Source organism: Pipistrellus hanaki (genome assembly GCF_964339955.1).
Source record: "Pipistrellus hanaki genome assembly, chromosome: 3".
NCBI classification, from domain to species: domain Eukaryota; kingdom Metazoa; phylum Chordata; class Mammalia; order Chiroptera; family Vespertilionidae; genus Pipistrellus; species Pipistrellus hanaki.
In genome coordinates, this window is record NC_140505.1 from 117,023,016 (window position 1) to 117,091,586 (window position 68,571).

A 68,571-nucleotide genomic window follows, 5' to 3' on the forward strand; every position below is an offset into this window, starting at 1 on the left:
ATAAAATAATATTGGTTTTTTTATTTTATTTTCGACTAATCACTGAAAAATAATGTAAAGAAAAAAATTAGATTAATATTTGATATCTGAATGTTCTTTACATGAGGAAAGCTCCCCCACAATCATTCTGACTTCTATACATATATGTAAAATTAGAATAGACATTTTTGTCTCTATAATTTATTAGGTAACTTGATTGAGATCCTACTATGTATAGGTATCTTTTAAACACTTTATATAGATTTCTATCTGGCAGCATAAAAATAGCTCTATAGTGTTTTATTATGAGCTCAATTTTATATTATTTGGCAAGGAAATAGACACAAAGAGAAAGGCTACTTATTTAAAATTATAAGATTAGTAAATTGGTCATACCCAGGAAGTTTGGCCTCAGAACCTCTACTCTCATGCTAATATATAAAAACCCTGGGTCCATCACATCAAGAACAGCCCGAGGCCTAACACGCTAGTAACAGGCTCTGATGGGTGAGGACTTGTGGCAGCAGAGATGGGGATAGTGAAGGGGGAGGAGAGGGAGGCGGGCAGGGAAGGGCTGGCACTCACACATCTTCACAATCGCACACACGCACAGATACACTACAGTGCCCACCAGCTCACAACTTTTTCTCCCTTTCTTTCCCTCCCTTCCAGCTGGCTCTCAGAACCTCTTTCAGAATGAGGAAACAAAACGGACTGAGCCTACAGAGGCCTGGATGTAAGAGCGGGCAGGCAGAGAGGGTGGAACTGCTCCCACTGGCCCTGCCATGAAAGAGGAAGAGAGAGGGAGACAGGGAGGCCTGGAGGACTACTGATAAAAACAAAGAGAGACAGAGACTGGGCAAGATCAGGCCGGCAGGGGAGGGCAGTTGGAGGCAAGATCAGGCTGGCAGGGAAGGTCATTTAAGGGTGATCAGACAGGTAGGTAGGTGAGCGGTTAGGAGCCAGGGGTCCCAGATTGTGAGAGGGATATCTGATTGGAGAGGGTGCAGGCTGGGCTGAGGAAACTCCTCCCCATGCACAAATTTTGTGCAAAATATATATTGTTTTGTTTTGTTTTGTTTTTAGACAGGAAGGGAGGGAGAGAGAGAGAGAGAGAGGAAGAGAGAGAGAGAGAGAGAGAGAGAGAGAGAGAGAGAGAGAGAGAGAGAGAGAGAGAGAGAGAAACATCAATTATAAGAGGGAACCATTGGTCAGCTGCCTCTGGGGATGGGGCCAGCAATCTGGCATGTGCCCAGACCTGAAATCCAACAGTGAGCTCCTGGTACATAGGTCAGCGCTCAAACACTGAGCCACCTGGACCAGACACAGAACCTCTACTCTACAAATATGCTTTGGGAAATGTAGGGCAACTCTCTACCTAAGGAAATAAAAAATACCCATTAATATTTCTTTTATTCCATTTATCCTGGGCCTTATTTTTCATACTTTAGTCACTTTTTGCTTCCCCACTGAAATTCTCTTTGGGTTCTTTAATCCTGAATGGTTGATTGAAAATCTATTAAAGGATCAAAATCAGAGGTAAATTGCTTAAATGTTACAATATTACATTAGTATTGCCTTTAAAAAATACCATTTCAATGTTGTTGGCTCATATTTTATTTGCTAGTCATTAAATACTAAGTATATGTCTTCAGAAAATATGTTATACCTGCCCATTTTATTTCAAAATGTCTCTCAAGATACATTCATTACTATTGGATACATAATTCTAAATTCTAGCTCCCATTTACTGAGCATGTACTATCAGTCAAATGTTATACTAGTCATTTTGAATGTATTATCTCATTTAGTCTGTACAATAGCATTTCAAGTTTCTCAGTTTTAATTTTATTTTACAGATGAGAAAATAGATTCAGCATAGGTTTTTCAATTTATTCAGAGGTAGAAATGAAATTCCCAGCCTCAAAGTCTGTGCTCTGTACCCCGTGGACATAAGGAATATGAATGGGTATTGGAAATAAGATAAAAATCATTGCATATAAGAATTTAGGGTTTTTCCTCCTTTATTTGTATCTTAAGCAAAATACCACAATCTATACTAATAAAAGAGAAAGATGCAAATTGACCATATCTCTGTGACACCCACCAGGCAATCAGGCGTGAGTATGCAAATTAACCAACAAAGATGATGGGTTAATTTGCATACACAGGTGCCAAGTGTCCTGGGTCCTGGGGATGGATGCTAAGCCTTCCGCCTCCCAGAAGCATCATCAGCCCGGGGAGGTGAGGGCAGCTGCGAAACTGGACAGCAAACAGTAGGTTTGCTTGCCTGCCCATCACCGTGGTGTGCAGCAGGCAGGCCCCATAGAGAGCAGAGAACCATGGGGAGCGGACCTAAGCCATCAGTAGGAAATTCTCTGAGGGGCTCCCAGATTGGAGAGAGTGCAGGTTGGGCTGGGGGACCACCCCCCTGCCCCCGTGCATGAATTCCATGCACTGGGCCTCTAGTAGTTGATATAAAAAGAAAATGCATTCTATTCCAATATGTATTTTAAAAAATAAATGAATGAATGAATATTGTTTTCTTGGAAAGCTCTAACAAGACAAGTCAATATATATGGTATGGTGGCACATAAATATGGAAACTGTAATTTGGTTTCTTTAGAAGTTTATTTTATACAATTTAAATTTACAATGAGGTATTTCAGAGATATACTAATTTCTTCAACTACAAACCAGGTACTTTCATTTAAAAATGTAGCCCATATCAATATTCCTCAGTTCTCTTGGGGGAAAATATGTTTTAATAAGTGTTTTCTGTAGTTGATCAGCATCAACCAGCCCCAGTGCCTAAGGCACTTTAAAAAGCTTTTAAACTTCAGTTTAAAAAGTGCATTTTTTTTTTTTTTTAGAAAAATGTATATCACACAATTCAAATGCCAAGGTAGTTTGGCAGGTTTTATAATAACACCTATAATAAAAAATCTATTTCTAATAAATGTTGTAGTTATTTATTACCAGCTACCACCTCGTTTTCCTTAAAAATAACTACTCTTAGCAACCAACTTTAGAAACACTCATATCTAAGAGAACACCAGAAGCAGCATAAATCCTCTACAAGAGCAATAAAATACCTTTCCAAAAAAACCAAGTCCAGATTCCATACCATAATTCAGGCAGCACAGCCCATCATAAACAAAAATTCATTATGCCTGCCCTGTGGAAAAATGTTAAGCAAGAAGAAATAAACAGAGAATGTTTTAACAAATCATATTAGTCAAATGAAAAAAAAAAAAAAAGAGAGAGAGAGAGAGGATAAAGCCACAATTCTGAATGAGTCTGCCAACAAAGCTTAAAACCAAGCCAAAATTCAGAAGAAATCTAAACATAGCAGGACCAAGCTGAGTCTCTCTAAGATATTATATTCTGGGTGTTTTCTTTCAACTATTTGCTTTAGTTTTAAAAGGGGGAACCTTGACCGGTGTAGAGATGTGATGGTAAACGCACACTCACACAAATTGTATCCAAACTTAAATTGAGGATGCAATCCAGACATGAAACAGAGCATCATCCCCATATTAGAATCACAAAATACATCAGAAAAAAAAAATACATCAGGAGAAGATGAAGATGTTTGTAGTTCTAGAATGTTGCCTTTTTTTTTAATATATTTTATTGATTTTGTACAGAGAGGAAGGGAGAGAGATAGAGAGTTAGAAACATCGATGAGAGAGAGTCATCGATCAGCTGCCTCTTGCACACCCCCTACTGAGGATATGTCCGCAACCAAGGTACATGCCCTTGACCGGAATCAAACCCGGGACCCTTCAGTCCCCAAGCCGATGCTCTATCCATTGAGCCAAACCGGTCTCGGCATAGAATGTTGCCTTTTTAAAAAAAATTACACTAAACCATGCTTGTTTGTAATTCAGTCCTCCATCAATGTGCAAAGCCATACGTAGATGCAGTATATGTACTCCTCAGAAGTCTAGCAGCATGTTGATCTTCGTTACAAATGTGTAATAAAATGGCCTCGTCCAGATAGCTAGATACAATAAAAATACTTTCTTACTTGACATACGCACAGTGACAACTCCCTGCCTGAGAAAATCCAAGGAAATTGGAAAACCCCAACATGAAATATAATCTGTCTTTGGTAGAATATGGCAATCGCTCAGTCCTTTCCCACCGTGTTACTGTAGACAGGCACTCGCCACATGATGAAATTGGCAAATATAAGTTGACTTTGCTCTGTATGGATGAGGTCACCTTCATGTGCTGCTCCGTGTTCCACAATTGTGATCTTGGGAGAGAAAGAAGGGACAAAGGTGAAGTGAGGAGAGAAAAAGGGAGAAAGGGAAGGAATATAGTTAACAGGAGCTAGTAGCATCAAATTGCCTTCCTTCTACTGATGGATTGTGAAGTTATGCACATCCTTTTTTCTTATATGTATGTATCAAGAAACAACATAGGATGCAGGGTTAGGCTAAATATGTCTTTGTGGATTATCCTCACACACACACACACACACACACACACACACACACACACACATATATATATATATATATATATATATATATATATATATAAACAACTATATATAAACAACTATATATATAAACAACTATATATATAAACAACTATATATATAAACAACTATATATATAAACAACTATATATATAAACAACTATATATATATATATATATATATATATATATATATATAGTTGTTTTTTTATTGATTTTTTACAGAGAGGAAGAGAGAGGGATAGAGAGTCAGAAACATCGATGAGAGAGAAACATCGATCAGCTGCCTCTTGCACACCCCCTACTGGGAACGTGCCTGCAACCAAGGTACATGCCCTTGACTGGAATCAAACCTGGGACCCTTCAGTCTTCAGGACAGGACGACGCTCTATCCACTGAGCTAAACTGGTTTTGGCTATCGGGACATCTTAATCACTATGTTTAATTGTGTACTACTGAAGCAAAAAGGGCCTATTAAGTTCTAATATAACAAATAATGAAGCTATTTTTAGGGCACAAAGCCTTTGGAAGAGGTAGTGCATTTGTTTAAACAATACCCATTTACTAAATATGATCCATGCACCAACCACAATAATTGAAACAGACTGCATAATATTCACAATTAAGACATCCAAAAGGAACCAAATCAATGAATTATCTGAAAATTACAATTGAGTAGATGCCTATATATAAAGTCAGTGGCACATTCTTCTTCACTGTAAACTTTTTAAACATGATCTTCCAAATAATGAATTTTCTCCTCCTGGACACATTTCTGAACTATATATGTGCTTTGAACAATCTGTGTTTCTTCCTATCCTTTGTACATATATACTGTGTACTCAAGTGATCTTAAAGAGAGGGACAGATGAAAAGAAATGAAAGAAGAATGTGTAGCATATTTTGCCTGCATGCCTGCCTTTTCATTCAATAGCCCAAGGCAACTCTCTTTCTCTCTTATTATTCCATCTCTTCACTTTTCTCTTTTCTACTATGTACCTCACTCATTTTATCTAAATCATCCTCAACCAGTCCTCCTCCCTGAAAGAAGAAAGATGATACAGGTGAATGGAGAATATAGACTGGGAAATCTCAATGAAGACCATGAGGCAATTCTTGGATTAGGAATTATACAGAAGCATTTCATGCAGATAAAAACTGCCTTCATTATGCTCTTTCTACTAAATTGGTGAGGAAAGGAGGATTTGTTTGGCCAAATTTTTAAGAAGGTAATTTTAAAAATTCCAAAATCTTGTTGTTAGTAAAATATATAATTTCATTCTCTTCTTCAGTGTCAGTTTCTCACCAGAAATACTAATAAGTTGAAACAACGATTTGAGTTCCCCCTCTTCTGTTCCTACAATAAAATGTGTGTGTGAGTGTGTGTGTGTGGGGGTTATAGTCATGTAAACTGTGAAGAAACAGTGTGTCTATAGTGAACAATTACACTAAAAAATACACCCAGAAAAGCTGATATATGGTTAATTCATAAATATTACAGGACATAGCTTGTGGTCAAGTTTTTCCTTGTAATTAAATGCAGCCCTGTCCTAAAATACAAAAAGTTTTGAGGATTATTGAATTCAGAAAAAGTAGAAAGAAAGAAAGAAAGAAAGAAAGGAAGAAAGAAAGAAAGGAAGGAAGGAAGGAAGGAAGGAAGGAAGGAAGGAAGGAAGGAAGGAAGGAAGGAAGGAACTGTTAGTAACCTTGTTTATTACCTGATTGTTATTAAAGACTTACTTATTTGCCTAAACATTTTTTCATATCAGTTTTTGTTTTGAAAAAGACTAAATGAAATGCATTCATCAGTATGATTCTAAGATTAAGATTTCCTTCTCAGGTCTTAAAATAAAATCCCAGAAAGCAAATGTGGTTATTTATTTTTGTGATATTTGGTATGTCACATCCTTTAAATGCTATCAGAATAAAAATTATAGCAATGACTACTTCAGGCTAATGTCTAAATATTCCAGTTTAAATAGACATTCTTTCTTCTATGTTCTTTCCAACAAAAGCTTTCCTTATACTATATTCAAGGCTGACAACTAGTTAATTTACTGAAACTGAAATATCCATATTTATACTATCAATAAATCATTTATGCTTCCACAGGCCTGGAAACAAATACATTGCTGTTTGATTATATGTATTTAGAAATCACAACTTTTTAAGTCAACCAGATTACATGGGATATTTAAGTGAGCTTCTACACAAGCAACATGGAACTACTAACAAGAGGAAAGACACTTAGAATTAAAAATAAAAAGGAAAGATGAAGATCTCTTCTTGAATAAGCTTTTTTACTAAATAACATATGTAGTTTTAATTTTTAGGTATATTTTTGGGTGAAAATGTTTGGTTTTTATGCTTTGCAAACCATAAACAAGGTTGTTGTTTTCTCTGTAATATGACATCAGGTTATTGAAAGAAATAATGTAAAGATTACATTATTATAAATGTAAATAACAAAAATTTAAAAGCTTTTGGGCTATTCACTTTAAGTTACACAGGCAAAATTCACAATCTGTCCTAAGGATAAAAACATAGATTGGTTAATAAAATATTTATTCTTATTTGATATCTTATTCTATGTTTTAGAGAGCAAGAATATTGTATTTTTTAAATTCACTAGCAATGCGTTTTTATTTTAATTAAATACCCACATTTATAATACTAAAACTCAAATTTTGCATTATTTATAAAATCAGTAACATGATTTCTAGCATTCTAATTTTTAATTATCCTTTTTGATAACATAAAATATGCCCACTTTTAAAATTAGAAAATATAAAGAAGCAAAAATAATTATTAAATTACGAGGTAATCTCAATATGGGATACATAGAGAATGAGGTATAAAGATAAAGATACAGTTATTCATATGTTACAATGTCCATCGATCACCTGACTGAGGCACAGACATAAACATGCTATCCCACAAATACTTTCATTCATATACTTATTTGTTTCCTTTTTTAATATTCTTTCTTTTTTATTCTATCCTCTGCATGCAAATGTGCATATGTGATATAGAGAGACAGAGGCATAAATACATTTTAGATGGTTTTTATTTGTCAAAGTACTACTGTACTTAGCTTAAGTAAATTTTAGAAGCTGTAAAGCAAAAAATAAAAAATAAACATATGGGGGAATTTGTATCATTTCTTTATATCTCTCTATATAGGTATACTATGTACACTTTCATGTACATAGATATCCACGGAGCACATGTTACCAATTAAAAGTTACATAAACTTTAAGCAAAAAGCTTCAAAGCATTTTGGCCTCTGAAAAACATACATTGCCTTAAATTCAATGAAAAACACACAAAAAATATTTTCCTAAATAAGCACAAGAATTCTTCTATATTTAACTTTTTTCCTGTAGATCTATAAACTCAGGGAGGGGAACAGGCAAAGATAAACTACTCCGGGTTTTTGCTCAGTATGATAGAAGAACTAAAGGTTAGTATAGCAGCTATTTTCTTTTGAAATTAGATATCACATCCACAGCTGCCACTTCTTTATAATCACTTTCTTAGTGTAAACTCAAATTTTTTATTTTGAAAATTAGAATGTGAATATCTACCTACTGATTGAATATGTGCCTGGCACCTACTAAATAAAATGAACTTTTTGAAATACTAAAGGTATAAAAAATACTCTCTAAAGAATGTATATTCTAGCAGAGGAAACATTTGCATGTTCAGCTAACTATATTGCATGAGGTAATGGAGATATGATCAAAGCATCAAGAAAACATTCAGAAGAGAGCGACGAGTTCCGACTGGGAGGTTGAAAACCCAGAGACTTCACAGATATCCTTCGTAAGAAACAGTAGCAGCAGATTTCAAAGAACATGTCATAACTTAAAATTTAAAAAAAGTCAGGGAACCATGTCATGTCATAACAAACAAGACACAGAGTGATACTGTCTAGTCATATAAACCAGTTTGATGTTTTGACTGACTTAATCAATCAGGTCAGGAGAAAAAAATGAAGGGTGTACTCATGATTGACATGACTGATACAGACAAAATAATCACACTTGTTTGTGTGTGTAAAGAACCAGTGTGCATATGTGTATACATTGAACATTTAAAGAAAGACACATGGGTGATAGAAGTGACTGTGTTAATGTATTTAATGATCAGATCATTCTCTTTACCCTGCAATAAAACTGAAGAGGAGAAGAGAAAGGTAAATGTAAAAGAAATAGAATTCTAACTGCTAAGGCAATACTGAGAGGCACTGTATGGAGTGAGTGGTAGAGAGCTAGAGAAGCAAAGTCTACTAGAAAAGCAAAATGAAGGAAGGAAAGAAGGAAGGAAAGGAGGGAAGGAGGGAGGGAAGGAAAGAGGGAGGGAGGGAGGAGAGAGAGGAATAAAATATGTGAATCATTCAACTGAGGAAAATAGAAACTATTAAAGAAAGATGAAGGTGAAACATCTGTAAGTCCTGTTTGTGTAGAGGGGAAAAGGATAGTCGAACTTTGGCCCAAGGACAACGTGGAACACACTACAATGCTTTCTTTGATTGTGTGCATGCAGGAAATTTTTCAGTTTATTTATGCCTGGCTAGTAACCCTTTGATAACACAGATTCCATGTTTTCAGCATCTTAAAATTCTTGTTGCAATTATCCACTGAAAAATGCACATGCATATCTCTAATAGAAATGAACCAGGCAAAGTTATCTATTGAAAGAATTTGAAGGAAACTATTTTATCTTAAGTTTGTTTTCTTCTGACTTGGGATGATAAGCAATGAAAGATATAACTGCCGTTTTAACAGGCTAATAAATAGCATTTGCCAAGCCTGCTTCAGTCCTGTTGAGCTTTTATATTACTTCTTTCGTTCAGCACAATACCCAAAGCAATCTACCTTTTTCCATAACTGAGGTTCAGAAACTTTTTCCATATGTCATTATTTTTTATATAAAAATACATTTGATACATCATTAAATTAGAATACATGACATTATTTTAAAGAACAATGTTCTACTTTATGAGCTAATCTACTATATATCAGGTAAAATATAAAACTTTGAAAGCACTGTTCCTTTAGGTGGATTCAATCGACACACTAATGTATTAGGTAGCACAGTCCTAGTCTTGCTTCAGACTCATCAGCCCACAGCACTCCCAATTGAGCAGTTTCCATGTGAAATACTAACGGCTCTCTTACCTTTTATTCTCTTTAAATGTGTAAAATCCATTTTATTAAGGACTAATCATGGAATTACTATGAAAATATAAATATATTTTATAGTTAAACTATACATTACACTATACTTATATACTTTACATGTTTGTATATACTTAAGCCTCCTTACAGAAGACCAAGTAATAAATACAGAAGAAATGAGAAAAATAGAAAATCACCATTAGAACATCAGTAATAATTCTGCAGGAAAGATTTACTAATGAATACTATAATTGGCAGGTGCAAGTTTAAGGGAAAACAGGATATTTGCATAGCCTCAAAGTATCTCCCCAAATATTTATTAATGTCTGTGGTGGTTTTAACACATGTCCACAATATTTTTGAGTTTCTTCCCTCCAAGAGGGGAAGCTTAATTCTCTTTCTAAATATAGTGTGGAATGGAAAAAAATAGTAATTTACAGTGTATAAAACCAAGTGATGAAGGCTAATGTCATCAGTGGTGAGCCATGTTGGCATGATGTACCCAGGCATGACATAAAGAGAATGGCATTTCACCTCCCTGAGAATTCCTTTCAAAAACCAACTTTTTTGTTTTGTTTACTGCTATATACCAAGCACCTACAACAGTGAGTAGGAATAAATATTTGCTGAATGAATGAATTAATTAATATATTCTATAAATATTGCATTTTGCTATATTTTAAATATATTTTATTGATTTTTTTACAGAGAGGAAGGAAGAGGGATAGAGAGCTAGAAACATTGATGAGAGAGAAACATCAACCAGCTGCCTCCTGCACACCCCCTACCGGGGATGTGCCCGCAACCAATGTACATGCCCTTGACTGGAATCGAACCCGGGACCTTTCAGTCCGCAGACCGACGCTCTACTACTGAGCCAAACTGGCTTCAGCGCATTTTGCTATTTTTTAAATGCCAAGAACTTAAAAGGGCATTATGGAGTGTTACAGTGCAATAAGGAGGTAAATACAAGAACGTCTATAATAAAGTATGATAATTGCTATAAGCAGAGAAGTGGGTGTACAAAGGCAGTGACAGAACCACCTAAGTCAATTGTTTGCAAAGAGTCAGCAAAGAGCTCCTGATAGAAATGATTTTGAAGTTAAAACACAAAATATGGGAGGAGCCTGACTGGAGTACGGTAGCTTAATTGGTTGAGCATCATCCTGTGTTCTGAAAGGTTGACAGTTGATTCCAGTCAGAGCACACACCTGAGTTGCAAGTTGGAAGCCAACTGATCGTTTCTCTCTCACGTTGATATTTCTCTCTCATATCTGGTGTTTCTCTCTTTCTCTTCCTCTCTCTCCAAGCATGTCCTCGGGGTGAGAATTCTTTTAAAAATCCACAAAAAAAAAAAAAAATGTGGGAGGATAATTAGGAAAAAGGTAGAGGAAGAAAATATTTATTTTTGAGGCAAAGGTGATACATAGGAAAACCTAAAGATCAAAAAGAGCATAGACTGCACACAGGACTTGAACAACAATTGGTCTTGGGTGGGAACATCAAGTAAAAAAGGTGGAAATTTTAGCAGATACCTTACAGAGGAATTGTCAACCATGTTACAGGATTTTGACTTTAACCTAAGGTACCTGAAGACATGAAAGAGTTTGAAGCAGAGAACTGATTTGATCAGACATGCATTTTACATTCTATTGCAGTAGGGAGACAGGATATGAGTTGAAATAGGTAAGACTAAAGGCAGAGGTACAGAAACCCAGGTAGACATAATGAATAGATTAAATTTTTATTCCAATATTTGCTTTTTATCTTGTTTTATGTGCAATATTTAGTAACAGCTTGTTCTTAAACTAATATTAGTCATTGACTTATATTACTAACTCATGAAAGATAAGTTTCAACTGGCCTCAAAGCATCTTTCTGTCTTAATCTCCTTTCATACCTTCTTAATCTGCATGCATACAATCATACATACATTGCCATACATACGTGTTACATTGACATCTATTTTTAAATAGCTGCTATTATAAAAAAAAGGATTAGGGTCTTTATAAGAGATAATTCTTCCACAAGGTATTGCCATGCATATGTTTACCTAATAATATAACTTTAGTTTCTTCATAGCTATATGAGCTTTTTAAAAAACTAAAGTTTATCCCTGCCAATTGAAAGTCCAATATAAAATACTTTTAAAGTGGCATAGCATGTTTTTTTTCACTCCAGTCACTCAAGGTAAGTTTATATAAAACTAACTTTTAAATTTGTATTATGATAATATGTAAGCTATAAATCTGCTAAGGGGAGGATCTATATCTAAGAATGTATTCCTGTATCCTCCATGATGCTTAACACACTGCTGGACATAAAGTATATACTCAGATTTGATCAATAGCTCTGTTATCTATACAGGCCATTTAATCTAAATTATTTCAACAAAATTTTATTGATTACTTGTGGTGTGCCATCCATTGTGTAATGTCTTGCTGTCCACTAGAAGCTCACAAAAGAGAAAAGGAATACACATTTTTATCGCAGAGTTTGTAGTAAGTCCTGTCACCTTACTTAGTATGATTATACTGATTATTTCATTAGAAATTAGTATCTAGATGTCAATGTCCAGGAGGTGATTTTGGGTGGCACATGGACTGAAAGCTAACACCCTGAGTATCACAAATAAGAGATGTTATTTTTCTTCTCTATTTTTCTTCCTACGCTCCTACTTTCATGAAGCCCCCATGATCTCCCTGGCCTCCGGGGCTCTCCTGTCACTCTGCCGCTAAAGCTCTGTAATGAGGTGTCTGAGCCAGCGATAATCCCCGGAGGTTCTCAGTGTTCCACGGCCCCCTTTGTCCCTTCCCCCTCCACAATGAAAACCTGAGACCAGTATTTTGGAAAAGCATTTCTGGAAGGCTGCCAGCTCTGCCCTGGACCTTAGTGAGACTTGATTTTCATTCCATTTGTGTGATCTTACTTCTTTTAAAAAAGAAAAATATGGTAGGTTTTTTAGAGGTGGGGGCATTGGTAGCAAAAACAATAGAAAAGGGATTAAAGTTATTTAACAGGAGCTAAAAGAAAAAGTAGAAGAATTCAATGTATTTAACACTCGTTCCTCTTTTGGGGGGGGGGCATAGTATGTGTGTGTATGATGAATTGCACATTGGCACTTTTAGATTTCTCCACAGGAAAGAGCCTTTGCCTAAAACAAGCCCTTGATAATTTGCTTGCATTTTTGCTATGTCAGTCTCCTATCACATGAATTGTACATTTATTCTTTAATCCCTCACTCCTTGTGGCATTGAAAGATAGAAATGTCCACACACAATAGCTTGATTCACATTGATCTAACCTGGAAAATGCCCCAGAAACAAGTGGGCCTTCCTGTGGCTGTGCCACAAGGAAGAATTCAGGATATGTAGTGTATTTCATGACTCAACCCCAGTACTGTGTGCACAATGAGCTTACACTACTCACTGTGCATCCTGGCTAATAAGACCACATCTCATAGTTAGGCTTCTGAATGACAGGCTGCTTAAGGTACATTGGGGGGAGGTTTCGTAGCCCATGTCAGTCAGCCAGTCTTCTATGGGCTCTATAAGCATCTTAAATGCTTATATTAGAAGTTCAAAAAGTGATTAAAGACTCGGGAGCCGTAGGTTTCTCTGAAACTTGTACCCAAACAGCCATGGAAATCAACAGAGCTGGCACTTCAAAACATATGTTAAAAGTGAAAGGTGAGTTGAAGGTCAAGGGGGATGTGACAATTTACCTTATGTTCTTTCAAAATGCCTCATAGTCCAAAGTATCGTATTTTCAAAGTCACCAAATCTTCTCCCTCTATCAATGGAATCAAAAGTAATAATTCAGAGGCGATCTCTTCCTCCTCAAGGCAGGAAGCTTCCACACTATGCCACTCATGTATCCCTTGCAATTGATTAAGATCGCCTTAGATGTGGGGAAGCTGTTTCTGATCCCCTTATCACAGTATAAAGTAAAACATGCTTGAGTGGTTAATAAAAATGGAAGATGGAGTTACAAAGAGGAAAAGTTCACTTGAAAATCCAAACAAAGACTAAAGTTCTTTGGTCACACCCAAGTAAGTCAGACAAGCATATTTTAGAAATAGAGGGTTAAAGGCTCCCTGAAAATTTTTTTTTCAAATTTATCATTAATTACAAATATAACTCTGAAAAGGGGCACTCCATATTAACTGTCTGAATTCAAATACATAAAACATAACCAGAAAAAAAAAATAGAATGTTTTCCAGGTTTAAGTTCCACAGTCAAGGTATGCAATTGCCAAAGGCATCTGTAAAAGCAATTTTTTCCTATGTACAGGGAACACTAAATGAGTTCACTGTACTTCATACGTTATTAATATGTATGATTTTAACTTCCCTTCATAAATCATCATTCATTCTCTATAGTTTTCCATTTATAATATATTCCATTTTGGACATTGCAAAATCTCTAAGATTTTGCTAGAACAATTACAGAGAATCATAGAACGTGAGACCTTCAATGGAGCTGAAGTATCAGCTAAATCAGGCCCTCATTTTACAGACCAGGAATCTAAGTTATAGAAATTAACGTCAGAGCTGTGTCAGAACTGGTTCTCCAGCAATGCCCTTCCTATGGGAGACCATGCATACCATAATGGTTACAAGATTTGGTTGTGGAGTAAAATTATCAGAGTTTGAATCCTGGCTCTACCATTGAATAACTTGCTGTGTTACTTTGGATGAATTACTTAAGCTCTAAACCTCAGTTTCATCTATGAACTGGGTGTAATAATAGTAGCTATCTCATAGCATGACTTTGAAAGTTGTTGATGAAGTGCTTAGCAGAATAACAATTGGCTGCGCTAACCTTTGTAATATATCAACTGCCATTCATAATTTATCCCAATTTGGGCTATAAGATCTGGAACCAACATTTTACTCTAGGGGATGTTTGCTTGAAAGGAAAGGTTATTTTAAATCAAACAACAACCATGACAAATTCCTAGTTTTTATGTTCCAAAACTTCTTAATAGAGTGATATAGATTTATATGAATAAAAATGCCTATTTTTATTAATATAAATCTGTACCACCTAATCATAAGGTGTTGCATAAAGAATCTTGATATATTTAATGAGAGAGTATACATGTGGAAAATAACAGAAGAAATTAAGAACTGATTATAGAATATATTGCCCACGCCATAGACCTACGCTCAGTGGTTGAGCGTAGATCTATGAACCAGGAGGTGACAGTTTGATTCCGGGTCAAGGCACCTGACCGGGTTGGGGGCTCCGTCCTTGGTGGGGAGTGTGCAGGAGGCTGCCGATCAATGATTCTCTCTCATCGTTGATGTTTCTATCTCTCTCTGCCTTTCTCTTTGTAATCAATAAAAATATTTTTAAAAGGATATAAAAGCATTAAACTTATGACATTTCATAATTATGATGGCTTTCAGAAACTTAATTTCTGAAGCTTGAACTATTTTGATTTTTAACAGGAACAACAAATTGTATTGACAACTTATTCTTAAGTAAGGAGACTCAGCAGCTTATATTTAGAACTTGTTATATTATTCTGAATATATTTTCTTAAAGCACACTCCTCGGTGTGGTTGAAAAGTTCACAAGAGGCCCCTTTTGCTTCTCAAGCCTCACATAAATGGAGTGGTTTCAGGTCGTTTCTAAGCACTTAAAAAGAGCTTGCAATGTGGTTCTTTTTAGTGCTGGGAAATTCTTCTTGGTGTTACCCTGACCTCAAGTGGTCTACTTCCTAATGCTTTTAGCAGCAAAAAAACCATTACGTTATATTCAAACCTCTTTTTTTATTTATATAGTTTCTAAATTAGATGGAAAACACTCCCAAGTTTAAATAGCCAATTTTTCCTTAAAATTTGAGACAATTGTTACGAAGACAAATTTGCTCTTTGGGCTTCATCTCATTCAATTTTTGGTTCTCTTCTTCCTCACCTTCTCTCCACAAAGCCAAGACCTGTATGTTCTCATTGCCCTGGACCTCGCTTTTGGCACTTCTGTTTCTTTGGTAGTTTCACATAATGTGTGTCTTTGTTTTCTCATAATGAAACCTATGTACTTATTTATTCCTTCAAGACCCTAAGCAATGCAGATATATTTTCTCAGCCTCAAGTTCTTCTATGATGAAAGGTGACAAGAATACATATATCAGTGCTCTGTGATGTGTCCGCACTGGGGCACTGTAATAGCATAGTGCATAAAAATGTAGATTTCAGGTCAGACAGACATCATGTCAAAGCCCATGTCCTGAGTAAGTCACTTCTGTTTTCGTCATCTGTAAACTGGATATAAACAGTGATCTTGACCTCAAGAAATGGTTGAAAGAATTAAATGAAATACTGCAAAGTGCAAAACAGCATTGTGTATAGCACACTAAATGCTCAAAAATATTAACTACTGTCACTATCATGTAAAGTAACTGCCACAGTACTTGGTATATGTGATTGAGTAGATGGAAATTATTATTTTTAAATATTAGAGCTACGGCTTTTAACAAAAATAGGACAAAAAGCTATGCTCACTTTTAGGTTAATAGGTAATGTGCCAACTTTCAGATGCAGCAAAATATGCATTAACCTGCTGGTGACACTCGGCCTCATTTGAATGATGGAAGTGAGCACGATGTGGAAGGCAGAGCTGAGGGTCAGGGCCCGCCCTCTGCAGCTCACAGGTGGCCGGCCGTGTACTCTGATGGCGCTCCAGGTCTGCCCCGACAGTTGCCTGTGGGGACTTCAGCTACATCACATGTGCTTTTTATTAGTGAGAATTGTATTTTACCTTTGAAGTTCTTGTTTTAAAATCCAACAATACCAAATATTCAGCAATCCACAAATTGTATATAACTGATCTGGGATTGAATATAGCTCTTTCTCCTATGGGCTTACCAATTTCTATGTCAAATACAAACTTTATTTTATATAAACTAAATCCTAAAGACATTTATTTTGGAAACTTTTGGCACTTTAGTTCAAAACAGATGCACATGATCCAATAAAGTGAGGTTTATTGTATAAATTATGTAATCACATCTCTGAGTCAGGCATTCCAAAGAACCTGTATTTAACAATAAAAATTGGGTTGATATCCTCACTTACCCTCAGGAGAGCATCAAAATTTACATTATTATTTCCCAAATTAGGTGTTAACTAACAAAAATATTCTGGGATTAATTAGATAGTAACCTCTCCTATATTATATATCTCACATCCGAGATTCAGTATGTACATTAACATGTTAAAAGTTCTGAAAATTCATAGAGAACAGAAATCTGTTCAACATCCTTTTTTTTCTCACTAATAAATAAACTTAAATATATATATATATATATATATATATATATATATATATATATATTAATTTAAAGAGCACTCATTATCAGGGATAATTGTGATGAAAGACTTGATGTGAAGTGGTAAACACACAATACAATATACAGATGATGTATTATAAACATGTATATTTGAAATCTATATAATTTTATTAACTAATGTCACCCCAATAAATTCAATAAGTAAAAAAAATCTACCTATTGTTAACCTGAGAATTTAGTGTTCTTTGACACATATTGGGGAGAAAAATATTAATTTAGTTGACTAGTTTAGAAAAATAGTAACCCTTTCCCCTCCATTAGATTGCCTAAGTGAGCAATATTTGGTATCTCAGCTGTCACATCCAGCCTTTGAAAGAGAGAAAGCCCAAGATCTTGCTGCAATCTAGATAAGTCACATACCTAGCAGCCTACCATTGGATTTGCATGCCTTTGTCTTTGTGGTTAGAGGAGCAGAGGCTGGCCAAGAATTAACTGAGGATAATTTATACAGTTTCACAAAATTCTAAACCAAGAATTAAGTTTTGCATTTAAACTTAAATACAAAAGCAATTCCTACTAAATACACCAAAATTAGGTGTGAAATATATCTTAATTAATACAATTAATAACAACCTACGATGGCAAAGTCTTAGAATTAAAGGTGTTAAGTCCATTCATTTAAAAACACTTAAACAGATATTGAGCACTAAGCATGAATGTCTAGATGCTGGAAACAATGTTCTGGCAGAAATGCAATCTCTGTCCCTAAGGAGAGTGGCAGAGATGGATGTGGTACATGAACAACAGATAAGGAGTAAGGACTGTGATGGAGTGAGCACAGGATGCTGTGGGAGCAGATCAGAGGGGCCCTTAGTCCAATCTCAGGGGATTGGGTTTCAGAGAAGGCTGCCCTATAACATAGATAAAATAGAGGATGCCCAGTTACATTTGAATTTCTGATAAACAATGAATAATTTCTTAATATACCTATGTTCCATGCAATATTTATAACTGTGTATAAATATTATACCTATATATTATACCTATAGTCAGTATTTTGATTTCCAAAATCTGGCAAGTCTAAAGGTCATGGTCTTTCAATTGTGATCTGAAGAAAAGAGTCAGATGGAGAAACAGAAAGACGACCAGAAGCAAATGGTTCCATATCTATAAAGATGGAGGTTTAACCCAGAACCCAGAGCTGGTCACTGTGGCAGAATTAGACATTTGAATGAAGAGGGGAGTTGTAAATATGTTTTGGAGGTGATGGGGAGCCATGAGGTGGTTTTATGTTTACTGTTATCATATTTGTGCTTTATTAGTAGCAACCTGCATGAGGGCTAGACTGCATACAAGAAGCCCATGAAGAGAGTGCTGTTAGTAAACTTGCTGGAATATGATGGTCCTTGAATTAATATGGTGGCAATGGGGATAAAAATATATTAATGGCTTCAAAATATATTTAGAAAGTAGTGTGATGGTTGAAGTTTCATTTTTTTGAAGTCTAATTGCTCTGTCACTTATGAGCTGTGTGGCAGTACACCATAAAGGTTAAGAATAAAGATGTTTCAGTCTATTTATATAAGTAGAGTCCTCTCTGAGCTCAGGCTTTCTCTATTAATATGGGCCTAATAATAGCATAGGATTATTGCAGCTTTACATGTAAAGTGCTTAGCACAGGACGTGGTTGCTGATTCACTATGAGACAGAAGAGAGGGGAGTAAAGAATGACACTCAGGTTTCTATTGGGAAAGTTAAAATAATGGCATATGAAAATCAGATATAGTCTAGAAGCAAGACTCACACAACTATTGTCAGTTGATCTTTGACAATGGAGCAAAATTGATTCAAGTAAGAAAAAAAAAATAGTCTTTTCAACAAATGGCCCTGGAACAAGTGGAAAGCAAAGAAGTGAATCTATACACAGACCTTACACATTTTTTATTATCATTTACTTTTATTTTCTTGTTTAAAATATTACAATTAGTAGTACATGTGTCTCCTTTTTTCCCCGTTGACCTTCCCCAGCCTCCCCTTCCCCCCAGCACATGCCCTCACCCCCCCACAGTGTCTTGCAGCCATTGGTTATGCTTATATTATATGTATGCATATAAGTCCTTCAGTTGATCTCTTACCTCCCACTTTTCATAAAAATTAATTCAACATGGGCCAAAGGCATAAAAGTGAAAGACAAAACTGTAAAACTCTTAGGAGGAAATCTAGCTGACCTTGGGTTTGGCAATTGCATTTTAGATATAAAACCAAAAACATGATTCATGAAAGAAAAATATTGATACATTAAGAAACATTAAAATTAAAAATTCCTGCTCTGTGAAAGAGAATGAAAAGACAAGTCATGGAATGGGGGGAAATTTTTGACAAACACATATGTGATAGAAGACTTGAAACATATAAAGAATTCTTAAAGCTCAACAATAATAGACTATACCAATTGTAAAAATTGGCAGGCAAACTCCTCACTAAAGAATACATACAGATAGCAAATTATATATATATATATATATATATGGCTAAGTGACTGGCCCTACAGCTGTCTGACAGTCTGACTAACCAGCCAGTTGGTACATATGGCACGCAGTGGAAATCCTATATAATAAAAACCTAATATGCTAAGTGTCTGACCATTCGTTCAACCATTTGACTAGTTGCTATAACGTGCACTGATCACCAGGGGGTAGATGCTCTGACTGATAGGTTAGCTTGCTGCTGGGGTTCAACCATTGTTGGAACTGGGTGAGACGGGCAGGACATGCCCTGAAGACCTACCCTGGTCCCTCTCCGGCCCTGATCGTGCATCCGTAGGGGTCCCTTGGCCTGGCCTGCACCCTATTGCATTCCGGGACCCCTTAGGGGATGTCAGAGAGCCGGTTTCAGTCCAATCTCCACAGGCTTCTAGTTTAAGAATAAACATTGACTTATACATGTGCATACATTTAAAGCTCTCACTGGCGCCAATTGTGCCCAATGCCAGAATATGTCTGAAGACCAACTATTGTTTAATCAGTTTATTAGTCATGTTTTATCAATATTGTTTTTATATCATGTTTTTGTTGTTATATTATGTTGTTTATTTATTAATCCATTTAGATATTATTTTCATATACATTTTACTAATTTTCTTTCATCTTTGACACTTCTATTATAGAGAAAGGGTGAATAGTGATATTAAAATATTTTGTATTTTAATTTTATAATAATATATTATGTATACTATTTTGACGTGTAATTTTTTGCAGTAACATAAATCTTCCTTCTAATTAACTTCCTTTCAATGTGCATGAATCCATGCACTGGGCCACTAGTAAGTATATAAAAAGATGATCAAGATTATATGTCATTAGTGAATTGCAAACTAAAACAACAATGAGATATCACTACATGCCAATTAGAATGACCAAAATTAAAAACGCTGACAATACCAAATTCTGTGACAATGTGAAACAAAAAGTAATTCACTAATTGCTGATGGGAATAAAAAGCAATACAGTTATTTTGGAAGACAATTTGGAAATTTCTTATAAAACTAAATATGCTCTTACCATATAATCCAGCAATCATGCTCCTTGGTATTTACCCAAATGAGTTGAATACTTACGTCCACACAAAAATCTCAGCATGAATGCTTATAGCAGCTTTATTCATAATTACTAAAACTTAGAAGCAATTGAAATGACCTTTAAGAGATAATGGATAGATATACAATGAAATATTATTCAAATAAACCTTCAAACCACAAAAAGAGTTGGAGGAAATTCAGATGCACATTTTTAAGTGAAAGAGTCAATGTGAAAAGGCTAATTAATGTATAATTCCTCATATGACTCTGGAAAAATCAAAACTATGGAGACAGTGAACAGATCAGGGGTTACCAGGTGTTCAGGTAGAGGGAGAGATGAACAGGTAGAGCAGAAAGGATTTTTGGAGCGGCAAAACTATTCTGTATACTACTGCAACGATGGATACATACGCTCACATTCATGACACTGAGGGTTAAGACTTTTAGGGGACAAAATTAAACACACACTGAATTGTTCCAAAGAACTGAAAATGACCATTGGATTTGGGCTGGTGATCTTGAAAAAAAATTAATTTTTAAAGATTGGTAGAACTCTAATCAAATTGTAGAGGTTGAATTGTGTGAGTAGCAAATATAAAAGTGGAGCCATTGAGCCAAAACCTGTTTGGCTCAGCAGCAGAGCTACAGTCTGCGGACTGAAAGGTCCCGGGTTCGATTCCGGTCAAGGGCATGTATGTTGGTTGCGGGCACATCCCTGGTGCGGGATGTGCAGGAGGCAGCTGGTTGATGTTTCTCTCTCATCGACATTTCTAGTTCTCTATCTCTCTCCCTTCCTCACTGTAAAAAATCAATAATATATATATATATATATATATATATATATATATATATATATATTTTTTTTTTAATAAAAAATAAAAATAAAAGTGGAGCCATTGAGTGCAGATAAACCTTCTTCAGAAGATTTGGAGCAAATCTGGGAGAAGTGAGGGGGCATGAAGATGTTTCCTCGACTGTTATTATTTTTTTAATAAATGGGATTAAGTAAACGACAGAAATGAGAGGTTTAAGCATACAGGAGATACCCTAAAACTCTAATAAGACGGGAATAAATACAACATAGAACAATGATTAGAATTAAAAATAGAATCTCTCTTCCCTAAAATAAACTGAAAGAAGAAAAATAAAAATGCTTACGGATATATATTTGTAAATATATTGGCAGGAGACTGACTCAGGTGTCTTAGGATGGCTTTTTCCCCCTGTGAATAAGGTGAGTAAAGTGTAGTGGGCTGTGGGAGTATTAAGGCAAAAGATTTGAAGAGTGAGCAGCCACAAAACATTTATGGTGAAAAATAGGAAGGTAGTAATGACTGCTCAGCTATGGGAGGGTCCCTTTGGTAACAAAGATTCACATTTTTAGTGGAGTTAATTTAAGGTGTCCAGACGTCCCGCTTTTGGCGGGACAGTCCCGATTTCTAACAATTTGTCCTGCATACCACAGCATTTTAAAAAAGTCCCGCGGGACTTCTGGTCACCTTAAGTTAATTGGAATTCATTTAGTGGAGCTAACCTGCTCACACTCCTGATGTGTTCTAAGCGATGTTGATTAGCCCAGGTGGAGGCAGGTGTGATAAAAGGGAAACAGCAGGCTCCTGAAGGTATTGGCCAGAGCAGTTGAAAAAAAATGGGCTGTGCTGCTTAAGCTGGATAGTAAAGGAAGTAGGTATGGAAGAGAGTGTCAAAAGATAACGGGCTAAGGTAGAGGGAATGGAGGATTTGATGGAGTCAGATAATAGGCCGGTTGAAGAAACTAAGTTAAACTGTTTCAAGGGTGTAGGATAGTGTGGGGAAGTTGTTACTTCTGATCTCCAAGATGGCACTGTTCTAAGTCATCTAAAACTCTGGGTGTCACCAGGAATGTAGATGCCAGCAGTAAGGGAGAGGTGAGAGTCACTGCAACTGATGCTGCAAGACATGAACTGTTTTTAATCCGCTTCCTAAAGTTTTTAAAGTATTTTCCACAGCAGCCAAAATGTAAACTATAGTTGCACAACATTAAGAATATTTGTTCTAAAAATATGCAGCATCCTGACTCTAAGCAACATTACAAATTGGCACATCTTACCTATGACACCCTCTTCTCCTCTAGTGTTTCTTATTACTCTTATTTTTTTAAGAAAAAAAAATGTTGATTTTAGATGGATGAGAGAGAGAAACAGCAATATGTTTTATTTATTTATTTATTTATTTATTTATTTATTTATTTATTTATTCATGCATTGGCTGATTCTTGTGTGTGCCCTGACTAGAGATCAAACCCACAATGTTGGCATATTGGGATAATGCTCTAACCAACAGCTATATGGCCAGCGCCTTCTAATTGCTTTTACTAGTAGCTTGCCCTCTCTCCCCCCTAACAGACCTCCACAGCCCCTCCCTCTAAGGACCTCTTTGCTTTTCTTAAAATTAGTCCCATGCTCCTAAAACTTCTCTGGTTTTCTGATTGGAATCTATCTGTTTTAACACCTTAGTTTTCCAACTCAGCTTCTTAAAAAACATTGAATAGCTGAGTGATTCATGTTAGCGAACTGAGAGGATGCAAAGCAAAGGGAGCACAGGCTAGATAAAGTATCTGGCCCAAATCCTGGTTCTACCACTTACTGGCTCTGTGACAGTAGGACATCTTAACCTCTCTGCGCTTCAGCTTTCTTATCTGAAAAAGGAAGTAAGAGGATCTACTTACCTGTCACAGAGCAAGTAAGTAGATAAATAAAATTCTGCTTATAAATAAAATTAGGGCGGGGGGGCCAATGGAAAGAAATGTACATATATAATACCTTAATAAAAAAATATTAAAAAAATAAAGATATATGCAATAAATAAATAAATAAATAAATAAATAAATAAATAAATAAAATTAGTATTCGTACATTTGCTGGGCCTCCTGGATACAATACTTAATGAGAGATAACTCTAATGGAGGATGTTTCACACCAGTCAGCATAGTTGATCCTCTCTTCTCACAAGTCACACTGGTGTAGATATCTTACACCTGTGCAGTGCCATCTACTGGTAAAAATAAAAATAATTGTAGGATTTAATATTTCCCTAAGTAATAATTTATTTTTAGTTTTAATTTCTTTTAAATGCATTGAGATCTGAGATGGTTTGCTGCTCTTATATCCTTCCCCTTACCTATCCTTTGTTTGTTTTACAAAAGATAGGTTTGCCAAGTAAAAAAAATAAAAATATATGCACAAAAATTTTAGAAAGCATGCCATTCTACAAATGGATTGAGCTGGATTATTTCCAGGGTAAAACAATAACTTTTCTCCTGTATCTAAGTGTCCAAATTGCTGAGTGACTTACAAACTCGGTCAGAAAGACAAATGAGCTAGTAAGACAGAAGTGTTGCTGGTCGGAGATGCATGAGCAGCCTCCACGTGGTTTATCAGCTGGGTTTACTCAAGATTATGTCATTCGCTTTAATAAGCATCATGCAGTCTACTGGGAAAGCCAGGAAGCTGCTTTCCTTTGCTGTTATCCCAGGGATGGGTAGCAGGTCTTTCCCTAAATGTCACCTAAGACTTTAGTCTTGAAGAATGGGTTTTAGCTAGAAATGGGCTCCAGGAAAGGGGAAAGTAGATTAAAAAAAAAAAAAAAAAGAATAAGGGATAGGTAGGAATGCAGAAAAGAAAATATTGAAGAGCGATCATCACTTAGGAAATAAATAGATGAAAGGAACTCATACTGTGAGTTGAGAAGAGACATGCACAATGCAATCAACCTTTTTCTCAGGTATCATAATTGTCCTCAAATTGAGTTTTTCACCATTTTACAATAGGCACTAATGCTGATCTCCAGTTTTGTTTTATACACTACCATCAAACTGGTTTTATGGATCTCTTTAATAATTTCTGATCACATGGCTTATTGATAATTGGCCAATGACAGCTGAGGATAATTCCATAGAACTTTTTAAGTGACCATAAAATTCTCTTTGCATGAAAAGGCTTAAATTAGAGATGACTTCTTATCTCAAGTTTGGAATTCTTTTCAGGTGATCAGTGGCAACTTAGCTGAGAGTACATAAAAATAAATAAATAAATAAATAAATAAATAAATAAATAAATAAATAAATAAAAGAAGAAAAAGAAAAGACAAAAAGGAAAGCTTCTGTTACAGGATTTGGAGGACTAGGATAAAGGCAATCTGCCTCCAAAGGGGTTTGCTCGTTAATTGCTTTGGTCCACTTTACAAGGTCAAATCCATTCTCCTAATGACGAATCTCATCTGTTCTGGCAGAGAAAGAAATGTTTTCTTTCACTTCTACGTGTGGCAAGAGCTCATTCATCTCAGTAAGTTCTGAAGAGAAATCTAGCTACATCAGAGAGAGGAGTATTCAAAGGGCAACTGATGGCCAGGAAGATAGATGGAATTCACTTTCCTGAGACAGACATTCAAATGGTAACAAGTGATAGAAAACAGCTCTATATTTCAGCATGATGTGTGTTCGCTCCCGATGATTAAGCCCCCTGTGAGCCATCTGTGTTTAATGGGTTAGAACTACTTTGTAGCTGCAGTTTTTTCCTTCCCCTGCTCTCTTATTTATTTGAGAGGAGACCGAACTCCACTCTTTAAAAGTTAAGCATGTAAGAAACCCTGCCAAGAGAATCAGAAAGAAAAGGCAAATTTATAGCCTCGTGTTGTTTTAAGCATTTAGTAGTATAAATAAGAAGTGTAGATAAATGTGTACAAGTAGACGCATAAGTGACCCTCTGTTTATCTCAGTTACATTATTTGCCTAAATTCCAGAGCAGAATTAACCCAATTAGTTTACATAATGGCTAATGCTGTCCCTCAGCTCAGCTATTAGGGATGTGCATAGCCGATGCTAGACAGGGGACGGTGTTATTTTACATATAAGTCAAGCCTCAGGGACCGTGGCTTGTATCCAGCGACTCTTGAAGATAAAAAAAAAAAATCAGAATCCAGTGTGGAAATCATTGTACAGCAAGGCAATGCACACTGCTGGTGTTATTAATGCAATTAAATTCCACTTCTGGTCTAAAATGCCAGGGATGATAATGATTTTCCATGTGTGATGCTATCTTACCCAAGACATGTCACATTCTGCTAACATCTCATTATTTTTCTCTGACTTAGGAAAGTCAGCAGCTATAAGCACTCAATAAATATTTGCCGAATAAATTGAACTCTGAGAACTGAGAGGTGAGGTGGCACTGATCATCAGTGACACTTCTGGGATCAGAATCTCGATTCTGTTCTGCTAAATAGCTCATGATCTGAGGCAAAACCAATGGAAATGTTGCACATAGAAATTTAAATCTAAGGAAATTTCACACAGCTACAAATGTTAATCTGAGACACATAACTACATGAGCCTAACAGGTTCTCTCACCATTTATTTTCACTCTTAATGCGTTGACTAATTTCAGGGTTTTTCCTCTTCATACACTTAGTTCTATAGATCTCTGAAAATGTTTTTTAAGTTATTTTCCTAAAAAAAAGTTATACTGCTTTTTTCCCCTCTTTGAACCAGCAAACGTATCTATAAGGGGAGGCTTCTTAAGGACTTTAAACACATCAATCAATTTCACAGCTGGAAATAGAGGGTTCCAGATAAGAGAGAGCAATTCCTCCATTGAACCTCTGCTTATAAAATTTAGAAAATAATTTTTGTATAAAGTGAGACAAATTTCAGCAACACTGAGGCAGACAAGGAGTTAAATTAAAGACACAAAAGCAACACTCAGCTGCTGCTGCTTTTTCTTTTTCCTTTCATGGAGAAGGGAGTGTTTTTCCTGTAATGACCTCAGAATCTTCTGTCTTTTTCTTGGTCAGAGATCAAGGGGTACACCAGGGTGAAACCTTCTTCTTATTGAATTTTTCTATCAACTTTTTGCAGATGTGTATTTGAAGCCACACTTACAGTTTTTCCTTCTTTTGTTATACATTTATATAGAGTTTATATTAAAATATGTACGCTATCTTTTCATAATAGGCAAGTTTCAGAAAATGTCATCTATCCAAATAAACTTAATATTCTTTGAAGATAAAGGCCATGGCTTGCATTTACTCATAACCCCCATGGCTAGCATAGCACATTGTAATATTATGAGCTAAGCTCATATTCATTGAATTATTTGAGAGCAGAAAACTCTAAAAACATTATTGAATGAAATAAATTATTTCTTTGCTGAAATTGAGAACTTTGGTTCAGTTAATTTAAAAAGGAAAATAAATATTTAAATATAAAGAAAAGTCGTGGCCCTAGTTGGTTTGGCTCAGTGGATAGAGCATTGGCCTGAGGACTGAAGGGTCCCGAGTTCGATTCCGGTCAAGGGCACATGCCCAGGTTGCAGATTTGATCCCCAGTGGGGGGTGTACGTGAGGCAGCCAATCAATGATTCTCATCATTGATATTTCTCTCTATCACTCTCCCTTCCTCTATGAAATTAATAAAAATATATTTTTTTAAAAAAAAGAAAAGAAAAGTAGTATAATATAAAGATAGAAAGGATTGCGAGTATTTTAACTAGCACAAACATAGATTTTCTTTCTCTTTTTTTTTGGTAAATTTATTGAGGTGAATGATTAATAAGATTATATGGGTTTCAAGTGTACAATTCTTTGACACATCATCTGTATATTACATTGTGTGCCACCACCCAAAGTCAATCAAATCTTATTTGGGTTCTCTTTCAAAGGAAAAGAGATAATGTGCTATAGTTTTACAAGTTTCTACTCATTCTTCAATGTCTGGCTCAAAAGTCATCTCTTATCTTCAGTTTTTCATGATTTATAAAGGTTTGAATTAATTTCTCTCTTACCTGTTTTCCAATAGTATTTTGCTTGAGTAAATTCTATGGAAATTTTTAATTATTTATTGTACTCTTTTAACTCCCCGGACAGCATGTTTATTTTCTTTTAGGTCTTGGCACAAAGAGGGCTCTCAATAAATGTTTGATAAAGTAAATAAAGCTGAATTTAAAGATTAAAACAAAGAAAAGGAAGAAAAAAATTCAACATTGATTCGGTAGGAGGGAAAGTTGGAATCTATTAAAATATTTCCTTTAAGTAATTCACAGACTATGATAAAGGATTTTCCAATGCATATTTCAATTATTTTCTCTTCCTAGCGTTAAAGAAAACCTGTAGGACAAGGAAGGCAGAAGAAGAGGCTTTAAACTTAGGAGTTCCATGTATTTTCTGGCCATAAACTTGCTCATCTGTAAGATGAAGATAATAATAGCACCCATTGTCACAAAATCGTGAACATTAAACGAGAAAATAAATCTTAAAGTGCTCTATTCACTTAAAGCTTTACACAAGTTTTTCTATGATAGAAAATTAAGGCTCAGAGGAATTAAATGACCCACCTAAAGTTTTAAAGCTAAAAGGCAGAACTAGGATTCCTAAGGCCATGTTTCTTCCCTAACAGCTCAAACCATTTCCCCTCTTCCCGAATGTCAAGTTCCCATCTGCTGGCTCTCTGGTGATCATCGCTAAAATGCCTCATTCAGTCTACCCGCTGGGGCTGCCTGCTTTTAAAAGTCCCATTTCTTTCAACCCTACACTTTGTTCACGAGAGATAACCTAATAAATTATTTTCACCCTATTTTACTTCTTCCATAAAATATGACTATCTTCAAGGTGAACAATTATTTAATCTGGAGAAATGCCCCCGGGCCATTAAAAGGATTTCCTAATCCCTTTGGGCCGTGGACGCTGATCTTTGGATCCCCTTGTGAATTAATGTTTTTAAATAAACAAAACACGTAGGCTTAATATTGTCTAAATATTTACAAAACTAATTTTAAGTTGTATTAATATCTGTGCATCTTTATTGATAGGCTGGTAAATAACAAGATACAGCAACAGAGCTAAAAACTTCCCTAAATTTGAAGTAGCTGAAAAGTGTTGAAGTTTGAAAACTTTCCTAATCAAATGATAAACTAAAATTATAATGAGTTCAAAATATCTATAATAACTAACGAATGTAATATGAGAACTATGTTTTCTTTCTATTGGTGACAAAATCACAGCTACTGCTAATACTATTGAGATTTGTTGTCCACATTCATAATTTTTCTTAAATACCACTTTTCATTCTAGTGAAAATAAATACAGAATTATTTTTCCATGTCAGTTTATGAGCCTTCTTAACTCTATCCAGAGTTACCCCTTCTCTGCCCACTTCCCACTAAGTTATGAACCCTATTCTAGTGATACGGAGAGATTTTGAGCATTTGAATCTTTCCATGTCCACCAATAGGACTGTGTGAATAACCTGTAGGGGGCTTCTTTTGCCTTCTACTGGAAATCTGTCATGTTTTGACAATGTTGGCAATTGTTCTCTATTATAGTAGTCCCCAGTGGATGCATGAAACTACAGATAGTACCCGATGTACACTATGTTTTTTTATACCTAGGATAATGTTTAATTTATAAATTAGGCACATTAAGAGATTCACCATAACTAATAATAAAATGGAAACATAATAATGTACTGCATTAAAAGTTAAGTGGATGTGAGCTTGCTCTCACTTTGAGATCTGATCTGATAACTAAGAAGCTACTATGTCGAAACCGGTTTGGCTCAGTGGATAGAGTGTCAGCCTGCAGACTGAAGAGTCCCAGGTTCGATTCCGGTTAAGAACATGTGCCTTGGTTACGGGTACATCCCCAGTAGGGGTGTGCAGGAGGCAGCTGATCGATGTTTCTGGCTCTCTATCCCTCTCTTTTCCTCTCTGTAAAAAATCAATTAAAAAAAAAAATATATATATATATATATATATATATATATATATATATGCTACTAAATGACTAACGGGCAGTAGTGTACATAGTGTGGATATGCTGGACAAAAGGATCACTCACTTCCCAGGCAGGCCAGAGTGGGACCGCATGAGATTTTGTCACACTACTCCGAATAGTATTTAAAACTCATAATGGTATTTAAATTGTTTATTTCTGGAATTTTCCATGTTGACTGTGGGTAACTAAAATCTCAGAAACTGTGAGTAAGGGTGACTACTATATTCTCTTAAATCTTTAAAAGTGTATGTTGAAGTACCCAGATAAAAGGAAATATTATAAGTACACATTATGTGAAAATGCATGAAAAACTTCAGTGTGTAATGTCTTGTATTCTAAAGTTAGACATGCTGCCATAGTGGGTTTGGCTCAGTGGATAGAGCATTGGCCTGTGGACTGTAGGGTCTCAGGTTCGATTCCTGTTAAGGGCACATGCCTGGGTTACAAGCTCAGTCCCCAGTAGGGGGCGTGCAGAAGACAGCCAATCAATGATTCTGTCTCATCATTGACGTTTCTATCTCTCTCTTCCTCTCTGAAATTATTAAAAAATAAAAAATAAAGTTAGACATGCCATAAAATAGTATCATGATGAAATGCTCCAGTGAAATAATTTATTTGCCTTGTGGACTTAAAAAACTGCATAGAGGTATATAATTCAAAGGCTAAGAAAAAAAGAAAAATCCTTTTTCCATATCCTACTATTTATTTAGCACATTAAAGAATTAGCAAGACCCTGTAATAAAGCCTTGCTCACCAATTTTACAATATATTTCCAGGATAAATTATGGCAATTTAAAATGAGAATTATTAAAACAAACTAAAATACTCTGTTTTAGCTTTAACTATACTCTGTAAGACCAATCTTGCATTTAATCTGTTTTATACCATAAATGCCAACTCTACTGCTAAACATTTCACTTGTAATTTTTTTTTCATTTGGATCACCAGTAACATTTCTTTCTGGCTTGTATAAAATATATATGATGAGACTTAGAACTTAAGTACAAATTACTACTTAAGATATAGTTTTATTAAGCAGATTCCTTACAAAATCCATATTCAAAGCAAAATATGAAAAGTTATCAAGAAACAATGTCTATTGGAATTTTGGATTCCTAATTTTTTAGAGATGGCTTAAAGTTAGCAATTATATTCTAAATTAGAGGCCCGATGCATGAAAATTCATGCAAGAGTAGACCTTCCTTCACCCGGCTGCTGTCACGAACTTCCCTCTGGCACCGAGAACCTGGCTGGCTTCCCTCCGGCCCCAGCGCTTTCAGGAAGGATGTCCGGAATGACATTCGGAAGATGTCTAATTATCATATTACCCTTTTATTATTATAGATGATAAACATACATCTTTATATTCTAATCAGAGAAAAAAGAAGTCAGCCCAACTAAAACTTAAAAATTAAGTTCATTTCTATATTTCTTCCAAAATATTTAGCAACAGAGATGGTAACTTTTAAATTAAAATTTTATCTAACTCATTGTTTACAATACTATTCACATTAAATGTTGAAAGGTAAAAGTCAGGGTCACTGGTAAATTTAGAAATTTATTTTAAACTTTTCAAACAATTTATGTAAACACTGTAGTTGACTTTTAACTTTTTTAGCCAACTCATTCCTTAGTTGCCTAAAAACTACAATCAGCATAATATATAAAACAGCACTACAGGAAACACAGGGAAGTGATGCATGAATTCTACTATGGAAGTCAAGTGTTTGAGGAGAGAAAGTAAAGATGGTAGAAGGAAACAACAACATATCATTTGTAAGAACTGGTACTAAGTGCATTGGTCTTCCCCTTGTCCCTACCTTGTCGGTAAAAAAGTCAATGGCTAATTGAAATAATAAAACTAATACACTCCTGTAATTTATACACAGAATTTCATGGTTTTTTTCTCAAGGTTATATAGGTTAAGTTACTCTGTTATTCTTTTTTTATTTTTTATTGTTGCAGATGTTATTCTTTTGAGATATGTTGTAGGACTGAGGGCAAAGATTACCGGAGTTTTCTTCCTTCCTTTCTATCTTTTCTTTTGATTGCTTTCATAAGAAGTTACACAAGATAATAACTTTCAATATTCATAAGAAATAAAATATATAATGTCAGAAATCCTCAAACTTCTGAAATTTCATTTTATGTTTATGAGAGAAACTTCAAAGCTCATATAATTCTCCATTAAATTTATGTCTTATCATGAAATCCAAAGCACACTCAATTTCTCAGGGAAAAGAGTACAGGAATTATCTCTTAATCCACCTGTGTCAGAACCATGAGTGGAAGAAGCAGATAGGGGATGAAATGTGAGCAAAATGCCCAATTATCAATACTGTCAAGGATGATGCCAATAAAAGTAAATGAAACACCCTTAGGTTTTCCTCACTTACATATCTAAGTTCAACATTATTGTGAACAATATTAATTCCAGTATGAAACTTTGTTTAACCTAAGTTCATCAAGAGCAAAAGAAAATTCAGGAAGTGAATTTATGACCTTTTTAAAGATTTATACTTTCCTATTATATCAAAGTTCAATTATATTTTAGCAACTTAAATATATAATAACACTTTCAGAGAATTAAAAAGATGAGAGTATATTAACTAAAAAAATCGGTGCAATTCTTACTGTCATCAATTCTGACTGTGAGGCATGATTAAGGATGCTTTATTCATGTGTCTGTCCTGAAAGATTGTGAGCTCATTACAAGAATCATGGGTCCGTTGTTATTTAACTAGCCCAAATAGTACTTTACATACTGCAGGTGTTTTTTTAAAAATGTACTAATTGAATCAATTTTATACAGAGCATTGTGTATATAGAACCTCAATTAAAAGATGTGTTATAATTTTTTTAAAAAGAGCTATAGAAGCTTCAGCTGATTCTTAGAAAAAAATGAGAGGAAAAACAGAATAGGACAAAGAAGCCATGAATTGAGATTGAAATTGGATTCTGAGTTTCGTCTCTCATTTTAAAAAAATCAAAGTATTAGCCAAAGGACACTAAAATTTTAACTAAGAAAGCAAAGAAAATGAACATGAATACTATTAATTTGGGAATTTAAAACATATATTACATTTTAGTTCTAAGTTTTAGTTCACAAATTCCAACTAACCACATATATGAATATATAAAAAGAAGTTATTGTCTTCTAAAACATGAAGGATATTTAACAGCTGCCTAAACAATCTTTTAACACAAGCTCCTGCATGCAAGCATAATTCTCAGGGCCAAAGTTGAACAAGTTTGTCTTGGGAACAAAACTAAAAAGAGAGAACACAAAAGTAATAAAGAACAGAGTTATGATGAAGTCAAAGAATGTTTGTTTAGGACATCACTCATCTCCATCATCTGTTTGATTTAAAATTTTATTACAAAAGATGTCTAACTGCTGTAAATATTTTCCCACTAGGAAGAGATACTTACTGGATGTAAGTACTTTTTCTTATATTTAATTTTTAAATGCATGTACTCTTGTCCTTTAGCCTTTATATCTTCCAAGCATATCCGCAAAGGCAGTAGGAACCACAAGGAAGATGCTAAGAGAGTACAAAGAGCAGATCTTGCTCTGATCCATGCCATGAAAGTCATCTTCATTTCAATTAATTTACTTTGCCTTTATGAACTTAAGAGTCTTTCAAGGAGGTTGACATCTCACTCATCTGAAAAAGCTTGGAATGTGACAGGGGAAAGGGAGGAGAAGTAAATCAATGGGGTTAGCAATTTTCCAGATGCAATGTATTTTTCTTCTTCTCTTCCACCAGAAATTTTAGAGAGTCTTCTGACATTTTAATTCCCTATGCAAAACCACAGTAGCAAAAAAATGCTTACAGATGATATGTCAAAAAACAAACACACACATCAGTGCACTTGCACATAAAGTAAATATAAATCCAGATTCCCTACTCCTTTAACAGAATACATTTATTTCTTTTAGTGCATTTATTATGTTTGTGTATACCGTGTAGTCGACAACTTTAACTTAAAAGCAACAGCAGGTTTTGTAACTTTCTTTGTGTCCGATCACTAAAGCACTGAGTCCATGCTGACTTTTTCACTCAAAAGATGGCATTTATAAAAAACAAAAAACAAAAAATTGTTCTCATGACTATATTTTAAATCACACTGGAATATTTCAGTTTTCACCTTTAGCCACATGGTTTCAGGAAGCTGTGCCCAAATATTTCATGCAAGTGCTGGCTATTTTAGAAGAGTTCTTTTTGCGTGGATTGGAAACTAAGCATCTAGGGATTTAAAAAAAAATCTTTAAATCCTCAGCAGCAAGGGATATGCCCATTGTTTTGGAGCCAGAAAGGGAGAGATGGCATTTAACTCCCCAAAACACCCCGCTTCCATATTTACCTGACAGCTCCGGGATCCTGACAGCTTCCCCAGTGCATTTCTCCCTTTATCAAGTATTACTTTACAAGGGATTTCTTGTTGTGCAGGACTAACATAAATCAATCTATCACAGAGAAATTTATTTAATACATTTATTCTTTTAAGAAGGTTGCATGACCATATTTCACCGATTTGTACAATAGAAGAAAGTTACTACTAAAACAGAGTTTGTGGAGACTGGTGCATGGTAAACCTATTTAGTCCTCAGATGTTCACTCCTAGATTCTCATGTTAAATAATAACAACTATTCATTTAAGCTGGTCTCACTGTATATCTTGACCGTTAGCAATTCCACACACAGCAGCGTATTGTGATATCCTTTAAATACGAGCAATACGAATGTTTGACTTTTCCACTTAAAGAAAAATAAGAGCACTGTATGTTACATGGCCCATGAAATATTGGCAGTGTGCTCCTTGGCTTTCATTCGAAGGACTGCGATACTGGAAGACCTCCGCTCGAACTCTGGCTTGGTTTCAAACGCATGTCCATTGGTGGCCCCCGTCAGGAGAGAGTCAGTGAAAAAGTTGTTGAGGGGCACGTGGCTGAACTGGTTCTGGTGGTTTGAAAACCCAGTGTAACTGGAGTCTGTCCGAGGCGAGTGAGAGTAAGGCGTCATGCAGGAGGAAGTGTCACGTGGCACCATGCATGACGTGACCACAGAACCACCACTCGCATTGCCTGCCCACAGATTGTTCTGAATCTGGAATACAGAGAACAACAAGGATTACATTGCCGCGTCCTCACGTTTTTGTTCCCTTGCTTTCGTTACACTGTATTTGCTCAATTTTGTTAGCTCTTCATTGTTTGCTCCTGATGGGTGGTCTGCAATTACATTCTGAGTATGTAAAGTGATTACTGAAAAATAATTATTTGAAAGATTCTTCCAATTTGTTTTACTGTAATAGATCACCGAAACCCACATACTTAACCACATACATAAAAATACTCTCAAAACATGTCAATCTCTTGAGTATTCTTTTTACAGTCATAATTTCTAAAATGAAATCTGGAAGATTTAGTCATGATTCATGGCCAATTCATGTGCTTAGAAAAGTGGTTTGAAAGGTGGTTTTAAGTTTAAATATAGTTTTCATATTTCTAAACAAATGACACAATTTCATTTTTTACGCTCCATAGTTGGACTCAATGTGGCAGTTTTTGTTGGAAACAGTTGCTGACATTAAGCTGTTTGCTCTGTGGATATTTTTGATCAAACTCATTTTGGAAAATGTTTAACCTTTCATTGCCTTTTATTTCCTAACATCTTGAATGCATAGGTCTGTGAATATGAAAAATAAGTACATATTTTAAACATTTATTCTTTGACATATATGATTCAGTGAGGTTACAACAGAAGTATGACATGTAAAACAAATTTAGAATTCTAAAACATGATCCTTACCAAATAATGGAAGCAACTGAGACAAATATTCAAGTATTAGCAAAAATATATGAATATAATGTAATTACTAAAAAACAAACATCATATTTATGATTGAAAACTGGGTTATCACCAAGAAATCCACATTTCACAGCACTAAATCTCTACAGAAAACGTTTAGTACAACATTACCAACAAACACAAGTTTCTCTAAAGTTAGGAGCATGTAACAAAACCCTAAGTCAAATTTGCATAATATAAATTCTCAGTAGAAAGTAGATTAAGACTAGATATCTAAACGAGGATAGAAATACAACAATCACATTGCTTTACTGAGAAGCACAGAGAAAATCATGCCAAATGGAAGGAACTGAGGGAAAACAGAAAGGAATATGTTGTGTGGTGAAGGGTGGCAGACATGCGGCCTTAGGAGATGAAATTTAACCTCTGTCTGCCTTTTGCAGCATTGTTGCAGTAGATTTGTAGTGGAACACAGCAGCAATGGACACATTCATCGCATCTGGCTTTCTTTCAAACAATCATGATGATTAGGATTATCAATTACAATGTTTTCTTATATTTATTTTTATGCAAAGATTCCAGTTTACTACATCTGGCCTTTGGTGTGCCTTATAACACCCAAACTTAAATTGTACTTTTTAAAAACAACTTACTTCCAGTTTAAAGTAGAAAATATGTGAGTGACGCTTCTAGATCACACTGACAGAGAAGTTACTCTGTCGCACAAGAAAGACCATGTAACTAGTTTCAAACTGAACATCTGATTCCATCTCTTAGGTGGGACTGCAGCAATTGGCAAGATGCTCATTTTAGTTATATCCTAATGATAGTTCTTTATATGAATATTTTGTAAGCTGCTATAAATGTCAGATCTATGAGATATAGCTATAAATATGTATAATAATATGCACATTTTATTATTCCTTACATGATCATAGTCTAGTTGTTTTGATTATGACTCATTCTATGATATGTATCTCACTTTAGAAAAATAGGTAATGATTGATACCAGTGATTGCTGAATTATGTATTTCAAACCAACAGGAGAGACCCTTGATGTCATTACCCTGTCCAGCTAGCTCTTCTAAGTTGATTTGGTTGATTTTCCTCTGACATTCAATCAAACATTGTGCTACATTGAAAAAACCACAGTCACATGTCTGACAAAAGGGCTTTCAGGAAATGAAAGTGAACTTGCTTGCTTACTTTTGAAAAAGTAAATGAAAGGCAAACTAGTGGCAGAGAAAGATTATTTATATTTTATGTTTGTTAAAGGATTTGTCAATCTATACATAATGTTTAGAATTTATTTTTAAAAGCATCTGCTCATATTCTAAATGCATAGGAATATATTTACCAATTAGGTAAAAAGGGAAAAATAAGAAAGGTATAGACAAGGAAGGTAATATGTGAATGTAAATTAAGAAAGTATTTCTTCCTAAAAGAATTAACATTGAACTATTTATAAGTTGAAAAGAAATTCTCCAGTTTCCAAGACATGAGAATTAGATGTTTATATTTTTATCAAAACTTCTTATTTAGACATTATTAGGCAAATTAAATGTGTTGCTTTTGGTGAGAGAATTTCTAACATATGGACATATTTTCAGAACAGAGCAGACTGGTAAAGCAAGTTACCACAGCAATGCTTTTAAATAGATTTGGGAAGATACATTTGCATGGATGCAATAGTGTCATGCATTTTTACTGAAATGTTCTGTTTCCATGATCTCTATCTCCCCTCACATCCCTCATGTCTTGCTCTCATTTTTAAATTTCTGATACGTCTTCATTTGATTTTAGGGATTTTGTTGGTTTTCACATTGAAAGCTATGTGTAAGTCATAAAATTAATATCCCCAATGAATTGAGGTTTTCCTTCCTTTAAAGCTTCATTTCTTCTGGTTATTTAAACACCCAGATGATAATCAAGATGAGGCTCATGATAGCTTACCATTATCAATTACCATGTGTCAGATATCATATTAAATGCTTTATGAAGACTTCTAATCATTATAATGCACTAAAAGGTGTGAGCTTTTACTATCTCCATTTAGTAGAAGGTAAAACATAGAGTGGAGAACTTAAGAATCTCACCCAAGATTGAATGACTCCAATGGTGGAGATCGAATCTGAATCCAGCAAATCATAAACAATGTCACAGTGGTGTAAAAATTATAAGTTAAGATTGCTTACTTACTTATTCTTATTCTAACTTTGTGGGGGTTGTTAAGCTTATTCTCTGAAAGCAAAATCCTCAATGATTGCTCAGATTCTCTTTATCCTCAGACCTACCACAACACAAAATAAGCCCTTCGTACAAATTTATTAAGTAATTGAAAAACTCTAAGAACATGACATTTGAACTGATCCATCTTACAGATTAATCAAACTTTTATGGGCAACACATGATAATGTATCTACATTTTGTTCCATAATTTGAAGTCTAGAATCACCATACTACAATTATCATCTTAATAGAAATCATAAAAATTACATATTTAAACCTTGCCAACTATATTTCTCTGGGTAGATTTCCACCCCACCCCCCCACCCCCCTCTATGAAATACTTATTCTGTATTACAGATGCATCTTCTTGGAGATTCTGGTTCATTAAGCAGATGTGGCTCAAGGAGTCTATGTTTAAAAAAAGGCCATAATACACACATGCAATTCTGAAAATCATCAAGGGTTGGGAAACACTGTTAGACTCCAGCTTCCCTCCACATGCAAAAATCCTTCCTCCATTTTTAGTTATGTCCGCTGCCATTGACAAGAAGCTCACCTGTTTTAAAAACACTCCGTTCCCTTTTGGGGAGCTCTATAAAAAAAGCAAGCTGTTACCTTCCTCTATCTATTGCTTCTATTTATGTTCCTTAAAATGATACAGAATAGGTAGTGTATTTCTCACATGTGAAAACCTTCAAATATCCTACAACATTATTACACATTTGCAAGTCTCTCTTCTTTAAGCATTCCTCATATGCCTGGTTTCCAGACTGCTCATTCCAATCACATTCCCCAGATATGCCGGAGGTTTTCAACACCCTTCACCCATGTCAATATCCAGCACTGAGATCATGTTCTATCAGTTATCTGAACACAACTACAGGGGTATCTGGCAGGTAGCATCATTGTTCCAGATTAACTACTTCTGTTAATATTTAAAGGCAATATTTAACTACAAAGTTGTTTGATCTTGTGATTTATGAAATCTGTTGTCAAGGTGGTCTCATTCTATGGCTGTTCCATGCCTCCACCAATTGTATTCTTCTGTAAGTGATCCTTCTAAAGCTACATGTTAGGTCTACAAGTCATATTGTCTAAAACTGTTTATGTATGTATATTTGTCAACAGAAAAGCCATGCAAAAATCTCACTCTCTGACTCATTATAAGAAATACTATATTTTCTGTTAAATTTTGAATGCATATTTTTTCTATAAAGAATTGTTACTCTTTTGGATTATTTCACAGACACCTACAATGGCAGTGCCCAGCACCAAATAAATTGTGGGGTGTTTCTGTCGGCCTCTAACTGTATAATAGTCAAGGGCTTTAAACCAGAAAGAACGTTATTAAATATCCTTCTTTCATGTGTACTGGAAAAGAAAGAAAAAGGCTGCCTGCCTTCACACTTTTTCTTCTTTGTGTTTAAAAGGAGTGAAGAATCTTAAAACATTCCATGTTTTAATGTGCTTCACAACGTTTTTAAAAGTTCTAGGGATATGTTCAAAGCACTGTCCAGGGAACTTAGCCAACTGCCTCCCATTAGCATGAATAGAAGTTCTGCTGACTTCTATACACCACTTTGAACATTTATTTGCCCCTTAATGTTTTCCTAATCAAATAAAAAGTTAACACTTAATTATTCCATGACTTTGAATTTTGGAGGAAAGTTATTTTTTTGTGTGTGTCTGATTCTTTCCAAACTGAAAACAAATTTATTTAACATTAATTTTCATTCTAAGAAATTAAAAGCTACAGGTAGGAAGAAGAGGGTTCATATATAGTACATGCATATATACACACATGTTATTAACATGTGTGTATTTTGTATACACATACAAAATACACACATGTTAAGAGATGTATATACAAAATACACACATGTTAAGAGTTCTTCACTGTGGATATATATTTGTCATGAGCTAAAGTAATATGGTAAATCATGGATATGAAATTACCTTCACCTAGAAACTTTATATAGGTATATTCTTATATAACCAAAATTACAAAGAAAATTTTAGTATGCTAAATATGTGCATATTTAAAATATATTTGCCTATTTTATTGAAGTGAGTTAGTTTTTCTTGCTTTTTAAAAACCTTGTTAGTCTTTGTCTTAATTTTAAAGTAGCGTGATGTGTAAAAGACATCAAAGAGTTTCATGACAGCATTATATATTCTATATACTAATATTAGTGCTATATGGAAGACAGTAGCCTATGGATTTAATCTGGATTTAATAGAGACACTTATAAACATGAAAATATACGATTAACAGTCATTCCTTAATTTCAAAGCATCTCTAAAACCAATATTCATCTAAAATAATTTCATTTAACCATACTTCTCCTTTGTATATATAGACTGCTCCTATCTACCACCAATATCCATATATGCACACATAATTACATATACCATATGCACACATAATGCTACTACATGCATACTACCCTCACATCAAATAACCACACATTTCCCTGTTAAAGGTTAATTAAAAAAAAACCCACAGAAATCAGAGATTCACAAAGAGTTATTTGTGATGCTAATATAGCAATAGCTTATTTGCTTTAAAATACAAAAGTTGATTTTGGTTTTTCATCATTGACAGAATGCTTACATTTATTGATAACTCTGCATATCACTTAATACTTACTATATAAATTTATTACCACATTATCACCATATTATTTACCAGATTTTTTATATGGTCCCTTTAAAAAATATAAACATCACTTTTTACAAAAGCAGTTCAATTTTTAAAGAGACTATTACATTATTTACTAGCCTATCACTTCCTTTAAAATGCAGGGTGGAAAAATATTAATAAGAATCATATGTTTGGTAACTTGTAGATATTTTTAGCTGTTGACTAACTTTAGAGTCTCTTTAACTTTTCTGGTAACTACATCAGGCAGGAGGTTGCTGGCAGGGAGAAGGAATTAAGTGTTTTTCTAAGTAGGGAGTTTGCTACCAGTGAATAACACACACAGAGGCTTTGTCCATCTGGGAAAAAGTCCCAATGAGAACAAATCACAGTAAAACGATTGATTGATCATGTTGAGGTACTACTTGAGATAGACATGAGGTTGCACTTTCATTGGTGCCTACTTATGAGGTGTCATTTAGCCAAAGAAAAATTAATATATTAACTTTTATGGAAATCATTTACATTTTAAAATTTCCAAAAGTATATATTCTCAGCATATAGTATTATTAAGTTGAAGTGGCTAAAAATCAATTCATCAGAAGTGGATCACATAGTAAATATTGAATGCTATTTAGATTTTTAAAATAAAATTCCATCTTACAAATATGTACAGAGATTTGGAATAAGAAAGAATGCATTTTCTTTTTTTAAAAAAAGTCATTGTTAGATATAACAGTTTGTATGAGGCCAATAATCTGAGAAAAAATTGCTTTACAGAAAAATGAAAGCATATATCTCTTCTTAGTACAAAAACACAGGCACTAAGTTTCATAAGCAATGTTAATGTTTGGAAACTTTCAGAATGACATCATATAAATGTATTCTAATTTCAAATAATATTTGAAATACCAAGTCAAATATATAAGAAATATTAAAGACATTTTTTTTCTTTTCCTTTAGTTCTGGGTGTGTTCACAAATTTTATAGTAATTATCAACAAAAAAATTATAGGAAAGTATACCCTATATTCTTTACAATAAAACTTTTTGGCTCAACTAACTTAAAGAGGTCATAAAATCATAGTACTTGCATTTTCTATTTTATTTATCAATATCCAGCAAAAAAATAAAGTACTTTCCGATTATTTTTCACTTCTTTTTACATGTATTTTAATACATGCATGATAACTATTGCTGATTTATCAGGGCCTGACACAATTTCCATATTAAAATTAAGTTCACTCCCAGCCGTCATGGCTCAGTGATTGAGTGGACCTATGAACCAGGAGGTAACGGTTTGATTCCCTATCAGAGCATATGCTGAGGTTGCAGCTCCCAGTGGGGGGGCCTGCAGGAGGCAACCTATTGATGATTCTCTCATCATTGATGTTTCTGTCTCTCCCTCTTCCTTTGTCTCTCCCTCTTCCTTTCTCTCTGAAATCAATAAAAATATTTTAAAAATTGATTTCACAATAATAAGAAACATTAAAATATGAAGTTTTCCTTGTAAATTAAACATGCAAATACTCTCATTTTCATAGAATAGTTTAAATTTTAGAAATGTCTAATTTATGTCAAACATGAACTTTGAATTTATTCTTAAAATCCTGAATAAAGTCATAAATTATAGATATTGTGTATTTGTGTTAACTAAAAAACTGAAATTTCATTTCTGTGATTTTTTAAATCAAGTGTGAGTTTGTGCAAATTTTCTTTCCTATTTTAATGCTCATGATTTGGAAAAGAAAAGAAAACCCATAGGAACATGAAGCTTAATAAATATGGTACAGATAAAATTCTGGATTAAAGTTTTTCATAAGGTTCACTAACCTTATTGTCATTGATTAACAATAATAGTGTGAACTGCAAGTTTTAACCCCTTGTCTGTTCTCATAGACTTCCCAGGCTTCCATGGCTTAATTTCCCCCTGGTTCTTCTCTACTCTCCTGTAAGGTAGTTTTCATGTGTATAAGAAACATTGGCACTCTTCAAAATCTATTTTTACATTTCTTCTTATTTGTTTTGGTAATCTCAATTTTTATTTACTTTTACCTCTTAATATGTAAAATACTGTACATCTGAAATGAATACAAAATATTATTGAATGTCAAGTATAATTGGAAAAAAATAAAGTAATAAAATACTTATGACCAATTCAGTTAAATTTAATGCTTTAACAGTGGTCACCTATTAAAAGCAACAACCAAAAAATTAGCTAAGTTATAATTATTGGTATGTCATTAAGTCACAGTAAACATGAATATTAAATATTTTAAAGAACCAAATTTATTTTCATAATCTAAAACATGAATGCAGATTACTTCTTGGAGGACATCCTTTTTCCCCTTAAACTATATGTATTATCAACAAAATAAGAGTTATTCATCATCTGTGTCTAGCTGCATCGTCAGCAAATTGTTATTGACAAAATCTGTTTCATGCTACATATAATTTACTTTTAATATATATATACTTCTATATGAAATATTTATACATATTTATATAAAACTTGCTTGTATTTAATTAAATTAATTACCTTTATCAATTATAAAAATTATATTTATTTGAGTAATAGACTATTATATCATATCCCTTGTGTGATTTTAAATATTTGTGCTTTTAATCAGTGAGAAATTGTATAATATCAATATGACTTGTGGGCCTAATGATGTTTACGTTTTTATCCCTCCATTCATAAAGGGAGTTTCACTGTATAATTATTTAACCGTTGTACTGGTTGTTTCATATATATGAGACTATTCATTATATCAAACATCAAGCAGAACTATATTACTAACGTTTTTCAAAGCTTACCTGGGTTGTTTAAATATTTGGAAAATATAGAAATAACAGTAATAAAATTGTGAGACTTTCTCCAAAGGTTAAAAACTGATCCAGATACCAAATTGCTACCCCACAGTTGTTTAAGGAGGGAAGTTCCTTATTCCTTATTTAGCTTAAGTAAATGGAAACTTTAATTAGTATAGAAAATGATGATAGAAGAGGATAGGGTGAACAATATCCTCACAATGGCTATTTTATTGCTTTATTATTTCCTTTTATTTTTTGTTTTGTTTTTGTTATTTTTTTTTCTTTTAAAATTGCATCTAATGTTTGCATTAGAATTTGTTACACTAGAAATGTTGTGCAACCTTAATTTGTGTTTTAAATTACCACAATGATTACAAATTGTCTATAACTGGAATCCAACTCTTAGTATGTTCATACTCAAAGGGGCATATATTAATGAAGTTATCAATTAAACATTAGAAAACAAGATACTGTGCAGGAATGTTTGTAATTTGTTAAGTATAGATTTAGTTATGAATTTCACTATGTAGTAAGTAAAACCTCATTAAAATTTTTCTTGGGAAAAACTTGCATTCCTTCTTTGAAATTTTTGATGAAAATATTTTGGAAGAAGAAAAATATGCTCAAACTTTCCTAAAGTAACCAGACTTAGTTATCTTAATTTAAGAAGAAATTATGTTAAACTGAATTTGGTCTTCTCCTAGATCCTTAAATAGTAAATTTGCTGACAGATTGAATTAGTTTAAATGCTACAGCATACATATAAAAGAACATTCAAAATATTTTTTCCTCTCTATTGTAGGAAAAAATAATAATACCTAATGGCTACTATAGAATGGTTACTATTTATTGAGCACTCATTATATACTAGGCAATGTCCTAAGTAATTTGCATGCATTGTTATATTTAATCTTTTCAAAGATTATATGAACTTTATCCCTATCTTAAACATTCCTTGAAGTTAATTTATTTGGGGAAAGCTCCAAAACATAAGCGGGTATAGCCAGGATTTGAACTCACCACTCCCTGCCTGTGAGCCCATAGTCATACATTCACACCTGGCCCTCCTCAAGTCTCAGGATATACCAGTAGCTGTTTAGAAATCAACTTATTCCTCTCGAAAAAGGAAAAAGCTTTATGATGATGTTCATCAGCATCTACACTACCAAGATGACCAACTCTAGCACTAACAATGTTTCCATTTTACAAATAAAGAATTTGAACATTAAGGAAGTAAAGAGACTTATCCAAAGTTGCCCCACTAGTAAATGATCAAGTTAATACAATCCAAAACAAATCTAAGGACATAAAATTAGGGTTCCTTGTAAGAATGAAGGATAGTCATAATCTTCCAGAAATTTTTATACTTTAAATATTTTATTCACCAAAATAATTTTTAAATGCTTTGGTTTTGAAAATTACAAACAAATTACAATCTAATATTGATAGATGCTTTCGTGCATTTTCAATTGAAGGGCAAAGGTATTTTTGGTTGCTGGGTCTGATTTGCATCAAGAAGTGTTTGCAGAATTTGGTACAAATATCACCTGGTTCTTTTTGGGGGGATATGATTATTTTTATTGTTGACACTATTGTGATATTCCCATTACCCTCTTTGTTCACCTCCACCCAGTCTCTGCCCCCCTCCCCTCTGGCCATCACCACACGGTAGTCTGTGTCTATGGGGTGTGCATATACTAGTATATATTCCTTAGCTAATCCCTTAACCTTCTTTCATCCGGTTCTCCTCTGCTCTGACAGCTGTCAGTCTGTTCCATGTATCCATACCTCTGTTTCTATTTCATTCGTCAGTTTATTTTGTTCATTAGATTCCATATAAAAATGAGTCACCTTGTTCTTAATTTGTCCACAAAGAAAGAGATTTTTGTCTGGCTCATTTGTACAATCCCCATGCATACAACAGTACCACACATACTATATTTATTGGAAAGGTTTTAGCAAAATCTTTCTAGTCTATTCCTTTTAGCAGATGAGGAAATTGGGATAGAAAAAGGAAAAGCTCAATGCTTAAAGACCACAGAACTGGTTAATAGCAGAGATTCAGAAATCAACTGTGGTACTGGAAATTGATTACTTTTAGGTTTATAATGTACTCCTGAAAAAATATACACTGAATAGATGTGAATCAATACCCATATACATGGGTAGGCAAATGTGGGTTTACATTTGTATGTGAATGAGTTTGTTCTTGTATTATTATCTATTAATTATTACTTATCTGTATTACATGTGTAAACCCACTTCTATTCATCCTTGTATAATTTGCTTAATACTGTGGTGATACAAAAGTAAGAACTGAGTCATCTTTTAAAAAACGTTCATAGTAAAGTGGCAGGCAGACCCTGCACACAGCCCATCACAGTCAGTGGAGAGAGTAATGTGCTGATTAAAGGAGGCCTGGGAAAGGGTTTCATGGAGGAAAAGGGGTTAGGAGAGGGGAAGGGAATTCAAGGGAGAGGGGACAAGTTCAGCACAAGCAATGAAACAGTTTTTTGTTTTTCTTTTAATATCATGTTTTGGAGAACATCAAGCAGTTTAACTTACCTAAATCAGACTGTTGTCGAATGGCATCTAATATTGTGAGCTAAAGTGTTTTTTTGTTTTTAATACTATTTCAGTATTACATTAAATTATTTTAGTACCAATATCACACCACTCACTTTCTTATTATTTGTTTGCTATCAAATATGAGTGAGCTCAAGAAATATAATATATGAAAACAGTCTAACAGTGTCTACATTTTTAATGCTTTGTGTCCTTATTTTATACATTAAGAAATAGAAGTATTTTTGCTTTCCAAGGTAATTGAATGATTTAAGGTCAAAGCTTAACTATTTCAAGCTCAACGGTACATTATAGAGATAATGTTACATAAGGTGCCCTGGCCTCCCACTCAGAGACCCTGGGTTCTGGCTCAGTTACTGGCTGAAGAGAGTCGGGCTGAAATAAGCCCTCAGCCAGCAGTTATTTTCTTGTACTATTATGGCTGCTGTTCCTTTAGAGCAATGAAGACAGTGGAAACAAAGTGTTTAGAACACATTAGAAAATATAATTAGTATTCATAAGTAATCATATTATATGTTCTATATGGATACCTTTATGCTAAGTCAGATCCGTATCCACCCTGGGCAGGCTTGAGAAGATCTTTCTAAGCCATCTCTGTTTTTCGTGTATCTCTGTGTATGCCTTTGCTTTCCTGCCAAATTTGCTAATTCTTAGTTTCTGTCCTGCCTCCAACATTTTCTAGTTTCCAACTGTTTTTATAATTAATAAAATTTTTCTATAATTAGTAACAGTAACCAAATTCAAAGTTTTATTGCACTGAGCTGTTGCGTTCTATTTCAGTTTCTGTTTTTCCCATTATACATTTCTATTTTCAAGCCACAAGATTAAAAAAAAAAATCCTTTAGGCTGAAGCTTGGAAACATGGTACTGTCGTAATTCTTTTTCAAACAAAGTAAAAAGTAAACTCCATATTTTAAAGTTAAAACAAAATTTCCCGTTACTGTAGGGGAGTGGAAGACACTTGATTTCAGAATTTCTGCCAAGCAAACAGCATGTGACTTACCAGTGTAGAAAAGCACTATGGATGTTACAGTATTGATTTTATTATTGTTGACAAGTTACACTGTCAAAATAACTTTAGCATCTGATTTTTGTGCTTCCATATTTAAATTATGAGGTGGTATAACCAATGTACATACAGTATGGAGAAGCCACAGGGAGAATTAGTGTGAAATTCCCATGACTTGTGAGGGGAAATTTTAAATTACGCCTTTGCTGGAGTGCAAAAGTCTCAAATGTGTAATTTGTACCATTTTCTTTCCTGCTAGAGCTGCTAGGTTGCCTCATTCTGCTAAATGGTAAGATCTAAAGCTATGCAGCACAATAACACAATGTCATGATAATCCCTAGGAAAAAGGGCATCTAGTCAGAGTATATTAAATAATATTAAGCCACTATAAAAAGGTTAATTGGTGCCAGCACTATAATGAATGCTTTAGGCTACACTGAAGACAAAATGGGAGTTAGAGATAATGCAGCCAACAGCAAGAAACAAAGTAAAAAAATGGGGTTTACAAGAAAAGGAATGACAATTGAAATAATAAGGTATAAAAATATATATAATCGAGTGTTGTGGAATAAACTTATCAGACTGTTAAAAGTCTATCTGAAAAGAGTCCCTAATATCTAAAGTCTTCATAGTCTACTATCGCCTCTAATAGATCAAGATTATATAAAATATATGCTATGTCTATTATTTTTTATTGGTATTTCACTGGTCGTGAGCACATTTGCTGCTCCCCTAAACTAAAGTGCAAATTCGAATAAACAACTTAAGCTGTATGCTCCTTTGGTATTGATTTGCTAACCCTCCAATCATGTAAACATCTTTGCTGAGACAGTCTGTATTGAGAGTTAAGATCTTGCCCTTGGGAGCCAGAATGCCTCTGGTCAAATCAGGGCCTCCCCACCAGTGGAAGGAGTATATGCCTCACCTCTCTGCCTCCGTTTCTTCACATGAAACATGGGGATAAATACTAATGCATCCCACATACGGTTTCTGTGAGGACTGAATGAGTTCATATACTCAACCTGCTTAGAAGAGTGCCTGAGAGAGTAAGGGCGACAGTCACATCACAACCAGGAGAGCCCTGCAGCACCTATTCTCAGGGGAAGGGGCCCCTAGCACTCTGCTCAACCAGGACACTCAGACTATTCAGTGCATAACATTTCCTTAAGCTTGTGATACAACAAGTAACCAGGAGTGTATACATGCTTTTAGACAGAAGAAAAATATAAGGAACCTGCTTCAAGACACATTTTTAAAAGTTGGAGAAAACACAGTTCTTCTCATGGCAGGTGTGGCATTTAGTCAAAAGGTACCAGCCAACTGCAGGGCAAGGCTGAGCCATAGCCTCCCCTGAGAGACTGGCCCGCAAGGAACTACTTGTGTGGTACAGACCAATTCCTTAACTCACCTGGGTCTGCTTTCCTAACTTCTAAAATGAAGAAGCAGAATAAAATGATCTCTAAGGCTCTTGTTCATATATATAATATTTCCTGAATAAATTTGCTGAATTTACTGAAGGGGTGAAGGTCTCAAAATAGGTTATTAAGGGTCCAAAAAAGGCATCAGAACATAAGGACTGTAGAAAAATCGAGGACTGAATTCATACTAAAAGGGTATGAATTTATAGTTGAAGAAAATGAATACCTTAAGTAAGTTTGGGGCTGTGACGATTTCATTACAGGACTGTAAAGGTATTCCACCAACATACATGTTACATATTTGTTACTTAAGTGGTCTCTTCAGTGCATAACATTAAACAGAAAGGAAGTAAGTAACAGTTGGGTTGTTCCTTATACTATGTGTCAGTCATGTACCAAATACAGTTCTGAATAATTCAGTGTTAGGAAAAAGTAATTCTCATTTATAAAAGCAAGAATATGTTTTACTTATTTGCATTACAAAGTATGGATAAGAAAAATAAAAAACCTAAATTAAAAAATTAGAAGAAAAAATAATTTCTAGTCTTTGAAATAAGAGCTCCCATTATAAAGGGAAGTGTTTTTTCACATGATAAAAATTTTTTTTTAATTATATTCAGTCCTAATTCTACATGCATGTTAAGAAGCAAAGGACTGAATGTTTCCTTCAATGAGCAACTTCAAAGCTAAAACAGACAACATAGGAAAAGAGATTATTTTAACAGGAATGCAGGCTTCATATACTACATTTGACACTAGGTTGTGTAGGACTGATCCATGAAACCTTATCTACAGAGATAGCATGACAAACAATATTCAATATATTTTTTTAAATAAACAAGGGAAGTGATTTTAAATAATTAAAATGCAGAGTAATTAGCAGATGTATACAATTGAATGGAGCTACTTCAGGTGTTGCATTCTATAACAAGGAAGAGACCCTGAAATATTGTTAAATGAATGGCTCTGGGGGGGAAATAGCAACAAAATAAATATTTTAGTAAAATAAAAATTTAACAAACATGAAAAAGTCTTGAGTTTAAAGTTCTCATTCCTAACCTTTACCTTAGATATAATAAAACCTATACTAGCTCTTTTAATAATATACACACCGCATGTATTTCCCTGGATCAGTATTCCACACAGTTTATCATACCTGAGGATAGCTGTCAGTCCTGGGCAAAACTGATATATCATAGGTGGCAGCAAAATGGCTTTTAGCTTGTTGTATTTGGCCATAACGTTCTCTTTTCCTCCACTTGGCCCTTCGATTTTGAAACCAAACCTAATTTTTCAAAGAAGTAGAATTTTAGCTAAATAATACTTGATAATATAAATGTGATGTTAAAATAATTTAAGTCAGAAAAATAAATCAGGTCAATACAATTATTAATAAAATAAATTTTTATCAGAAAAAAAAATCCACACATTTTACATTCTATTTTACCTTGATATACGTGGCATAACCATGAGGCACTATAAATTAACATAAAAAACAAAATACTTTAAAAACATTTATTTAATACGTTTGAGCCTCTTTTTTTTTTGCATTTATGGAAAATAAAACGGATTTAGATTATATGATCCTGAAGACTCATATCTCCAAATTATCATAGATAATCCTCCTCTCAGAGAATGCTGCAAGTATGAGAGATGTTCATGACTTTTTAATTTGGGGTTATGCACATGACATTAACCCAGCCAATTTATAATCAAATGAATATCTGGGTCTATCAAAAACAATTATCTTTAAAGCATTTCATAGAGTGAAGACTTTTCTTGATTATATCCATACTTAGATACTGTTAGAAAAAAATTAAACATAAATTAATGTAAAAATATATGCATCAGCAGAAATATCATGATTATATAGAAACATAAAATATTAAGATTAGATATAATACTGAGCATGATGGAGACAAAGGGTAAAATGGAATCATCTGAAGTACAATTATGGTTTTAAAATAAACTAATGTGTTTACTACATCATAACATTTATCTTCTCTTATAGAAAATATTCAGCCATCATCAAACTTATTCTCCAATTTAAACGACTTACAGTTAACAAATAACAAAAGGAATGGAGCAGAAATAACCAAGTGTAAAGAAAGTCTGTGAGCTAGTGGTACTTCTCTACAGGGTTACTACACTCTCATACTAACAATGTTTATCACAACCAACATTTTCCACAGAGGGTTAAATATTCACTAATTCATACTTATCACTCTCCAGAATTTTCATTTTAATATTTTCATGTATTAAAGGGAGATATAGAAAAGCATCTTCAATATGTATAAATTGATATTTTTTAGTAGACATGACACAAGCAGCTTCTAGGCACTCTTTAGTCTTTACAGAAAGTGTGTTCAGAATATAAAATATTTAGGAAAGAAGCTGAAAATCAAATATAAAAATGCAAATTGTAAAAAGCCTTTTACTAAAATTACTCGAAAGTTTTATTCATTTGCAAATTCAATTATGAACACACTTATTAATACATTTGAATACTCGGTTTAATATGTAAACATATATTGCAGATTTAAGATGGCACTTCGGAAGAGTTTTCAGCAATTAAAACAAGGCAAAGGGAGTTACCTGTTCAGTGCGGTTTCTTAGAACACTGCTGGCCAATGTGTATTATCCATTATGCCCAGACTCAAGACAACATCAACAACCAAACCAAACAAAACATAATTCCTTGCTGTCTGCACAGATAGCCACCAAGAGCATACTAAGGGAATTTCGTAGTAAGGTGTGGGTTTTGTTTTGTTTTGTTTTTTCTCTAAGCAAAGACCTTGACCATCTCCTTAAAATGGATGCCAATAACCACTCTGATGTGAAAAGCAGGAAAGAAAACAACCCGAGTAAATTAGGTTCAGGCTGGCTCTCTGTGCATGTTCTTAGACAAAAAATGAATCAGGATTTGATGACATGTTAAGGGGGAAATATGCATTGTACACAGCTGATCCCTCTGTATGCAAACACGTTTTCTATGCTCACAAGTATAACTGATTTAAATATGTGGATACCAGGAAAAAAGAACACATGCGGGTTTGTGCTAACACTTGACAATCCTAAATTTTTTTGTTAGCATCAACTTTCTATATTCCTACTTCCTGGACTAAGATAAAGTAACCACTTGCTTCCACAACTAAAGAACAAAACCTGCTGCTTGTTACCCCTGCACCACCAGATGTTGTGTTTAATGTGTAAAGGCCTTAACGATGGCTTAATCTTCAGAATAAATACTATTACTCCACCAAGCACCAAAGTGTTCACTCATTCATCTATCCTGTAGTTTATGGGAACTGCAAAATTCAATAGTTTCCTATTTAGAGTAATAAAAGCATGCCAGAGAAAAAGGTCATTCTTCCAAATGATTGTTATTTGTAACCTAATAAAATGTAGTGTAAGAATATCTACTCTAATAAAAATATGCCTAAGAGGTAGAATTTTTATCCAGTATAATTTTTTCTTTTCAAATGATTAAAAATATAGTATATTAAATCATCCAATATTGATAATCTGAATACAATTTATAATTCAGTACATGTTTTTAAATTATTTTATGATCATTATTCCTATTTCCTCTGCAAAAACCATATAAGTTATCTATATTTAAAATATTGAATGGAATGACATCACTGGCAACTACTAAGGTGATAAAATTGAAAATGAGTTTATGATCTTTCTTTAATTATGTATAATAAAAGTAGATTTGCTTTACATAACAATTGGGATTTTATGGGATTGTTTCTTTTTTTCTTTGTCTTATTACCTTAACTTCGATAAAATTATAGATTTATAGGCCATTATACAAATATCAATATCTGGTTTATAACCTTAAAACAAAACTCAATAGTTGATAAAATAGAAAAATAAAATAAAAGCACCATGCATTAATAAGTGAATAACTATGATTCTATCTGCACTTTAAAATTAATTTTTGCAATCAGATGTATGTTAAGATATTCAGTTCTTTAAATAATCAATGGTTTTATGCCTATATAACTCAAGTATTCTTTTTTATGTTTTTATGTAAGTAGTTAAATTCTTTGTAAGTAAAAAGAAATTTTAGTAGACCTACATGCATAACATTGTTCTACATCTTTAAATAGTTCCTTTGTGGCAAATGCAACTATTGAATTATTCTAACACTACCGACCCACACCCACCGGCGCCCACCCAAGGCCATCCTGTGGCTCCTACCTGGACCCTGGCCTCAGTGAGCTCTGTCCTCAGAGCAAGTTGTTCTCTGACGTACACGTCTGGGTAATGAGTTTTCTGAAAGACCTTCTCCAGCTCCTCCAGCTGCAAGCTGGTGAAGGTGGTTCGGTGTCTCCGCTTCTTACTGCTGGACACATTGCTGTCACATTTATCCCCAAGTTCATCCAGTTCTCCCTTCTCGGGCATCCCTTTCACAGGAGACATGCGGAGACTGTTACAGTTGTCCATGGCTCTGTTTAGTTCAGTGTGAAGTGGCTGTCCTTCTACTTTAGTGATCCCATAGTTCACTGTAACCAGGGAAAACAACAGTTCTCAACATTGGGAAGCATTTAGACGCAGGACTTCAGCTGTAATTTAGAGCATCAGAAAAATGGTCTGCTAATGATTTATTGTGCCAGTGTTAATTCAATCATCGCATCAGGCACAAGTATTAATCCACTTCAGGCAGGTTTAAAGGAATTTTAAAATGTGTACATGGAACTCATCTAGCTTGCCCAAATTCATAGTTCTACAGGACTAATGCAATGTTTATGCACATAATTTATAATCAAATTAAGGCAGTCAAATTAAAAGTGCTCTAGATTTAAAAAACCTAAGTGAGCATAATTTTTGAAAGCTGAATCAAACTTAATAAAAGTCATATATTTATTCACAGCAGACAAAATTAAGCTACTTACATGGCCCAAGAAAGACTCTTTCATTTCAAATATCTGTAAACCAAAATCCAAACTCTTCCCAAAAGTTATCTTCCTCTCCAGACAAAAGCTGTAGATTTCCCACATATTATTTCTAATATATTTTGAATATTTCAACTGTATATTCATTTCTGCATTTTAATTTTTTTCAAAAAGTGATCTAAATTTTTAAAAATTATTTTATATTAATTTTTTGAACATGTTTTCTAGAGAAAGCTGAAGTAGACTTCTTCAACTTATAAATTTGTTTACAGTTCTTGCTAAATATGTCATATTTATTCTTAAACTCATAAAATATGTTTTAAGGTAGAAAGCTTTATTTTTTCCTCTAATAAAGCACAACAATTAAAACATCTATTAAAAGATTACAAAGAATTACAGATGGCATTTTGTTTAGGGATGTTTTAATTTCAGTTATTTCCTCCAGACTTGGTTTCATGCTTGGGGTATGATATCAAACAAAAAATGTATCATGTGGTGCCACACACACTAACACACATACATACACACACAAATGCAATTAATGCACATAATAAAATGGGAGGTATTTTTTGAAAAGTAAAGTCAACCCAGCCAGAACAATAATTTCCAATGAACTGTCAAAAATTTTTTTTTGGCTTTTGTCGGTATTGAAACGATCTCTGACAATTTATTTTTACAACTGCTTTGATCATTATACCAATATGTTGAACTCCAATACCTATATGATTGAAATGCCAAATAACTTTTGTGTAAAAGATGTGATGTAAACCTAAGTATAAAGAAGAGCCATGGCTGGTTAACAATCCGGTTTTGTCTCTGGACAGAGCTGAATGGGGAACTGCGGTCATTAGGGGCGGGGGAGGGGACGCAGTCCTGAGAGTAAGGGCATCTCAGGGAAGAGACAGGACTTTGCTAAACGGGGCGGACTACTGCCTCTGTACACCTCCCTTCTTTCAGATTCAAACTAGTCCTAGTAGTGCGATGCTCATTTAAAAGTTGATAAAGTATCAAAAATCACCTATTTCTCTTCTTGTTTTGGATCCCCGACAATTTAATATATTATGATTGCGTTCTACCCTGCAGTCAGCACAGGGCATTAATGAACAGAACCATTTAAAAACAAAATCCTGTCCGTTCTTACGTAGGTACCTAAGAATTCCAAAAATCTAAAGATACTGCGGTCTGAAAAATACATCCAGAAAGCCAACCATTTAGTGTATTAAAAATAAAAATTAATGGATGCGTCTTTCTAAATAAATGACTGAACCGATTAACTGATTTTCTCGGTCGCTTTCGCCTTTATTTTTGGCTTAACCTTGCAAGTCCAAAGTAACTTGCAACACTGAATAAAATATGTACTGTGTACAAAGTATTTAGAAAATGAGCTACTATGAGCCAGCGCTGGCCAGATCTTCAACCTCCATTAAAACAGGGGGCAGGAGGCTTGTTGTAAATATTTCACACTTAATTCGTTTGTTATTTTAAAGCAGCCTGCTCCTTACAGCTTAACTGTGGAATATATACAATGATAAGGAAAAGTCCTCTTGGAATTGTAAACTTGATTGAGCTGTCGCGATCTGAGAAAAAAATCGGTTTGTATTGGGTTACAAGATAGAAAGATGGTTTGTTTTGATAACATTTTGACTTGGAGATTCTTGCCCACTCCTAGGGAAGATTTCGCTCAGAAGCATTCCGAGCGCTTCTGGGGTGACTTTTAACGTGGAGTCAGAAAGCTGCAGATGCGGCATTCCTGAGTGAGTGATTATCCTGGGGACCTTGCCCTGGAGCTACTTAAAGCGACTATAGTTCAAAAATGTGTGTTGTATGGCAAACCCCAAGAAGCAGAAATTGCACATTCACAGCGAACCTAGCAACTCTCCAGCTTCACACAGAAAGGTATCGCTATGTCTTGGGGGGAGTAATAAATTTTTTTAAGGTTTTTTTCCTCTAAAGGAGTTCAGAGTGTTCTCACTCGTGACGACAGTGACATCCTCCAAGGAGCGGTGATGGATTTCAGCTCCCGCGGGCGGCGGCGGGCGGAGGAAGCGCTGTCTTGACTCAATTACGCTTTATTTACCGCCCGATCGGCTTACGCCCGGCCCTGCGTGGAGCGGGTCCGGACCCTCGGGGGACGGCGCTGCACAGCCCAAGGGGAGCGGGGCCGCACCGCAGGGCCGAGTCCCCCAGATGCATCTCCAAAGCCGCTGGCAGCCCAGCCCCGCTGCCCGGTACCCGCACCGCGTCCCTGCCTCCCGCCGCCCTCGGGCTTCTGGCTCCCGCTTCCCTTCCTCCTCCTCCGCCCGCCCGTCCCCACGGGTCCCCGGACTTCGGATTCGCTGACAGGTTACGGGGCCGGGGCCGGGGCCGGGACCTGGGCTAAGCCGGGCCGGGCCGCACTCACCGCCGTCCTGACAGGGCGAGGTCCGCTCCAGGCGCACGTGGTGCTCGGCGCGGGGCGGCGGCCCGAAGGCCTGCGCGCATTTGCCCGCCGCGGCCGCCGCTTTGCTGTAAAAGGACTCATTGTCCAGCGTCTCCATAACGTGCTCCAGCGCGCCGCCCGCGCCCAGGTAGAAGTCGCTGCCCTTACTCTGCGGGCTCTTGAGGGCGAACTTCTCGCTCAGGAACTCCATGGTCCCGGGGCCGCGGAGGCCGGAGGCGCCGGGAGGGAGGGCAGGGGCGGAGGAGGAGGGTGAGAGGAGGGCCGAGCGCAGGGCAGGGGAGCGAGCGCTGCGGCGCCGGGAGCTGCCCCGCTCCCAGCCCTCTAATCCGTCCCGGCTGCCGAGGGGGCACCCGAAGTCGCTTTTATATCTTGAAACTCAGCTGGGCTCCTCGGGCAACCTCCCAGTCCTAATGAATATGAAAATAGGCTGAGCGACGAAACTCCACCCCGGCCCCCCTCCGCCCCCACCCTCTCCCCCCGCCACCTACCCCCGCTCCCCGGGCAGGGCGCGCCGGGCCGAGGGTAGACAGACAGACAGCTCCTTTTCAGACACATGCCGGGAGGGACGAGGCCCCGACGCCCAAAGATGGTGTTGCGGCGACGGTGGATGGCATTTCGGAGGAGCTCGGTGAGATCGCAAAGCACTGAAGCCCCCCACCGCGCGCCCTGCGCCCGCCCGGCCCCTCCCCGCCCCCACGCCGCCGCTCACCGCCAGGAAGATTTAGAAGCGTCCTGAGAACTTGAAAGGAAGTGTTTGCTCTACGGGGCTTTTATTTCATCCGTAAGTCCTTTATGTGGAAGCTCCACATTAATCCGAAGCCCAAGAAGCCAGATACACGGGCAGCGATGAGCTGGGGCGGTGGAAGCAGGGGGCCGCTTCCGCCCCCAGCCCGGCGCCCGCGGCCCTTTCCGAGCCCGGCGTGCGCCCCGGGGCTGGTGGCTCTGGGTGGGACAGAGAAGCCGGGCCAGAGGCAAGGGAACCGTTATCCAACACCACCTTATTTCTCCCCTTCCCTCCGCAGCCCTCCCTGCGGTCCACGATTTTATCATTAGATGCAGATTATTTAAAGAAAACGCCATAGGAAAGTGCCTCCGAGGGGTTCTTGGTACAGGCCAGAGGGATGCTCATTGCACAAAGAGATTTGTGAACGAGGAAGGCCTTCAGCCTTTTTTTAAAAACACTGTTCTTTTTCTTTCTTTCTCTTAAAGAAATGCGGCGCAATGACTTTGAAAAGCGCCTGCAGGGAGCGCGGGGAGCGGAGCTGGGTGCGGGAGAGGCGGCGGCCAGGCGGACAGGCCTGGCCCCGCGCTGCCCCGGGCGGGGATGCGCTGCGGGTGGGAAGGGCCCCCCCCCCCGTGACTTCGGGACTGACTCGGGTTTCCACGCAGCCCGAGGCCGGCCGCCCGAGGGGAAGGCGTCCAGGTCTCTAAAGGAGCAAATTTGGTGAAAAGTCCCACCGGTTGGAGACTAAGCCCTAAGCCTCGCAAGGGAAGCCTCTGCCCCAGGCTTTCCCTCCCGCACAGGCCCCGCAGCGCCTGTTGTCTGTCCCCGGGCCAATCTGGGCCCATCAGGCAGCCCAGTCCGGACCTTGGGAGAGGCGAGGCCACGCCCAGCTCTGGCGGGCACCCGGCCGTCGGCGCGTTCGGAGATGCCCACCCTCCTCGGGGTCCTGGCTGACCCAGACTCGCTGGCAGGCCCTCTGGGAGGCCAGGCCAGGCCACAGTCAGGAAGGAACCACCATGGAGATCGCAGAGCTCTGCGCACCTCCCAGCTGCTGCCCCAGAAGCCAGGCCGGGTCCAACCACCCAGGTCCGGTCTGGTCGGTCTGGTCGCGGCCCAAGGAAGCAGCAGCCACCCTCCGCGAGGCGCTTCTCCGGAGCCGGCGAGCCGGGGCCACTGGCACGGTTCACGCTCCGAGCCCTCAGAGTGGGCTTGGGAGCGCAGTCAGGTTCTGGCGAGTTGATACTATTCCTATAATTATGTAGCTTTTGCTGTATTGCTGTTATTACTGTCTCCTGCAGCCAGCACCAAGCACGGTCAGAGAAAAGCTTTCAGGGACTTTGATCCAGGCGAAAGCCAGATTGCATCAAAAAGCCTCTGGAAATCCAAGCCTGACATTCTCCGCTGGGGCACCCCATAAAAGCCCAGTAAAGTCTGGGGCCCCGACTGTGCTTAAGGAGGAGCAGCCAGGCCCTCCCTGGACATTTCCTAGCGGGTTCCTGGGTCGCCCCTGCGGGGAAAGCTGACTGTAGAGTTATCCGCTCACTCCTGTGTGGGTTGGTGCTTTTTCATTCTCCACCCCCCTCTGTACTGTCAGATAAAGTCTGAGTTTCTCTAATAAACACCTGGGGTAGAAGAGAAATGACCGTTTAGCAGTGTCTTTTGTCCCCCCCCTAAAAATTCACAGCAGCAAGAACGCCTTGCAGACTTGAGGACATATACAAACAACTCCTAGCTATAAACTTGGTTATGTCGTAGAGCCATGTCAGCTTGTTTATAAATATGCGTCTTAAGAGCCCTCAATTCCCTGAGAAACATTCGGTGTCTTTTAAATGAAAGGCATATGATGCGAGCTCTAGAGTATATGTATACCCACGCAAGTTCAGCTCTTAGGGAAGCACAGGGACGGGTCGCCGCCGGGGACCACTACCCAGCAAGTCCTCCCCACCCTTCCCTCAGACCCACGCAGGAGGGATAGGACCAAAGGGTCACCAGCCCCACTTAACATCCCTGGAAACTCCTGGAAATGCAAAGCCCTCACAGGGAATCCTCTGGGTTCCGGAACGTGCAACCACATGTGCCTATTGCAGAAGGAACAGCTAATGGCAAACCCCCCATAAGGAATGCTTAATCTGCAGTTTTTTGGCAAGAAACCGGGTTTCTGTTTGCCAAGAGCTTCATTAAATAGATTTTGAGAAGTTGAGAGGGAGTTTATGGGAAGGGCACAGCTGTAGCCAATGGAGTATTGGGGTATTAATAATAAAGGTAAAACAATACTAATTGAAACAATGGTAGTTGATTTCCAGAGGTCATGAGGAGAGAGCAGAAGTCAGATCGGAGGCTCTCTCGCCTTCTCTGAGACATACCTGGGATTCTTCTAACTGGCACTTGGAGAATAGCCTTCTTGGAAAATGACCAAGGCACTTTGACAAGCACTTTCAGCTACTCTATCGAGATCTGCATGGCTCTTTCCTCCTCTGCAGGTTTTAAAAACCTGCCCCTAACCCTCACCCCACATCTTAACCCTCCTCAGATCCAAACAGTTGCCCAGGGGCCAGTCCAGGAAGCAAAGAATGAGTGTTAACAAAAGATAGTGCAGGTTCGAATCTCAGCCTCTTTGACTGATATAGGGTTTTCTCTTGATTCCTCTGGCATCATTGGGTGCTAACACAGTAGAAAGGCTATTTTGTGAAGTGACTGATGTCCTGACTTGAAGTTGCCGGGCAGACAGGGTTCTAAGGAGCCATAAGCTGGCTAGTAAGACCCCGTTTATTAAGTGAGGTTCTGATTGGGATTTTGTCTGAGCTGGCCCAGCCCATCACCCTCAGGCTACCACTCCCATCTGCACTCCAGCTTTCTGTTTCACCTCCGAGCATATTAACAGTTCATCTCTTTCCCCGGGGGAGCCTGGGTTCTAATCCCAGGATTCTGCTCCCCATATTTCATGTCTATCAATAAATCTGCTAGGCATAAAGCAATTCTCCTTTGCTATTTATAGATGGACTACACTAGGAGGAGGTGATGGGTGAGGGAGGGAGAGGGAGGGAGACAGAGTTGGGGGAGGCATCAATTTCTCTTAAAGCCTAGCAAAATATTGGACACCCTAGGAGTCCAGCACTTTCAGACCTGGGGTGCTGATGCTTCCTCGAACTGCCATGATGGGAAAGAAGCAGAGGCGGAGGAATTCCCATAGCCCAGGAATCAGAGGATGAGAGTGAACAAAATAGTACAAGATCAGATCTCAGCCTCTTTGACTGATATATGGTTTTCTCTGAATTCCTCTAGCATCGTTGGATGCTAACACAGTAGAAAAGCTATTCTGTGAAGTGACTGACATTCTGATTTGAAGTTACATCTAACATTCCCGGCAGTTTGTGGTTGCTGCTGTTGTTATTTGGTGCCAACTCCCCAAACACAGAGATTTGGGGTATTTTAATAAAGTTGTCTTTATTTAGTTCCCTTTAGAGTCTAGAACTAAAGTAATTGAATAAGTTAAACTAGTTGAAAGTCTTCTGAAATGACTAGTTACCCCCGCCACCATACACACATAAAGGAAAATTCAGATCAGTCAAGTTCAGATAAGAGATTGCCTGTCTGTCAGTTAAATTATTATACTTTGCAAAAAAAAAAAAAAAAAAAAAAAAAAAAAAGATCTCAAGGTCTCAAAGCTGTTTTTAATGCCCCCTCCCCCGTGAGAATATATTTTGGGAAATGAAAAATATTTGGAGTACATACATCAAAGCAGCAGTTGAAGCAATGTGCGGAGCTCTCTAACTCCTTTCTTTCTCAATTTATTGAAAGAAATGTCACAGTTATGTAGTAACAGTGGGGATGTCAAGATTGGATTGCAAGAATTTTAATCTTGGCACTTTATTTTGTGGGCAAGTTGGAGACATATTAGTAAGTAAAGCTAGGAAAAATGCATGCTGAATCAGATGGACTATGCCAAATGTAGAAGGCAAGGGTTTGGAGAAGGGCAGGGAAGCTGGGTGGAGGGAAAACTCTCATGAAAAAACACTAAAATAATTGAATGTCATGTATGTTGGCAAGAAGCCAGGTGGCCTCATGTTTGTGTGTGCTCAGCTGATGTGTTTTTCCCTGGCTTCATCTTCAGCTTCTCACAGCTCTGCAGACAGAACAGATAAAGAGACATTTTGCATCAAAGCAGTTCAAGAGGTTTGCATCAAGATAAAAATAAATATATACATACACAAAGAAGTATTTAAGCTTTTCTGTAAAATATATGTCCCAATCCAACATTATCTATTCTAGAAAACACACCCACAGGCTAATATTTAACTTTGTCATGTTTTTGAAGATTCTAAATTTTAATTTAAAAAATAACTGAATTTCAGTCAAACCCATCAGTCTTTCAAGTGTACTGTTACAAAGTTTTCAAATATAATCGATACAATTTATCTATGATTTAAATAATAATATTGAGTATTTTGGCAATTCAAGAACTCACAGTATTTTTCAAAAGCTATACTTGTTTTTGAAATTCAATTTGTTTTAGTTATAGTTTTCACATAGTTGACCTTTTCTTAAAGAAACAGATTTGACTAGATAAAGGATTCAATTGAAATGTAAAAATATAATAAGATTATTTTCCTCACGTGCAAGTACTTTGACTTTCTAATGTCATTGTTGACACTTACTATAGATGCTGTTTTCATTTATTACAGAAGTGCATTTTACTACAAACATTAAAAACCATAATACAAAAATTCTAATCACTTTTTATTTCTTGCTCCAGAAAGTTCTATTACATTATAAAAAACATTAAACTTAGATCTCTTCTATGATATGTACCTTTAAAATATGCATAATAAGCTAGACTATATAAATTTAAAATACAGATTTTACCAGAAATTAATAATCTTTTACCTATTACACATCTTCTGGCTCTTTTATCTGAGACATGAATTGGTTAAAGTTCTATCTAAAATAATTTAGATACACTTTCCTGCTCATTTGCTAGATGTGTCTGAAATACAGCTTCTTTTCAAAACAATGTTATCCATACACATTCACACATTGACTTTTTACCTTTCCTTAAAGAATATTGCAATATAGACAGAGGCATAGTAACAAAATAACAACGTATGTTTCTCCTTTGGACTGGAATTATACAATGTAAGTATAACCTGTTCAAGGCTCGGCCAGTAGACAAAACCAAGGCGGTCCAGAGAGGATTGGATTCTCCCCTGGGCGGACCCCACCCTCGCCCAGGCCACCCTTTCCCAGGAGGGAGGACGGGCTTGGACTCCTGTGGGGGAGCGTGGAGCGCACCTTCTGTGAGGAGCTGAAAACCCTGCGCCTTCTAGTTTAACCTCTCTGCCTGGTGCTTCAGGAATTCACCAGAAAGAAGAAAAACGCAAACACCTTTATCACTCCAGGACGATTCACGGGGCAAAGGAGGGGAGGGAGCGCCCAGTCCTTTACTGGAAAAATTGTTAAAGAACCGTAGAGACAGGTGAAGATACATGTTCATTCACTTCCCTCTCCCATCCTTCCTGCCTGCCCCGGGCATCAGGGATTCCTGGTGTGGATTTGATGAGTTTTAATTTGCCAAGTGTCTTAAGAAAGACTTCCAAAGAAAAGGCGCTCTGTGCGGGTGGAAGGCGAGCCGAGCTGGGGGGAAGCCCCTCCTTGGAGGGCGGGCAGGACACGAATCCCGGAGCCTTTGCCCCGCACCCCACAGCCTGCGCCCCGCACCCCACAGCCTGCGCCCCGCACCCCGGCGCCTGCGCCCCGCACCCCACAGCCTGCGCCCCGCACCCCGGCGCCTGCGCCCCGCACCCCACAGCCTGCGCCCCGCACCCCGGAGCCTGCGCCCCGCACCCCACAGCCTGCGCCCCGCACCCCGGCGCCTGCGCCCCGCACCCCACAGCCTGCGCCCCGCACCCCGAAGCCTGCGCCCCGCACGGCGGCTGCGCTCAGCCCCGCACCCAGCGCTCCGCAGGGACCGCGGGCGGAGCCAGCTCGGGGCAGGCCGAGCCCCTGGCACTGCGCCCTCCGGGGAGCCGCCAGGCAGAGCCCCTGCCAGAGGGCATAGTCTCTAACGCAGCGCCACTGAACCTGCGGGCAGTGGGCGAGGCTGCCTCGGACCCGGGGCCAAGCTGCTGCGAAGGGCGCATCGGAGGAGGAGCCGCTCTGCTGAGCCCGGAGTGAGGCTTCGCTGCTCCTGTGAACCCAAAAGGTCCTCCAGGACAGAGAAAAGGCAGTGGTTAACCCACTTGCTGCTAATGTTTCGCGGGCAGTGCTTTCCCTCCTTTAAAGTCTAACTCTTGGAAAGCAATGTATTTTAAGCTCTCTATCCAAACATTGATCTTGGCAAATAGGTCATCCAACCATCTCCTGGTCCGGACACTGCCCTTTCTGTTTTACAAGTCTACAAGTCGGCAAACAGAATCAATCCCTATCGCAAGTCAGATTTAGGGGATGAAGCAGAGGAGTTGTGTGTGTGTGTGTGTGTGTGTGTGTGTGTGTGGCAGCACATCCCTCTCTCTGACCCTCTTCCAGAGGGAGCCTCGCTCTCCCGTTGGGAAAAGTCAGGTTTCAGCAGGCAGGTCCCCAGCGGGTGTGTCACATGCCAGGCGGCAGTCCATTAGCTTCTTCAGGTCTTGTTCTAAGTGAAAGCTTCTCTACCTGCACTGAGCATGTGATGTCCTTTTCATGAAACACCACTGACACGCACTCTCTCTAGCAGGCAGAGCCCGCCAGGCTGGAAGACCTCTGCCAGAGGGAATGCTCAGGCCTCAGTGGACCACCCTGTTCAGACCCCAAAGGATGCCCCAAATGGACCTTCATTACAGAGTCAGAACAACTGAACGCGTTTCTACCTTCACAGTTTGCTATCTGAGATCACGAACCTCAGGAACGTGCCAATTATTAGGTTCAAATATAACAAGCAGTTGGAATATTTACTGCTATTTTATCAAATACATAAACAAGTATTTTTTCAAGTTATCAGAAAGTCAGAAAAACTTGGCTTTCAGCAGATCATTTATATTATATTATTTGAGAGATTTCCATCACTTAATGCAGTATCAAAACATTATAATAAACTCAATTCTTAAGATACTTTTCAGTATAAAAGGAACTTGTTTTGGGAAAAATCTCTTTAATGCAGTTACTTATAGGAAATTCTAACATTTCCAATAAAGTTTATTTCTGATTAATGTTAATGAAATTATGTCTTTTCCACCAGTTGATTCACCTGTATTGGGGAATTCGGTCTACAGTCATTCTTTTACTACATAAAGAATTGTTCAATAATTAAATTGAATTAAGCAACATCTAAATAACTGATTATTCTCTTTCATGTGAGAATGCCTTTTAATCATGTCTTCTTTCTAATATTAATACAACTTTGAATACTGTCTTAGACTTTAAAAATAAATATAAGCCTTGGCAAAATGAACAAAGAAAAGAAACTTTGTTAATGTAATTTTCATTTACACAATAAAACAGGTCTATGGGCAATCTCATTTGAGCCATAGAAGCTTCCTTGGGCATCTCTAATTGCTGAGTCAAAGTGGTTATACTGTTAGGTATTAACCCTAACAATTTTTAAATGTTTTTTTTGTCTTGGAAGACTGGGTTCCTAATTCCAGCTTTTATTATTTACATATTAACCTGTATAACATAAAACAAATACAGTTCTCTATTAAGATCTTAACCTCTCTTCCTAAAATATTCTAATTGTAAGCAATGTATTGACAAAAGACTATACTGAGGCAAACTATATAGGGCATATTGCTCCAGAGAGGAACACTGTGGAATCCTGTAAATAATTTAAAAATTTGTTTTCCTACAACTATGTACTGTCCATTAAAAGTGGACCTTAATTCTATAATTCTCAATATGATACTGTACTTATATGGTTTTACAAAGTATGCATTCTTACTTATAAAGCTTAAGGAGAAAAAACACGAGAGGCAAATATTTTTGGAGATGGTAGAATGATGGAATTAAATCAATGGAGACAAATATAAAGTCACAAATTAAGTTAAAAAATAAACATAGGAGAAGGAAAACAAAGCTTATAGGCATCCATACATTAAAGATCTGAGTGTATTTTGAGTCTATAGTATGACTTAGTTGCTAAAGGAGCTAAAACAAAATTAACCTATTACATTAACAAAAGTGAAGCAATCAAGACAGGTCAGATCCTCACTACACACTGCATTATAATAAGGGAACTGAGAAGTGCTCTGGAAACTACTTTCACAGAGATAAATTGATAACTGAGTTTTTCTAGTGGATAGTGGGTGAATCAAATGGGATTTGGGAATCATCTCATACTATGAATGGTTAAAAGAATAGTGATTTTTAGCTAAGAGAAGATCTGCAAAAGAGTGATTAAACTTACTCAGTTTAGCCCTCCTGGTGGGAATAGGTGGGTTGCTCAAGGTAAAATACAGTTGTTGTTGTTTTAATGTAAAAAACAAGGTTTCTAACAATGGAAGTGCTCTATGACTAAAGTGGGCTGCTTTTCAAAGCTGCACTGTACCAGACAAGAGGTGTTACAGATGTGAATGTGCTGTACAAGTCTCTTCCAAATCAAAGCTAGCGAATGGCGTCCTTAATGCTCACGATACCATTACATCGCTGAAGTTTCATTAACACACAAAAACTGCTACACTATTAATTTCCAAGTTAGAATTAGTTTTCTCTAAGTAGAAAAAAAAATAACATGTTATCATATTTCGCTTCAATAATGGTACCTGAAATTAAAGACTACACTTAGAGAGTAAGTGTTTTCTGTCAAAAAGCCATAGCATAATTCTGATCTGCCCATGTTTTTATTACCTAGATACCCCTTTAGATTACCTATGAATGGAAGTTTGGTTAACTGGTTACACCCAACTTTTGTGAAAACGTATGTGTATGCACATCTATTTCATCTATAATGTAGAGTGCAGTAAAGTACAGATTAGATTCAGCCTCACAGGATTTGAGTCCAGTTCTCCCACCTGCTGTCTGTGTGATGCTGAGAAAGGTACCTGACCATCTTCTGTAAAATGGGGCTCTGAGTGGCATCTATGTCAAAGGTTGGGAGTAAATATAAGGAGAGTCCATGTCTCTAAAGGGCTTAGGAGTAGTGCCTGGTCACACTATAAGCACTATTTGTTTGCTGTAATTATGCTTTTTTAAATTCAGAATGGGGAAGCATTTAATAAAGATTATGGGCATAGTAGAAATAAACTATTAGTATTATGAAACAGAAAAGGCTTTAGAAATAGAAAATTCAGCCCTGGCTGATGTAGCTCAGTTGGTTGGGCATCATCTGGGTTACCGAAAGGTTTCCTATTCCTGGTCAGGACCCCTGCCCACAGGACACATGCCAGCGGTTGTGGGCTCGATCCTCAATAGGGAGCATGCAGGAGGCAGCTGATGGATATTTTGCTCTCCCTTTCCCCTTTTCTCTAAAAATCAATACAAAATTTTTTTTTAAAGTAGAAAATTCAACTATTTCAGAAAATCAAATATAGAATTATAAATTATTTAAGGGAAGAGAAAGGATCACATATAGGGAACAAATATCCATGAGAATTCTGTGTCCAGAGGTGTATGTAAGGTAAGTGTACTTGCCCCAAACCACCATTGTTAGGCTTTTTGGAATTTTTCTTAATATTTTAAAATTCTCACTTGATTTTTAAAATTATTAATTATTATTATTATTATTATTATTAAGTTAATATTGATTTTAGAGCAAGGTGTGTGTATGTGTGTGTGAGAGAGAGAGAGAGAGAGAGAGAGAGAAAGAGAGAGAGAGAGAAAGAGAGAAGAGATGTGAGAGAGAAACCTCAGTTGATTGCTTCCTATACCCACAGACCTGGGATTGAACCCTCAATCTAGATATGTGCCCTACTGGAAATCAAACCTGTAACCTTTTGGTGTGTAGAATGATGCTCCCACCAACTGAGCTACCCAGCCAGGGCTTACTCCTAACGATTTTTAAAAGATTTTGTGACTTCAGATTCTAGAGTCCTATTCCCAGCTCTGTAATTAACATGCCAACCTCTATAACCTAAAACAAATACAGATCTCTATTAAGATCTCAACATCTTATTAAAATGTTCTCATGTTAAGCAATGTATTGAAAAAAATATTATACTGGAATTATTATTAGAAATGAAATTCTTATCAATTAAACTATGCAATGTCTAGCAGGGTGCTGAGGACTGAATGTTTGAGTTCCCTCAAAATTTGTATATTGAAACACTACCTAGTGTGTCATTTGGAGGTGGAGTATTTAGAAGGCAGTTAGGATAATATGCCTTAAAGAGAGGAGAGCCTTCATGGTGAGATTAATGCTCTCATAAATGGGTTAAGAGACATGATGCCTCTCTCCCTACCAAGGGAGGATAAGGCAAGAAGACTGCCATCTGTAAACCAAGAACCCAACCATTTTGGAACCTTGATTTTGGAATTCAAGCCTCCAGAACTAAGAAAATAATTGTTTGTTGTTTAAGTCACCAGTCTTTGGTACTTTGTTAGAGCAGCTCAAGCAGATGACGACAGAGGCCTTCTAATTTTTTTCTTTCTAATATACTCCACGTCAGTAATAATTGAAACTCGCTTTTTACAGCCATTACTACCCTTAGAGGACTCAGCACAGTGCTTCTGAAGGCTCCATGTAACTCATTCCTGGGGAAGTGGAGAAGCTTGTTCTGAAAATTACTGTCAGGATCAATATCCTTTTGGGGAAAGCATTTACAGAGAGATCTGCCAGTGTCTACATTTACAAACAGTTTCCCTCATATTTGAGAAGTATCTGCATATGTAAGTCAACTTCCAAGAGAATGAAAGGCTAATGTCTCTGTCATTCAAGTTTTTATCCATCTAACATTAATAATAATAATAATAATAATAATAATAACAATAATAACAATAAATCAAAGTACCCATTAATTAGGGGCTTTGGAGTAAGTAACTTTACTGTTATTTCATATTTGAATTAAATAAATATTTCCTCCTAGTTGTATATATTTTTATACTATCCTTGTAATTGCTGATAATAATGTTATCTGAGAATCCTATCACCTTCCAATATTTGAAAATCATCACATAGAGGATGATTTTCCGCTTAGAGGCCACACATATAACCCAAAATCTATAGACTGGAAAGGTCTCAGAGTGTTTTATCCAATCCTACTTCTCAATCACATTTCCCATGAATTACCAGCCTTTTACACCAGGCTCTCTTGGTTCTGCCCAATGACAGTGTCCCTGGATTGCTCTATTCTCCATTCCCTGGATATGTTGCTGTTATCTGTCTCTGCATACTTATCCAGGTTGTATGGTAGTTTTTCCCTAAAATGCTTTTGTCAATATTATTTTTCAATATCAGTTAAGTAGAATATGAAAGCACCCTTTCCTTGCACATTCTCATTTGAAATTAATCCTTTCCATTCACAAAACATTATCTTCTTTAGAATACTAAAATAAAGTTTCTTAGGGGTTGTTTATTGGGTCTAAGTTAATACACATCTTTTAAATTTAATTTATATTTATCAATTTTTTTTTTGTTCTCAGAAAAAAAAAAGAATAAACATTAAGAAATCAAGTCAAGGGATGGATATCCTTCTGTCTCCCTACAGAGAATATAGGAAATGGAAGAGAAGTGGAGAATGGAGAATGAGAGAGAAATGAAGAATGTGAGCCAGTCACCAGTTTAGCGAATTACCTGGCATCTGCTTTGGGACCTGGTAGTGGAAACGTTTTCATGGCTCCATTTTGGAATAAAAGCTCTTGCACACAGAGTTCTAGTGATGACACTGCAGCCTGTGCTTTAGAAATATATATTTTACTTGTCCACATGAAAAACTAATTTAACATGTTATTAGAAATGTATGTCATTTGTAAAGCCAAGTATCCTGCACACTTTTAGTAGAGGATGTTCAATATGTATATATTTGAAACATTGAATTCCACTGCCATTTCAAGGCAATGCTAGAGAATCCATTTTAAAGATCATTTAAAAATATTTTTCCATCCTTTCACAGAAATACTTCCTAAATAAGGTTTGCAGAATTGATCCGATTTTGAATTAATTTTGGAAGATTGGTCTGGAAAGCTTTCTATGTCAAGTCACCATTTATTGAGTGGTTATGATACCTAAGGTACTGAACCAGGGCTTTACATATACTTTGTACTTAATCTCATAGCGCCCTATGAGTTATATTCTTAATTTAATAAGCAAACAGGCTCATAGAATTTGCTATTTGTCCAAAATGGTGTATCAGTGAATGTTAGAACACAGGACAATTAAATTACATAATGCATGATTTTTTTCACTTTTTCCATATGCATCATATTAGAGTAAGTACTAAGCAGAACGAAATTGCTGTGCTGATTCCTTACTTTGCTCTATGTATTATGCTGAATTATTTTAAGCATTGGTTTCATTTTAAAGTTATTAAAAGCCAATGGTTAGACCAAACCTTAATAAGAATGAGATAAAGAAGAGAAGTACCCTTACAATGTCTTCTTGCAATTTTCTGTTGATACAAAATTTGGAGAGATATCCTGTATCCAATAATGTTGGAAGAGACCTCAAATCCATATCAAAAAGCAAAGCAGTAGAGTTAGTGTTTATTTACTCAATTTGGAATATGCATAGTTTAATATTACTAATAGGTACATATTT

General features: G+C 36.4%; 1 protein-coding gene across 1 annotated transcript; it reads right to left on the reverse strand.

Annotated features, from left to right (window-relative positions):
• Positions 1-33,828: 33,828 nt before the first annotated feature.
• Positions 33,829-55,475, reverse strand: ALX1 (ALX homeobox 1). The gene is made up of 4 exons (XM_084876182.1): positions 55,151-55,475; positions 52,055-52,359; positions 49,002-49,130; positions 33,829-34,447 (listed from the first exon to the last, which is right to left on the reverse strand). Exons 1-4 carry the CDS (start codon positions 55,377-55,379, stop codon positions 34,127-34,129), a joined length of 984 nt encoding a protein of 327 aa, XP_084732308.1. The 5' UTR covers positions 55,380-55,475; the 3' UTR covers positions 33,829-34,126.
• Positions 55,476-68,571: the final 13,096 nt, after the last annotated feature.

Coding starts and splice junctions, on each gene's coding strand:
- ALX1 (XM_084876182.1), bottom strand. CDS start 55,379: ATGGAGTTCCTGAGCGAGAAGTTCGCCCTCAAGAGCCCGCAGAGTAAG. Junction 52,360..55,150: donor CTCGCCCTGTCAGGACGGCG/GTGAGTGCGGCC, acceptor CCCTGGTTACAG/TGAACTATGGGATCACTAAA. Junction 34,448..49,001: donor GGACTGACAGCTATCCTCAG/GTATGATAAACT, acceptor TCTGTATTCCAG/ATTCAGAACAATCTGTGGGC.